The sequence below is a fragment of the Cornus florida genome, unplaced genomic scaffold, assembly GCF_030987335.1.
Source record: "Cornus florida cultivar Cherokee Brave unplaced genomic scaffold, ASM3098733v1 CherokeeBrave_3.0.0_Hap2_Chr09, whole genome shotgun sequence".
In the NCBI taxonomy this organism is placed as follows: Eukaryota; Viridiplantae; Streptophyta; class Magnoliopsida; order Cornales; family Cornaceae; genus Cornus; species Cornus florida.
In genome coordinates this window covers 42,731,648-42,803,736 of record NW_026775579.1, presented here as the reverse complement: position 1 = coordinate 42,803,736, position 72,089 = coordinate 42,731,648, and the positions used below count along the sequence as shown (strand labels likewise).

The window sequence follows — 72,089 nt, the reverse complement described above, 5'->3', positions numbered from 1 at the left end:
ATCACCACGTGGATGCATCTAAGTCGTCTTGTAATCCCTTCTATTCATATGAACTGATATTTCACTAGTTCGAAATACACAAGATCTGAGTTGATTTAATTTAGAGATCAACCCTCAACCAAATCTGTAATGATGCTCTATCATTTCCACCTCAGTATAAAAATGACTACAAAGATGTAGTGATCTCTGATGATCCATCTCGACCATCTAATTTTATTAGACTGGAAGAAAACCACTTTGTCCCTCCTCTTAACCCTCAAAAACTGCTCCAGACCGTGAGTGCATCATATTATCCGCCAGAATGAAGAAAGAACTAAGTGTTGTGACCCTCAGTCCCAGCATCCTCCTTCCAAATCTGTCTACCAAAAGTACCATTAGTCTGGTACCACCAGTTTCCGTCTGCACCCAATACTTAATTTGGAGCATCGTTAAAAGCTAATCATGCAGTATGACTTTTTCACGTACACCGTGTACCACTTCCTTATGATAGGTGACTGGTCTCACCATCCTATCTTCGACACACCCTACCTTTGTACAATAAGTAGTGTCAATTTGACTCCTTCTCCCGCTTCTAAAACTTATGAAACTTTTTCCATCCTCCATATAGTCATCAATGTCCTAGCAACAACTAATTGTTGCAAAGTATGGCCCTAAAAAAAAAATTTCCACATTTTATATAGTGTAGAAACTTTGGTTCCTCCTCCAAGTACAACACCAGCAACTCCTCTAAATGACACCCTCAGGAATAGCGTCTTAATTACGAATAGACTAATAAATATTTAATCAGTCCACCAACCTCTCTCGACGACATTCTAATAGATACCTACCAGCACGAAATCCTCCTTCCGTCTTGGTGGTCACTTCAGAAATTTCCCTGAAGACATTCTACACCTCCGACACCTTTCACAAATCATGGTGGCATTACAGTGGTCTTTATCCACCACAACCTCACGAATCCCCAAAACATTAACACCCACCATTATTATAGCGTTGTAAAAACGAATCCCTACTTAGCGTAGAGCATATCCAACTAATCATTGTAGATTAATTGACTCTTATGGGTAGTTGAACTATCCCTTCCCAAGTAGCATAACATAATAATGCTTATCTAGGTCCAAAAGATTGGCTAAAAGTTTGTATCTCTACCTAATCCTATGACCCTATATCCACAAATCCTAGTGCATATATCATTATTACTCCATGTTATTACAATAATAGTTGGCCGACATACGTGTGCCCCAACTAAACCCTATTCCAAATCCTGAACCAATTAACAAAAATGAAACACTTAACAACAAAATGCAACACAGAACAACAAAAATCAAACACATAGATACACACAATACAACAAAACAACCAAAATATAATTTATACTTAAAACATCCTCCATTCCAGAGAAGAAAACCTCCTTTGAACTCAAGTTCCCAAATTATGTCACAAAAGTTCATTTCGCATTTTCGTTGGTAATCATCCAACCTTGAAACCTATCTGTAACATTAGCTTAAAAGCAACATTCTTTTGCCTAAGCAAATACCAAAGGCTTACCCCTTATCCTTCTTATACCCAGAATGTAAACCATCTATCGTGGCTTTACAACACAACGTAGAACGTCACAACCTAATCCCCATTCGCTCCAGAATGTGATATAAAATCACATCTTTGTTCTGATAAAAACTCCATCCGATTCCCAAATGCCTAAAGAGTACTTTTCAATTAACTATCTGAGAGGCGACACGAAAATTCATCCATATGTAGATTGGTTCACACTAACGCTACTAGTATCATTCACTATACTGCTGGTGAATGAGAGCACCTTCGTGCGATCCTTCATCTTCAAGCTTCAATATCCCCTTTCTTGGAGACGCTAATATTTCCCCCCTTAGGATCCTCTTCAGAATCCTATTCTTCGTTTGTCTCCTTTTTGAGATCATCCGAAGTTGTGTTGGCCCCGACATGCGGTGACTTAACACCTACACCTTGATCCGTTCTTGGCATATACTTTCTAAGTAATGCCAACCTTTAAACTAAACCTTCGATCCCAAGTTCTGTTTTTGGCAAAAAACTCGACAACCTACTCCTTTACTCCTTTGGGTCCGTATCGCTTTTGCCTTGAACCCCATCCTCCTCCTAGTGTCAACCATTTATGGCATATAATTGACATCAACTCCTCCGAATGAACCGTAAAGAGAGTACAACAAATCCTAATATGGCTCTAAGTTTTAAGAGACGCAACGCGGAAGTCCTATAACAAAAACACTCCTAAGGACACTAGAACCTGGAGTGGTCTGATACCAACTGTGATACCCCCGGATCTCCAGATGCAGGTCGGCAAGGCCCACGCTCGATTACTCGAGGATATCAAACCAATTAGTAATAATCGAACACAGAATACCATTAAAACCAAAAGAGATAAATAAAATTTGCTGAAATGAAAACTAAAATGACATTCCAATAATAGAAACCTCATAATAATTATTTCCATTGATAAATAAAACTATTCTGTTACAACTGATCCTCCACGAATACAAATCGTTCTCCAAATTATACAACTCGGGAATCCATTTAGTGGACCCCTAAAATCCCAACTGAAATTTAAAACCCAAGACTAAAACATGAGACAAAATCCTAGTCATCGGTGGAGTGAATGACTGTATCTGCTCAGCACGATCCAGCTCCAAGATTGGAACTAATGAACAACTATAAAAATAAGGGTGGGTCAGGCCCACATGCAAATTCGTCTCTAACTGCAATTCAAACAGTGACCCGATACGCAGAAACACCCTAGATATCTCAACAATATCTATATAGTCCGTAATAGATAAATATATATCCACACTATAGGACTCTCACTAAACTATGCTGAGGGTCTCAACCTGAATAGAAGGCAACATGTAATACGCACCTAAGTGGGCATGACTACCTAAGCCTAACAGGGTATACCTCAACCAACATAGCTAGCTACGCATCTTACTGCATATACGCACCCTAACCAACGAGTCTGAGACTCAAGCTCACCTCGTGGTACCATAAAAATATATTTAAAATCCATTCATATCCATCCATAGGAAATCCAATAAATCGTTCGGCTTATTCAGCCGCACAGACTTATATAAGAGATCCAATAAGTTGTTCAGCTTATTCAACTGCACAGACTTAAATATAAGGAGAATTGTGTTTTTATAATTCGTACCCTTAATCCAGAATAGGTAGGACTGAGTATTTTGAATCAGTCTGTCCCTAGTATGCCACCATCCTATACCGGTGCTTACAATCCACAAAATCCATATAATTGATTGAACAGGTAAAATTGTTCATCAATTAAAATCCATAAAGTAGGAATTAGCGTTTTGAGCTAAACTATACCTAGTATGTCATCGTCCCATACCGGTGCATACAATCCTCCATATCCAAGTAAATTACAACATATAAATAATAAGCAAGTAATTTACAGTCCAAACCAAATCCATATCATTGTAGAAAAGTGATTAAAGTTTCAGCAATTTAAATCCAAGATCTAAACCATGTAATTGCAAGAAATGGTTTAATAGTTCATCAACCAACATCCAGAGCATGCATAGATTAGTTTTAATAAATCAATAACTCTATCATGCATTTAAATAAATTCTATAATCATATTATAGTCCAATAAATTGCTAAATTAATTTAAACAATTTAGTTGTTTCCATCCGGTAATAGCGTACTAAGTTCTATACTTGTATTCTGTTCTATCTTTTAGCACAGAGCCATACACTATGCCACAAGTCTACTTTATTAATTAAAAGACTCCACCATGAATCTAAAACTTAATTCAGAATCATCTTATAGCATCTTAAATTGTCAAATTAAAACTAGCCAATTAATTTCTTTCCAGTCGTTAACCGTACGCATAGTTGTTAAATAGCGCACTGTTAATTCCATTAACACAAAGGGGGTATTTTATGCAATTCAAGACCTTGATTACATTTTTAAATAATCATTGCAAACCTCATTAAAATTTTAAAACTATTCAAGAACCCCAAGTGCCCAAACAGTAGCTAATAATTATAGTACGCATCAAACTGGAAAAGAGCCTGCTCTAAAAAAAAATAGAGCAGGCTCAAATCAACATTGAGCCGGCTCCAAAAACTTTTGGAGCAGGCTCGAAGTGCTTGGAGCAGCCTCTAAAAAGGGGGGGAGCCGGCTCCAAACTTCCTGGAGCCGGCTCTCTCCTCCTTTGAGCCCATTGTTCCGCTTCCTTCTTCGTTTCCAATGATCTGCTTCGACCCCGGCCACTTTCTACCCTTTAATTGGTTTCTAAAACTGATCCTAAGGGCCTTATTAATACCAAATGGCATCCCAATGGTTAAATAACAACAATTGGAATCAAATACAAAGATTAAATTTGCTACCGAACTGAACATGCTTTAGGAACAAACTGAAACTATTTTGCAACAACAGTTCCATTCCAACCCCTCTGTTCCTCATCAATACTGAACCTAAGATCTTATATCATCCCATTAACATCCCCATGGTTCGTTTATAGAAGATGGAAGCAAGTACAGTAACAAAAATCACAATAGAACTTAACATGCTTTAAGGAACAAAATCGGAAGCAGACATGCACAAATTGTAAGCAGATTTGATTTTAATACAAACAGATCATCAATATAGCATATACTAAACACGTAAATCTCGATTATTGATTAATTAAAACCTTAGAGGCTATCTAGGTGCACAGAACACGAGCCAAAGGGAAGGAGAAAGAAAAGAACTTGCCTTTTAAGGTTTTAGTCTAAAACCTTTCACCGTCTTCCTCCTAGGTTTTTCCGTCGACCTTAGTTTCCATTGAACCTCCTCTGCCCCTCTTGGTTTAACCTACGAATAGCCCTCAACCTTCTTCCTTGGTCTAGCCTACAATCTTTTGCCAAAAACTCCCAATTGTGCCTCTCAGTTTCTCTCAAAACTCTCTGTATTTTCACTGTGCCGTGAATAGGGTTATCAAACCCTAGGGAGATGTATGATATATATTTATAGACTTTACTCAAAACATAATTCCAATTATAAGGAGAACCAGAAATCCTAACTCAACCCTAGTAGGCCTAACATAAATCTCAAACGAATTAAAAAAAACCCTAGATGATAATCACACACTTAATTTATTAAAATAGTTACGTCCATGCTAGAAAAATAATTAATAATTGCAGAAAAACAAAAATACAATTAAAGACAACAAGCCATTTAAATACAATAATTAATTAAAATAACAATTTGACACATAAACATACAATCACAAAATTAATAGACAAAAATGCACATAGAATGAAATTTAAATCCCAATTTTATCCTTTTAAAAATTAGGGGTATTACAATAAGGGACTTCATCTCATCTTCTATTGCAAGCTCCCACTTGCTAGCATCTTCAACCTGACATGCTTCATCATAGCATTCAGGCTCACTATCATCTGTGAGCAACATATAATCCAAATATTTCCTATTCAGTACATGAGGTCGCATAGGCCTTTTAGGTGCAGGCATAGGTGTTGGAATCTACGGTGAACTATGCTTTATGAGTTCTGGCCAAGAACCCTCATCTGTCTGCTCCGCATCAATGCTCTCTGGATCATCATCCAACTCAACAAACTCAGGCTTACTCTGTATAGGACTAGATAACTGTGCTGCATCTCTATCCTTGTACATCACCTTCTCGTTGAAAATCACATCTCTACTTCTGATGATTTTCTTGTTCTGATTATCCTAGAGTCGATAACCAAACTCGTCTCCGCCATACCCAATGAAGATGCATTTTAGTGACTTGGGGTCGAGCTTTCCCCTAGCATGGTCACTACTATGCGCATATGCAATACAACCAAAAACTTTCAACCATGAAAGATTTACCTCTTTGCCACTCCATACCTCTTCTGGTATTCGATGTTCCAAAGGCACCGATGGTCCACAATTTATTAGGTAGGATGTTGTATTGACCGCTTCTGCCCAAAACTATTTAGTTAGACCCGAATGTATGTGCATGCTTCTGGCTCTTTCTGTCAATGTTCAGTTCATCCGTTTTGCCACCCTATTCTGCTATGGGGTTCCTTGCACAGTCCTCTCTAATCTAATCCCCTTATCAAAACAGAACTTCTTGAACCGAGTGTCTTCATACTCACCACCATTGTTTGATCTCAACCTCTTGATCTTCAAACCTGTCTCATTCTCCACCATGGCCTTCCACTTCTTGAACAAATCAAATACCTCAGATTTGTGCTTCAAAAAATAAACCCATACCTTCCTTGTGTGATCATCAATGAAAGTCACGAAGTAGGATTTTCTGCCAATGGATGAAATAGTGGTTGGCCCCCAAACATCTGTGTGAACTAACTCACGTTTCTCCTTTCTGAGATCTCTGCCACTCTTCTTGAAACTGACCCTCTTCCGCTTGCCCATCACGCAACTCTCACAGAAGTCAATATCAATTGCCGTATGCCTGGTAGTTTCCCCTTTGAGTGCATAATCTTGAGCCCCCTTTCACTCATGTGACCTGGTCTCTGGTGCCAAAGGTTGTGATCTTCTCTGTTTTCTGTAACTGCTATAGACCCACAAGCACTGGTAGTTGTGTAGAGAGTGCTAGATTTCTTACCACGTGCAATGGTTATAGCGCCTCAGGAAACTTTCCACGAGTCTCTATTGAAGGTTGTAACAAAACCTTCATCTGACAATTGTCCTACCGAAATCAGATTCTTCCTCAAGTCAGGGATGTGTCTCACATCCTTTAACTTCCAAGCTGACCTATTCAACTTGATTTGCACTTCACCCTTGCCAACGATGCTGCAAGGTTGATCATCACCGAGATACACCTTACCAAGGTTACTCGGTTCATAGCTATTAAATAGCTCTTTGTTTGAGGTGCCATGAAACGATGCGCCAGAATCTAAAACCCATGACTCCACCTTGCTCTCCAAAGAGCATATCAATGCATCATCTGATTCTTCTAAAACAAAGTTTGCTTCAGTTTTTCTTTCGATTCCCTTCTTTGGAAGTCTGTAATCAACATGATAATTTCCCTTCTTTCCACAATTCCAACACTCAACTTCACTGAGATCTATGGAATTCTTGAAATTTTGAGACTGTGTCCTTCCATTCCTTGACTTGGATCTACCTCTGTTTTTATTACTGTTGCCCTTCTTCTTGTTTGAACCCTTGCTTCTGCTTTCAACATTCAATGCCGAACCACTGGTGGAAACCCCTGTTGTTTGCTTTCTAATTTCTTCATTCAGAATCATGCTCACAACTTCATCAAACTTTAACTTAGTCTTCCTGTAGAGCTACTGATTGCTGTAACTGTGCCACTCCAACTCTCGAGTAACTGCCCTAGAATTAGCAGTGCTCGGACCTCGTCTTTGAAGTCGATATTAACAGACTCTAATTGCCCAACTATCTCATTGAACGCATTTAGATGTTCGTTGAACTTACCACCTTTGACCATGTTCATGTTGAACAACTTCTTAATCAAGTGCACCTTGTTCGCTGCAGAAGGCTGTTCATACATACTAGAAAGGGCTACCATGAGAGACTTTGTCGTCTTCTCATTCTTGATATTGAAGGCAACTGACTTTGACAACGTCAATCTGACAGTGCCAAGAGCCTTCCTATCAAGTAATTCCTATTCTGCATCTTTTGTATCCTCTGGCTTCTCTCCCAAAGGTTGATATAGATTTTTCTGAAACAAGAGGTCTTCAATTTGCATCTTCCAGAAACTGAAGTTTGTGCCATCGAACTTCTCGATCATGGATGTGGATGTCTTATCTTCTGATGCCATTACTCTTACTCGATCGGACAGATCTGATCGAAAGACTTTTAGAATTTCGTCAAACACCTTTTATGCCCTAGGTTCTCAATTACAGGCTTTGATACCAGTTGTTAGAGTTGCATTATATAATCAACCGAATTTGATTCCAGTTGTTGTGGCGGAAACGCAAAATAACAACGCACGTTGTTCGAGGAATAATCAAGCAATCACAAAGAAAAAAATCACACATAAGAACACAAGATATACATGGTTCACCCAAATCTTAGGGCTACGTACATGGAGTACACCGAACAAATTCACTATGAAAAAAATGAAGAATTACAAGGAGAATTCTCTCTCAATCTCTTTTAATTGCTCTTTTTTGTATTGGCACACCTTATTCTCTAACTTTCACCCCTATTTATAGAGTCCCAAACTTGTCCTGCAAGAACTTGCCTTTTGTAGAATCCGAAACCAATAAGGAAATTAAATCAAATCAGGAAATTGAATTTTCCTTAAACCAATTAGGAAACTGAATTTTCCCTAAAATTCGGTACTCTTGAAGTTTCCATATAATTAAATCTTCCTAAAAATCTTCCACCTAATCAGACTCCACAAAACCACAATAACAATGACAACGGTCTTGTTGCTAGACATTAAGTTTCCTATAATTGCATCTGTCCTTCACATAGCTCTATATTTTTTTCCTTAGGCCAGTTCAAAGATATAAGGAACCAAAACCATCCCCATCCATGAGATTACACGCCCAATGTGCTTGCCGGTCATCAACTTTAGGCTCAAGGAGTAGCCCACCTGATTATGAAGCCTATGAGGCAGCCCCACCAACCAACCTAAATGAAGTGTAGACATGGCTCTTCGATGTGCACACAATCCTTGACTGAACAACTATGACTATATATCTATTTTTTTTAGGCTAAATAAAGCCTGCTGGCTAAGGCCTAACTAATGTTGTACGGGGCCTTTTGGCGTCAGCTGTCGACACATTCACTACGTAGTGGTTTTTGTGGCAACCACTATACACTCGAACCATTTATAAGCTTCGACACTCACTGAACTTGTGTAATATGTAAAGCCAGAGCCATAAGCCTAAAGTCAGATGATATGATTAGCAGTCTGTTAATGGTGAATTATTAGCACCCTCTCTTTCCTTTCCGTTTTCGTTTCCAGCGATTAAAGGGTTATCTACTCATTCTTTTTACCGGTAGGTAAAGAATATACAAGGGTCCCCAAAACAAAAGAGGTAACAATTGTAATCAGGGCATATGCTTCTGCTCTCCATCTGTGCTTACTTTCTACTAGTGCATGGAACTCAGTTATGAAAGTGGATATAGTACTTAGACAACCCAACAAGGGATACAATTAACGTCGATAGTACGAAATGTAAAAAGATATTGATTTGGAGTCCGAAAGTCAGACTACTCCTAGTGAATTATGTGAGTGGGGGCTGACGTTATCATGATGTCATTAATATTTATGATGTCATAATGACACGAGCCTCCACTAACATAAAATTAGTCGGATTACTCTCTATCATTACTCAAATGTAAATTGTAGAATAAATTTGGTGTTCCCTTGTCCAATTTAGCTATAAAAGAGATTATAGGTAATGGGCTTTTTATATTTGATTTAAAAGATGATACTAAGAAATAAAATGTGCTATAAGTAAATTCATCGTATTTACTAAAAACCTGAAATAGTTTTGGGGAAAAAAAGAAAGAAAGAAAGAAAGAAGAAAACTAAAAAAGGTGGAAAATATATTTATATTTTTCATTACTAATTTTCTATATAAAAAAAAAATTAGTTTTTTTCCCTAAAAAAATGGGAAAATAAAAAGAAAATAAAATTGCATAAATCTTTTCTGTTTTGGCCATCCATTTGAGGTTTACCCAATTGAGGTTCACTCGAGAAGGTTTACAATAGCCTAGTGTACGTACCCTCAATTCGGTGTATGTATTCTTAATCCTTATTAGTCGTTGGATTATCCATCAGATGGGGCTTACCACCACATTTAACGGCTGGTAATGATTGGGGGTACTTACCTCCAGAGTATTCTAGAATTTCTAACCTGTGAGGCAAATGAGTCAAACTTACCAAATGGGGCTGGATTAAGTTTTACAACGAGCAAGTTAGGAGTTTGAGATCAACTAACATGTTTTACAATACCCTTGGGTAGGTTAACTTAGCACTTTCTAAAACACTCAAAAAAAGATATTAGGAACTTTTTCCTATATGATGAACCAAGGGTCGGGGGGGGGGGGGGGGGGTTGAATTGGTTCATATACTTTTCAATCACTTAGACTCAATTCATATTTAAGTGGGGTACCTCTGCATGTTAAACTTACAGATAAGATTAAGAAATAAAATCACATTAATAATGACACCAAGTTTTTATAAGGAAAACACCTCTCAACATGGATAAAAAATCTTGCTTCTTCGGCTCACTCAATGCAAATCCACTAGTTATGTTGCAAGTTGATACATACCCAGCTGTCTCATACTCTGCACATACACCCTGGTTCACAATAGTGTCTATAATAGTGTCTTATCGTAAGCAATCCTGCTTGGACCTTATAAGCTTATACAGCTCTTCAAATACATGAAAAATTATATAACAACATCATACAATGGTTGTTATAAATAACGAGAGAGAGATCACAACTCAAAGTTGGAAACAGTTGAAACCCTAGTTCAACTTTTGTAGAATCTGAGGTTTGATATGTCAATTCACAATGCAGCTTCACCACATACCTAACTTTGACTTCCACAACCTTTACTAAACAAAATAGACTTGTTCCAATGATAATCACAGTGAACACAACAAAGTATAGTAGTTTCAGTACATAGAGCATGCCATTTTCTTCAAAAATAGTAACTGGCTTGCTTTGAGAATACAAAACCAGAAACAACCATAGCACAACTTAGTTCTTGGCACACCTGGTCTCACTATGTCATATTACACTTGGTTAAGTAGATACTTCAGTGATATAAGAAAGATGGAATAACATAAGCACAGTTCAGAGACCAATAATACACATCACACAGCTTGACAACATAAGTGAATATCAGAAGTGATGTGTAAGTTGTCAAAACAATTTTAGCTATAAACAGGACTTCAATTTTGGTTTCAATAGCATGAGAATATCTCTCAAAAGACTGATATACAAATCAAAGCTCACAAGATTAGAGTAATAAATGAATTAAATGAAGTTCAAGTATATAATGACTGAGAGAAGATGAAGATTGCAATGAATGCAAGTTATAGATCTTAAATACTCATAAATGTTCTCTCAACTCTTGGATGGTTTTTTCATAAATGCACCACTCATATATATAGAGAAATATGTAGAAAATGGATGTTGGATGGTGGTTGAATTGCATTTAATGCTAATCTAGATGTTGAGTTCAAATCAACCTCTTTCGGTCAGCTGATGAGCTAATTTCGGTCGGTCGAAAATCTAATGTTGGTCGGCTGACAATGCAACTTCGGTCAGCTGACTTAATTTTCAAGAGAATGCAACTCTCTGTTAGGCTATTAGTTGGCTGATGGTATTTCACTAGTTGACTAAACCTCCCCGTAGGGCTATATGATACTCAATTTAAGTGCATTTAGCCTTCTTATCATTTATAGGTCATATATGGATGAAATATTATGTTCATGACCTATTCTAAGGATCATTTAAGGTGGTATGATGATAATGCATGATCCCAAATAGAAATGAGTGTCAAAGAAATTCAAATTTACTTTAACATTAATTCTTATCACTCACGAAACCTATCTACCCCTCTCTTCAAGGATCGGCATTGATTATGAACTTTTGGGGATCCTTCCTTGAGCAATGGATTGCATACTTGGTCTTTGAAGTCCAAGTTTCTTTGAATTGATTCTTGACTTGTCTTTTTGATTCTTTAAGTCACTCTTCAAGCTTTGGAATCCTTAACTTTGTTTTGACTTAATCATGATTTCTTCATTGAGTTCATTCTTGGAATTGTACCATACAGATCACAAATACTCAATATCGACATTAGTCCTTAAAACATCATTAATCATTTGTAATTATTAAAATTACTAGATTGCCCTTTAGTTAAAACATTTGGGTCAACAAGAGTAATTGGCATTTAATATGTTAGCATATCGGAGCATGACTAGAAAATCAATGGAATGTCCATTTGATGGAATTTAAATGTACTTAAAATTTTAATATGTTTATATATATGTATGTATATATATATATATATATATATATATATATATATATATATATATATATCAATTTTTATAGATGATATTAAAGAATTTTTTTATTAAACATAATTTAAAGGGTTAAAAAATTCTAACCTAGTGTCTGATTACTATTATGCTTGAGTAAATGTAACTATAATTACAAGATTAAAGTTGATTAAGTAATGTGAATTGATACACATGATTTAAATTAAATATTCAATACATGACCAACAGATTAGTGGCTTAATTAGCGGTACCAAGTCCTTATTTTTTAAAAGGAGGTTAAGGGTTTGAGCTTCAGTTGAGACATGTGAGTGTGAGTACCAACTAATGATGTTAACTACTTTTTGCCAATTAACTCACCCTTATTTCTTAACATTTTAGGTACAGATCGAGTTGACAAGTGGAAAAGGCTAGTGATAGTCTAGACACATTTAATTTTGTTTATTTTAGTTTTATTTTTAGCACGAGTTATTTTGTAGTGATGTTGAAAATAAAAATCTTGTAGTGATGATAAGTTAAACAAACTCATCTTATTAACCCTAAAGACATAAGTTAATTTTAGGATATTCTTGTTGTAGCCATTGCCCTTTTGATATTCATATATTTATTACACAACAAAATTCAAATCTTTTCCTGTGCATTGAACCATCCAAGTACACTCGAATTGATCCTAATTCTATACGGTTGTAGTAGAAAATTTTGTAAACTTAGTTTGGCTTGCAAATGACAACCGTCCAAGGTTCATTCTTGCAATGCCCTTGTTACCGTTAGCACAACCAAGGATTAAACGAGAGATAACTTGGAAAATTGAAAATGTAATTTTTTTTCAAAACAATATCAGTCTCGGCCAAGGTACCATACGTAGGGTAAAAACTCAGATTCAACTTGACATATGAAATGTTTAGTCCTAACCCAACCCAACTCGACCTACCCCATCCTTAAACTTTTAAATTCGATTTCATAACTCGGGCTTAGATTTTTGGGTTAGAAATGTTGGAAATTATATATATATATATAATAAAAATTATTTTATGGTCCTATGCACTACGTTTTTCTAAAGTAGGATTGCAATGTGATTATTGATACTTGATGGATTGGGTTGTACTTTCCAATTTAGTGGTCTAATTGGGAGTATGATTTTTATACAGTTGAATTGTGGTTTTTCAACTTATTTGGTATGATTTAATTCTAACCATTAATATCTAAGTTTCCATGATAGGAAGGGAGACTTTGTGAGTTGTACGCAGCGGAATGTAGTAGGAAAGTTTTGATTATTTTAAAACAAATCTGTGTCTTTACCAACTTTCTCTATTTTAGGAATTAATAAATCAATATCATGTAATATAAAATAAAGCAAAGTAAAGTTAGAGATGACGCCAGGATTTTAGCGAGGAAACCCCAGTTGGTAAAATACGCCAACTGTTATGGGAAACCTCGTAGACTGTGCAGTCCAAAGTAAACCGATCCACTATGCTTGAAACAAAGTACACTGAACTTTGACTCTTGCTCACACCCTATCGTTCTACCAAACACCAACTATTGACAATCCTCTAGCTTTGCGACTCCCCGTCCAATAGCAACTTGACCTCAGGCTTACACTTGATATTTGTAGAAGAGTAGCAGGTAGATTAGACAACATTCCTCGAATGCTCCAACCCTTTCAAAGTGTGATTGCTTTTACTTCTGTTCTTCAATCGTATGAACTTGATGTAGAAGAAGATCTGCTTTTGTTTGATAGATGTAGATACAACTGTATGATCACGATAAGGATTCAAACACCACAACTCTAACTTCACTAAGTGAATATGTGTGTGTTCTAGGAAGACAACAGAAAAATCAACTTTAATTTTCTGAGAGAAATAAATTTCCTAAGGCTTTGTATCATATATGAATAATGATGTAAAGCCGTTAATAAACCTATATGTATGACATGGTTTATATAGAGGTTTGCAAAGTCCTACTCCTTCTGAAAATAAAGGAAATTTCGTGCATAGGACTTGGAAAGAAAGTTGGATAAAAAAGGAATCAGTTAGAACAAGGAAACTGGAAACCTTTTGCAAATAGGACTTCTGGAACCGGTTCCCAATCTTGGTACCGGTTCCTAAAGGACAGAAAGAAGTTCTTCGAAATTTAGCTCTTGGAACCGGTTCCCAAATGCAGGTACCGGTTCCCACTTGACAGAATCCATTTTAAACTTGGATTTTTGTTTTTGAAACTTTTGGAAAATACGCCATATAGGTATTTGTGTCCTAAGTGGGAAACGAAGTCCTAATGTGTTGTTCTTTCCTTTTTGATGATCAACAGTACTTTCCCCTTCTGAACAACCTTTGAATTCCACAGTCGATGTCGATTCGGATATGGTAACTGAAATTACAACTCGACTAGGACTAGTTTTGTTACCGAAATATGCTAATTACAAAAATATATCTCACAATCTCCCCCTTTAGCAATTTCGTGACAAAACCTTAAAAACAATTCATAATCTACCCAAAGCAGAAAAGTAAATTACAACTGTTTAAGGAAATATAGAAATTTGTTATCTCTGTTAACTTTTGTTCTTGGACAAAATTTCACCTGAAGTCCTGCACATGGATCAAGCAAAAACTACCAGTGAAAGTTTAATAAACAAGTTAAAAACTCCCCCTGAATAAATTATCCAAAAGATTTGTGATTTTTCTCCCCCTTAATATAACCTTGTTCTCCCCCGTTTTGGAACAAAATTGACAAAACAAGTGAAACAGGTCATTAAAAGTAGAAACAATATTTAAAACAGAGAAAAACAGGAATCAGTATATTACATATCAGCATCCAAAAGATAATATCCAAAATATCAAGTCATGACAATGTAAAAAGGGAACAAAAAAATGATGCATGAATGATATGAACATAGAATCAGGCATCAACATCATCTCTAGCGAACGAAACTGTGGAAGTCAGAATGTCCTCATCCCCACCATCAGAATCACCCCCCTACCATCCTCGTCATCCTTAGCATCCTCATCTGTCTCATCATCCTCATCTCTCTCCTCCTCAGTAATAAGTGACGGATCTGGAGGGGCTGGTCTGTAGACATCCTCAGATGTACTACCCGTCCTCTGCTCTTTAAGCACTCTAACATCTTCCTAAAGATTAAGAACAACATCCATCAAGGCCTTCTGATTCTGAAAAATCAGGGAATAGAGCAGATTAGCATCCGGTGGTGTGAAATTCTGCTTAGTTAGAAAAAGCTGAGTAATCTCAGGAAGAGATGACGAAGAAGCAGCTGCACCCCTGCTAGTTTTCTTGGATGAAGCCCTTACAGATTTAGACTTGTTAAAAGCCCTAGCATCCATCCCAGACATAATCTCAATATGATGAGCATGGGGTGGAAGTGGAATCTCAAACTGCCGGTACAAACCCATGATGATCATAGGGAATGGAGATGACTTCTCCTTGGTATTATTCTTGTAGTGTGCTACTATCAGTCGATAGATAGAAGAATCAAGATGTATCAGTGCATCAATTGATAGGAGATATAATACCTCTGCACAATCTGAGGAGATGACATCCTTCTTCCCAAAGTAGCCAAGATTGGAGATAGCAAACAAATTCAAAAATGCCGCTTTATCTGTGAGATAACGAGATGGTATATGATCAGGATATCTTGGTGAATCTGGGACACACAACTCATTACAAATATCTTCCCACTTCAGTCCAGAATTTTCAAGTGGAAGACAGTAGCCACTGCTTATAAAACTCTTGGGAATGCTAAGAATTTTTCCGATCACATCGGTATCAACCACATAGTTCTTGTCAAATAATGAGACCTCAAAATATCCAAAATCATGAACTTTACGGATATTTAAGTAGAAGTAGTGAACCAAATCTAGACTGTAGGAACTCGCCATTGTAGTAAAGAATAGCAACTTATGCATCTCAATGCAGTCAACGAGATTCTTCCCCGGACTATCTTTAAGCTTCTTAAAGTTCACATTTTGTTCTGACTTAATCGGACTGTCCTTATACACCTTAGTGTATACCTTCCATGCATACTCATTATAAAAGTGTTCTTAAGCAAACTCAACCTTCTCGATGTCGGATACTGAAGGATACCTAGATAGTATTTCAGTAGAAGGTGAGGAAGAATACACAGGAGAAATTGGTTCGTCCCTTGGAACATATGAACCCTCTTCTGGTTCCCGGATTGTAATCATTGTTCGAGCTCTCTTGGGAGGTGGTGGAGTAGCAATACCTTTTCTTTGGCTTTCTGAGACAATTTTGGAGGCATCTTGTGTTCAAAAAATTTTGGTTTGAGGCTTCGAAGTTCACTCGATAATTTTGTCAAACACTTAGAGTGCACTTCAATACTTGTTCTTGGACAAACTTGTATTGATTCTTCAAAACCCCGAAAAATCAACAACATTTCAAGCAAGTATCTTCACTTGATCAAACCCAAAGCCATCAATCTTTAACTCCAAAGATCTTGAAAAAACTCAACCAAATCCTTTAAGTTTTCTTTCTCAATCTCCCAAACTCCTTTCAATCTTCAACTTCAACCTTTAATCTTCAAATCTCAAGATCAAATGGATGATTCCATGTTCAAACTTGCAATGTATGATGAGATTGATGCAAGATTTGAAACAATATATGAAGATATATATGATGTATATATGTAGAGAGAGAATGCACAATATAGAGAGAGAAAATTCTATATAGAGTTTGTGTGCAACAATACCCAACAAGGTAAAAAAAAAAAAGAGTTACTTAAAGCCCATTCTCGCTACCAGGAACCGGTAGCCCATTCGGGAACCGATTCCTACTGGGCAGTGAGCAATCGTGGAGTGTGGACCATTGTTGAACCGGTACCAAACTTGTGGTATCGGTAGCCAAGCTCCAGAATGCTTTGGCCTTGCTCCTTTACAACCTGAACCAATAGGAATGTGTGGAACCAGTAGGAAAAAGACAGTATGTTTTTTAGCCTTAAAAATTCTCCAGAAAATTTTCAACTGACTTTGTGATTCACTCAATGATCAAAAAAAAAAAAAAAAAAATCTACAAACTAAAAACAAAAATCTTTTTGAATTTTATAGTTTTTCCAATTTTTTAATTTTATTTTTAATTTTAAAACAAAATTAAGAACAAATCATTGAGCAGTCAATCAAAGTTATTCAAGTCCACACATGATCCAAATTTCCAGAAAATTATCAGAGATATCCATGAACACAAATTTTGACTCCACAGAATATTCAATCAATTTCAATTCTCAAGAAATAATCACAACACAAATTTTAACTTGCAAATTTTAATGAAACATTTAGAAATCAATCTAGCAAGTTCAAGTGTGTGTGTGTGTAATCCATCTCATCAATTTTCAATCAATCAGTGTCCAAACTATATTGATCAAAAATCATTAAGATAAAATTGTCTTTGAGCAATTTTTCTAAGTCAGGTGACTTTCACTTTAAAGAGCAAACAGCAATTCCCCAACTCAACTTGTCTCCACCTTTCTTTTTACTCATTTAGCTCCACTTCAAAGTTAAATGGGAGCTTTCGAACACATCTCAATAAGTAGCATTTTCCTAAACAAAGAATTCAGCATTTTTCATTTTTTTTAAAGCTGAATTTATTCATTTTTTTTTAAAGCTCTTATTTTTTTTCAGACAATAACCTTTATAACTTCTGTGATCAATATACCCTAGTCAACAATGCAAATATTTTCAATCAAATTTTTTGAGATTTGGACTAGTGCACAAAAGGTTATGAGCTTGATAGATTAAATATAAAAATCCCTTAATCAATGCATATCAACTTTCATTGTATAGATTACAAACCAAGAATCTATTTTTAATTAAATATCATGTGTCCAAATTTGCATTTAAAGATAGATCATAAATTTAGTGGAAGAATTTTCTCAAATATATCATGAAGACTATGATCAGAAACTCAAAACCCTAACCAAACCCTAACAAGTGATCTAATGGCTACAAAAGCTCCTTTAAACACCAGCTATGATCACTAAATTTCATAGGACTCAGTTTGAAGGTGACGTCCTTTTGGAAACTTGTTCCATGGACTCAACAGGCACATACTCGATCAAATCAGACTTTTTGATCCACACAGTTCTCACTCTCATTTCCTGAAATTCTTTATCTTTCTTTACCTCCTTTTTAGACAAATTTTCAGTTATAGAAATCTTAGGTGTCACATTCTTTTTCTTTTTGGAACGCACTTTTTTCTTAGCATGAGAATTTTGAGAATGATTTTTAGAAAAATATTTCTTTATCCTGTGAAGGAATAAGTTATACTTATGTCTATTCTTTCCACAAAAAGTGCAATGCAACAATTTAGGCACATAAGACATATCAGAATGTGATACATCAGGCAAACATGGTTTAGGCATAATAGTAGGTTTAACAAAAATTGTTTTACCTTGATTACTAGAAAAATCTTTAACAAATCATAACCCTGTTTTATTATTCACATCCTTACCCATGTTAATTATCTTATTCAAACTGTTGTAACTCAAATTGAACCCTTTCAGTTTATCTTGTTCAGATTTCAATTCAATTTCAAAATAATCATTTTTCAAAGCAAGATATTCCTTCAATGAGTTAGCAACACTTACCTTATCCTCAAGAATGATAATCTGCTTCTCAAGTTCAGTGATGATAGAATTGCTTTCGAAAGCTTTTCTTTTGCTACCATGTAACGACCCGGTCATTTGCCTCCCTTTCTTTTTACCTGAAATTTTACGAATGAATTTTTTTCGTTTAATTTTCTTTTCTGAGCTCTATTTCGGTCGTTTAGTGTCATCTCGAGTGCTCGAAATTGGTTTCTGAGACTCTTTCATGTGAATTGACAATTTCCTTTGAGGACCGAGTCATTTTCGCTTTTTCACTTTTTGGACACTATGCGTCTTTCGTTCTTTTCCCTGTTTCGTCTTTTTCCCTATTTTATCTTTTCCCCATTTGTCATATTGTTGGCACAACCTCACTTCTCATGCTCGGAGTTATTTTTTGACTTTACGTGCCTTCATCTTGAGTGGTTTCCTCAAAATACGTATATTTACTTTTGCGAGAAAGTACTCTGGTTGCTCCCGGTGTCCATAGGGGCATGGATGTACAATTCTTTGGAATCTTTTTCATTTCTTGGGGTATTTTTCGTAAATATCTTTTGAAGATATTTTATTTTAGGGGTATCTAAGAAAATATCTTTTGGAAGATATTTTCATTCTGGGGCAGTTTCGCAGTTAATTCTTTTTGTAGGGGCTATTGTGCAATTAACGAAAGTTATTGCAAAATATCTCATCTGGAGCCTGGATCCTCGTACGGGATTTATTTTCACATTTCATCAAGTCATGGACTCTTGGAAATTCCTTCTGGTCATTTTTCTCCAGTTTTAGAGTTTTTGAACCTGGTTGCTGCCAAACTTGTTCGGGGCATAACTTTTTGCTCGGGATTTAGTTTTTGACACCGTTTCTTCCGTTGTTCATATTTTCTCATTTTGAATCTTTTTTGTTCATGAAGTTTTGTCATTTGAGCGCGTTTGCTCAAATTCCACTTTTCCGGACCCGGCGGGACCCGTTCGGGGCACTTTTTGAGATTTCTATAAAAGAGGGAGGAGATATTTCATTTTTCATCTTCCTTACACACCTTGCATGAACAGAGCTCCCATGGCAGCCCAAGGGAGGCTGTCACCACCTCTCTCCTCTTTTGAACATCATTCCTTTGTTAAAAAGTTGAAGTGCCTTTACGTTTTGTGTTCGTGTTGACTACGCGCTTCTTTCACCCTTATTGGAATCCATTTTTGGCCAAATTTTGAGTTTGGGTATGTGTTCAAGTTGTGATTTTCATGGGGCTTCCTTCGGATTCATGTAGATCGTGTTGTCCCTGACAAAACCCTTCGGTTTCGGCAGATTCGGAACACTTTTCTTCCGGTGGGGATTTGGGATTTTCATCTCAAATTGAGGTAGGGGGTGTTATAGGTTTAATTCTTGTTATATAACATGCTATTGATGCTTATACAACTTGTTTACATGCTTAAATATGAAATCTAGAGATTTTATTAGTTAATTTTCTTGTATTGAATTTGATTTTTTCGGTTGCTCATGGCTTGTTTTAAACATGTAGTATGATAATATAATACTCTATAATATGGTTATTGACATATATTAAATTGAGAGAATTTGAACAAGTATTAAAGATTTTATTTAATATTTCTCTTGAATAAATATTTAATTCACATGGCCTTAACTAGCTTGAAAACAATGTGTGTTAGCATATTATTTAGGCTTTAATTTACTCTTCAACATAGGTAAGTTTGAGAGTAATCAGAGTTGTTTTGAAATCTAGTAATATTTAATTAATTTGATTAATTAATTTATTCCGGGTGTACTATTCACCCCATTGGAATTCCGACTTGACATTTTTGATATGCATGTTATATGGTTTCACATATATTAAATCTAGAATATTTGATTAGGTTTTGAAATCTATCATTTATTATTTTTCTTGTATTAAAGTTTAATGCTCATGGCCATTCATTGCATGGAATTCACTTGTGTTGTGTTTTTAAATCATGTCATGGTATGTTGTATAACATATTTAAATTTGAGATCATTTGGATGAATTTCAAAACTTAGAGATTTTAATTAAGTGAAATAATTAAAATCCATTTAATAGCTCATTGGTCTTTATTAAGTTTCTAACTTGGAATTCATGCTTTTTGTGACAAATTCCTTCACATGTATCAAATTAAGAATAATCAGATAAGTTTGAAACTTATATTCATTTACTTCCTTTGTATGGAACTTAATTCACATGGTTATGTCTTGCATGAAATGGACTTGTAACTTGACATTGAACTTGACCTTAATATGATCCTTGACACACCTTGTTCATAGAACATTTGGACTTGCCTTGTAATCATGATAATTTAATCCCTTGGGTTGATTAAATTTTCCTTTTTATGCTTCCATCAGTTTAATCATGACCCCTTGTATCTAGGTTTCATTAATATACTTAATGAACATGCACACTTGTCTTGGAATGATTTAATTACTCATATGTTGCTTAGAAAGTAATTGAATTATGTATCTTATACTTGTGGTTTATTTACTTCAATGAACTCCATGTGCTGTATATCTTGGATGTTGTCTATATAGTTGCATACTATGATTTCTTGTCATCTCACATGCCATTATAGTTGATGAACTAGGTGCATGACTTGCGTGTTCCAAAATCTTAGTTGTGCATGAAACGTGGTTAATTTATTTATTGTATTTGATACAATCTTGACTTGCACAACTCGTTGATTTTGGGACTTGGGATATCAATCAAGAATTGACATGGCTAGGACTTGGTTCTAGTACGGGGGAATGTCCTCCTATAGCTTTAGTGCGCACTAGGGGAAATGTACCCATGGGTTAGTAGCCCTAAAGTGATCTCAAGAGTACGGTTTTAATCCGGGCAATATCCGAGTTTCCACATTGGTTGATTTCGCTCTTTAAATTTCATGTTTCTATTCCTTGAAGATTTAAACTTGTCGTGTTATGTGAAATGCTCTAATCTTGTTTCATTGCATAGATATTATGCCTCATTCGTGATTTCAAGTATACTCCTTGTCATGTTAATTGCATCGATAATGTAATTCTTGTTAACATATGTCCGAGTATACTTATTGTCATGTTATATAGAATGTTCCATCCTTGTATACTTGCATAGGTATTATGCCTTGTTCTTGATTCCGTGTATAATTATCATCGTGTTAATTAGTTTAATTCCAATCATATTAATTGCATCGATAATGTAATTCTCGTTAATTTATATTTGAGTAATTTTCTTGTCGTGCTTTATGGAATATCTCTACCTTGCTGCATTGCATAGATTTTGTGCATTATCCTTGACTTTGGGTATTCTTCTTTTTGTGTTAAATCGGTATGTCCCAATCATGTAAATTGCATTGATAATGCGATCCTTATATTCCATTGTTTTCTTATCATGTTGTATGTATCTTATTGGTTATATTCATTGGATTATTTCGATCTTGATTTGTTTCATACATGTTTATGTATCATGATTCTTGTTACTTATACTCTAGGGTAGCTTAGGATGCTCCCTGAGTCTCATCTTGACATAGACGTTAGGTGGCATGAGCCCTTTGACATGCTTTACCATAAGGTGATATAACCGTAAAACGCTAGGTCGATACATGTTTATCTCCTATGAGTAGCTTTATGTTACTCACCCACGTAGTGGGGACATTTTTCAGGTATGAGGACTTGGTTCGTGTTGCTCATTGCTTCTTGGATGGATTGTAGCTTTCGTGTTTCTATTTCATGTAAATGTTAGCATGAAATACCATTATGTAACCTCTTGTATCAAATTTGTATATTTGACCTCATGTATGTAAAGTTTACATAAGTGCACTCTTTTCAATGTATTTAACATGCATGAGATGATGCCGGAGGCCAATGACATGTATCTTGCTTTCTATGCACTTTTGTTTTCAAGGCTTAAAATGAAAATGTTGAAAAATGCTTAGAAATTGTGTCATAACTTTTGCATCGGGTGTGGGAATTTCATTTTTATTCTTTCGTAGAGTCTCATTAATCATGTATGAAGTATAGTCAAGGGCCAAATGGTAATTTGAAATCATTTGTTAATTTTGGTTTTCAAATTTCCCAATTCTTGTGCATTTTCGCCTTTTTGGCCATTGGGGGGTTGGATTTTGCATTGGGTCTTCTCGGGAGCCGCGGACCATTCCCAAGCGCTTAAACACACTAAATACAATTGCGTACACATTCGTTTCAACCTAGAAATGCATTTAGGGCCAAATGCATACTTGGTGCAAAGTTGCATTTTTTGAGTTTTGACCCCTTACTGAGCTAGGGGCATTTTGGGCATTTTACAGTGAGTTTTTTTTTTTAATTCTCCGCAAGTCATGTAGAAAACTCAATTTTGAGGAGGATTTCTTCTTTGTGTTTTTCCAGAAAAATTCATCTACTAGCCCGTTTTTACTCTCTGTTCTGGCTGATTTTGGAAAAAAAATGCATGTAGCAACTTTTTGAGTCCCTCTTGACCTGAACTGTTCTAGGGGCATTTTAGGAGTTTTATAGTGTGTTTTTTTTCGTTTCTTTTGCGTGGCCAGGTAGAAAATGTGATTTTAAGGGGGGTTTCTTCTTCGTGTTTTTCCAGAAAAGTTCGTTTAAGGGTCCGTTTTTAGCCTCAGTTCTGGGAAAAAAAATCAAAAGTTGCCTTCTGTCAAAACACTATTCCTGCCCAGATTTTCGTACCCAGAAAAGTTGGTTTTTATGAAACTTTGAGGCTTTATATCTCCTTCGTCCCGACTCCAAATCAAGTGATTTTTGAGTCTGAGTTTATTAACTTTTACTTGTCTACCCAACGGTATGAACGGTTGCATCCAATTCTATTTGAAAAGACTATTTTACCCCTTGCAAAGTACCCTTGCCGCATTGATTTGAACCCATAAGTCTATTTTTTTTTTATATTTTGAGGCTTTATATCTTTTTTACCCGGACTCTGAATCAAGTGATTCTTAAGTCTAGATTTATTAAACTATCCTTGTCTATCTAATGGTATGCTCAGTTGCATCTAGTTTTATCTTAAAAGACCATTTTACCCCTTGTAAAGTACCCTTGACGCATTGATTTTAACTCAAAAGTTTGATTTTATGAAACTTTGAAATTTTATATCTTCTTCATTCGGACCCCGAATCAAGTGATTCTTGGGTCTAACTTGGTTAATTTTTCGCTATCTTCCCAGTGGTGTGCTCGGTAGCACCCGATTCTATATTTTTAAAAATAACTATTTTGCCCCTGGGGGCTTAATCGTTATTTTTTCGATCTCTTGCTGCCGCACTTTATTTCATTGAGTTCCACGACCTTATGGAAGGTCATCAAAGTGTCTTAGAGGTATGTTGTGCCTTGGGAGATCATTGTCTTGTTTCTTGCTTCCGCATTTCGGATCCGTTACCGGATCATCCTTTCGGTTCATCACTGACGCACTGGCCTAAAAATCAGGGTCGTCACACACCATCAATCTATTTTTTTAGATCTTCATTCTCTTCTTTTGCCTGGATAAGCTCCTTTGCTAGCTTATTGATTGCCTGTTTGACTTCCATGGTTTCTTTGACCATCTTCTTCAATCTTTCATCGTCCTTTTCAGCCTCTTGCACCTGTTCATCATGAACTTCATTATCTTCGTTATCTGAACTATCAGGGTTAGATAAATGAACGACATGAGGACCTCTATCAAGAAAAGCGACATAAGAAAAATCATTAATATCATCCTGAGGAGAATGATTATCACTTAAAGTAGAATTTTTAGACATAGAAACTTTCATTGCTTTTCCTTTATTTCTATCATTTTGTTCTTTCCTAGAACTAGGACAAACATTGGATGCGTGACCTTTGCCACTACAATTCTAGCAAATAAATTTAGTTTCTTTTGATTCTTTTACTTTCTTTTCATTATACCTAAACTTTGACATTTTGTCAAAATTTTGAGGATTAGCCATGTTGTTATTCCTTCTCCTCTATTGCCTTTACAAAATCTGACTGAATTGCTTTGACAAGAATGCAATATCATCATTAGAGTCGTCATCCACAGAATTCTCAATCTGTGTAGATTTTAGAGCAAATTTTTCTCCTTCTGATTTAAATCTAAGTTCTGCATCTCAAAAGTTTTTAATGAACCTACCATCTCATCAACGTTACAGGTATTCAAATCCCAATGTTCAGTGATGGTTTCAACTCTAATCTGAAATCTTTTAGGTAAAGACCTTAAGATTTTCTCATAGATTTTCTTATCACTAACTTTTTTACCTAAGTGACGTAGTTCAGAAATTAAATCAAGAAGACTAGAATAAAAATTAAAAAATGATTCATCATCTTTCATCACGATGTTCCCAAACTTATGAGAAAGCATCTGAATTTTGGACAACTTCACTTTTGAAGTTCCCTCATGAGTAACCTACAAAATATCCCAAGCTTCTTTAGCTATTTTACAATCAGAAATTCTAGCATATTTAGATGGAACAACAGAATTAATAATTAAATATAAAGCTTTGCTATTAGCATCATTATGCTCAGTTTCAATAGCAGTAAAAACAAAAGTATTTTTTAACTCTTTAACTATTTTACCATCCACAGTTGTATCTACTGTAGGTGGTGTATAGCCAGATTCAACTATTGCCCAAGTTTTACCACCAGAATTTTACAAATAGGCTCTCATATTTGATTTCCAAAAATTGTAATTATCTCCTTCAAATAAAGGACCACGTTGATTAGAACCGCCTTCCTTCAACGCATAAGACATGATTTCGAAAACAATTTTTGAAAAACAAAACAAAACTTTCCAACAAGGATCAACTCAATGTGTAGAGATTTGGCTCTGATACCAGTTTGTCAGTTGTACGCAGCGGAATGTACTAGGAAAGTTTTGATTATTTTAAAACAGATTTATGTCTTTACCAACTTTATTTATTTTAGCAATTAATAAATTAATATCATGCAATATAAAATAAAGCAAAGTAAAGTTAGAGATGACAGCAGGATTTTAGCGAGGAAACCCCAGTTGATAAAATACGTCAACAGTTATGGGAAAAACCTCGTGGACTGTGCAGTCCAAAGTAAACCGATCCACTATGCTTGAAACAAAGTACACTGAACTTTGACTCTGGCTAACACCCTATCGTTCTACTAAACACAAACTGCTAACAATCCTTTGGCTTTGTGACTCGCCGTCTAACAGCAACTTGACCTCAGGCTTACACTTGATATTTGTAGAAGAGTAGCAGGTAGATTAGATAACATTCTTCGAATTCTCCAATCCTTTCGAAGTGTGATCGTTTTTACTTCTATTCTTTAATCGTCTGAACTTCAAGTAGAAGAAGATTTGCTTTTGTCTGATCGATGTAGATACAACTGTATGATCACGATTAGGATTCAAACACCACAACTTTAACTTCACTAGGTGAATATGTGTGTGTTCTAGGAAGATAACAGAAAAATCAACTTTGATTTTCTGAGAGAAATAAACTTCCTAAGGCTTTGTATGATATATGAATATTGATGTAAAGTTGTTAATAAACCTATGTGTATGACATGGTTTATATAGAGGTTTGTAAAGTCTTATTCCTTCTGAAAATAAAGAAAATTTCATGCATAGGACTTGGAAAGAAAGTTGGATAAAAAAGGAATCAGTCAAAATAAGGAAACTGGAAACCTTTTGCAAACAGGACTTTTGGAACCGGTTCCCAATCTTGGTACTGGTTCTTAAATGACAGAAAGAAGTTCTTCAAAATTTAGCTCCTGGAACCGGTTCCTAAACGTAAGTACTGGTTCCCACTTGACAGAATCTATTTTAAACTTGGATTTCTGTTTTTGAAACTTCTGGAAAATATATCATATAGGTATTGTGTCCTAAGTGGGAAACGAAGTCCTAATGTGTTGTTCTTTCTTTTTCAATGATCAACAGTACTTTCCTCTTCTGAACAACCTTTAAATTCCACAGTCGATGTCGATTCGGAGATGGTAACTGAAATTACAACTCAACTAGGACTAGTTTTGTTACCGAAATATGCCAATTACAAAAATATATCTCACAGACTTAGGTATGCTTGTTTGTAAAGAAGCATTTCCCCCTGTTGTTGTTATATATAAGGGTTTTAAAACCCTTATTCAGACCTATCGTATAGATAACTCTTAGAAGGGGGTAAAACGCTCTAATTTTTCAGATCTCTCAAATGGCACTAAGGAATTTTCAAAGGTATCTAAAGTTTAATCTTCTAATCAGGTATGATATCAAAAACCTCACTTTAATTCATGATTAATTTTGATTTCTACATGTTATTTATTATTTAAACCCAATAATTGGTATTAGAGCCAAGTTAGGGTTTGTAGAAATCAAAATAATAAAGATTGATTTATTATATAGCATACTTAAATCTGTGTATTTGAAATCGCACTGATTACCTTTGTGTCCTTGATTTTCGTGGTTGATTAATCATCTGAAAAAAAATTGTGTGTTTGTACTGGCATATGCATATGTAATTGATTCATATTTTTCGTGGGTAAGTAATTGATTCATCTATTTGAAAATACTTTATACAACAAATTCATTGCATGCCGAACGAGAATTTGTTAAGCAATTCGAATCCATTATATCATTGCACACTGAACGAGAATTTTTAAGCATGAATTTGTTATGCAATGTAATCAGTTTGTTTCTTTTCTATGTTGTGCACGCTGAACGAGGAACAAAACAAAGTCAATTAATTTAATTGCGAAATATATACTATATCTAGTATATAGAAAGACATATGCAATGCAATCATTTTGATTCCTTTATATGTTGTGCACGCCGAACGAGGAACAAAACAAAATCAATGAATTTAAATGCGAAACACATATTGTATATAGTATATAGAAAGACATATATGTTTTGAATATTTAATTATTTCTTTAAATTTTTCCATATATGTGAGGTAGTAATTTCATGTATTGTTTATTAATTGCCCACTGACTATTTGATAATAATCCCATATAATGGTGATGAAATTGCATGACCTCATGAGTGTGCTATACATATAATTTTAATGGTGCTATCCAATGCTTTATAATTAATTTATGGTATTTGTTCCATATTTTGGTTTAGTTTATGCACACTAAATAAATAAATTTGAACCTAATTAAAATGGAACTTCTAAAGATATGGTCCTTTATGGTAAAATGACCATTTCAAAAAAAATAATAGTTAAAGTGAGTGATGCCTGCTAAAAAGTAGCACACTCATGGAGGTTATTATTATTATTATTTTTTAAAATTTTAAGGCATTGGTCTTATTGAGGTCTCACATGTACACTTACCTACATGAAGGCATTTGTTCTGCCAAAAGGTGATCAATGCCTTAGTGTGGGATAAGTGAGTAGAATATTTGAGACTGTTTGGATTATAACTAAATAACCCTTTTGCCAAAAGGTAGTGGAAGTGTTTAGCAACGATTCAAGTATAATCAAATAGGTTTATGTGCAATTTGATCGCAAGTTTGGAAGTAAAATAAAAAATCTAAACTTCTGCCAAAAGGTGATTTTAGATGGCATTTTATCTGTTCCCGCAGGGTGGATGAGTTTTGCATATAGTAAAACATCCTGAGAAATTCGGCTTAAAACCCTAAGCGTGAATTAAAGTAATAATCCCTAAAACTGTGACATATTATTTTATATGTTGTTCATTTTTTTTGTTATTTGATATAACATGTATTACAGTTATGGACGCTTTCGCTATTTAAAGACAGCTCACAGGGATTGAACCATTGAATGGTTCAAACTATACTACTTTTAGGACAAGTGTTGATATTATGTTGGGTTTCTTAGACTATGAGTTAGTACTTTATGAGGAGAAACCTGTTACAATCACTGAAGAGTCTTCTGAAGAAGTGAAGTTGTTGTATGCTAAATGGACTAAGGCTAATACCATGGCCATCAGGTTGATCCGTGCTTCTATTGGTGAGATTATTTGTGGTGGTATTCCTGTATTTGATACTGCCAAAGAGCTTCTTGATTTAATTAAGAAGAAGTTTATGGGTACCAAGAAGCAACTTCAGTATTATTATCTGACACAATTTATGTCAACCAGTTATGATGGCAGTGGTTCAGTAAGGGAGTACATTTATAAGATATGCAAGCTGGTTAATGGTCTCAGGGAGTAGGGAATCAGATTTAATGATGAGTTATTGGTCTACATGGTGATCTATTCTCTGCTTAGATCTTTTGATGCTTTCAGTGTAAATTATAATTCACAAGAGACAAAATGGGACATTAATCAGCTATTAATTCTTTATGTGACCGAGGAAGAATGGCTCAAGGGTGCTAAATTTAAGTCAGCTCATCTTGCCGTAAGCATTAGAAGCAGGAATAACTTCAAGTGGAAAGACGGCAAGAAAAGGAATCAGGCAATTAAGAAAAATGGAAAGCAGGATAACAAAGGAAAAGACATTGATTATGCAAATGCGAATGATGAATGTTGGTTTTGTAAGAAGAAATGACATCAAAAGAAAGACTGTTACAGCTACAAAAATTGGTTAAAGAAAAATAAAGCAGGTATGAGAGTTGCTAGGGTAATATTTGAATCCAACTTAATAAATGTGCCTAATCATACATGGTGGATTGATACGGGTACATTTATTCATATCTCTTGTTCATCGCAGGGACTTCGTAGCCAGAGAAAAACCCAGGTCTGAGGAGAAATTGGTGTTGGGTAATGCTGATGCGGTTCATGTTGCTGCTGTTGGGATGATTATGCTAGTGTTACACACTGTTTTTCCTTAGAGCTTCAAGATGTTGTTTATGTTCTTACTATTAGGCGTAATTTACTTTCAGTTTCAAGACTTAATGTTTTGGGTTTTCGCTTTTCTTTTGGTGATGGATCAATTACTATTCATTATAGTAATAATATAGTTGGACATGGTTGTTTAATTGATGGTTTATATCAGTTATTGTTAAATGATTCTCATATACATGTTTTTTGTTTTTCTGTGGATTCGATACCTTCCGATCAAATCGTACTTTTATTAGAGAGGATTCATCTATGTTGTGGCATAAGAGATTGGGGCATGTCTCTCGAAAGAGACTGGAACGTTTGGTCAAGGATGAGATTATAGGACCACTAAATTTTTTAGATTTTGATTTATGTGTTGACTATGTCAAGGGGAAGATGGAGAAGAAATGCAACTTTGAGGTTAGTCGGTCATCTATTCTTTTGGACCTTATTTACACAGGTATTTGTGGTCCATTTCCTACCATTTCTCGAGGAGGACAAAGGTATTTTATTACCTTTATTGATGATTTCTCAAGGTATGTTTATTTGTACCTAATACACCAAAAGTTTGATGCACTTAACATGTTTAAGATCTATCAGACTGAAGTTGGAAAATAGTTAGGTAAAAAGATTAAAATTGTAAGATCGGACCGAGGTGGTGAGTATTATAAGATAATGGACCAGGAGGGTATGAATCATGGTCCTTTCATCACGTACTTCAAGGAACAAGGCATAGTGCCACAATATACCACACCTGGTTCTCCTGAACAAAATGGAGTTCCAGAGAGGAGAAACCGCACCTATCAAGATGTTGTTCGCAGTATGATGAGTCATTCTTCACTACCTGAGAACTTTTGGGGAGAAACTCTTAAAACGGCAGTTTATATTCTTAATAGGGTGCCATGTAAAGCAGCTCCTGAAATACCCTTCAAGCTTTGGACAGGTCGTAGACCTAGTCTTTGACATTTGTATGTGTGGGGATGTCTTGCAGAGGCAAAGTTGTATAATCCTGATATTAAGAGGCTTGATCCTCGCACTGTTACTTGTCATTTCATTGGGTATCCTGAGAGATCATTTCATTATAAATTTTATTGTCCCTTTAGACCTATGAAGATTGTTGAGACAAGTTATGCAAAATTTATTGAGAATGGCGAATCCAGTGGGAGTTTGGATCATCGTACTTTCGGTAATACCCCTAATTTTAAAAGGATAGTCTCAGTATTTATTTATTTATTTTAATTACAATTTTTTTAATTGTTTAATTGATTATTGACTAATTGCTTATGTGTTTAATTGAATTAAATGTTACTTAATTAATTAGCTATTTGTCTATGTGTTATTTGTATTATTTGTTTATTAGATTATGTGCTTAAATGATGTGTTTAATTAATTGTACATTAAATGTTCTATTTTATTTTATTTTATGGTTATGGTTAGTAATAATGGGCCAACTAATTAGGTTGTATGGACTACTTGGATAGGAGGTTTAATGAGAATGGATAATTACCCATGGACAATTGTATATGTATATATATATAGATATATATGTATATATGGCGTCATCGTGAACCAACAAGTTAAAATGTGTTAAAAAGTGGCCAAGTTTGAATTTGTAAAGTGCCACTACTACCTCTAACTACTAATATAGCTAGGGTGAGTAGGGATCGTCCCAAGGGAAATGAAGCAATATTGATATGGAAATAACGTTGGACTAGTAGGTCAAGTGATCAAAGATGTTTTGATTGATTAATTAAACTACAATGTTAAATAAATTCAATACAAAGCAATTAAAGTAAATAAATGGTAGAGAATAAGAGAGAGGGATTTTGGGACTTAGAGGTCACCACTAAACATCACCTTTCTAGACACTTAATGTGTAATGAATGAGGGAAAATATATGTTGCAATACTAATATGTGTGATTAATTGAATAAACTAGTATGAATGACTAATTAAGTATACATTGTCTAGAGAACCTAATGCATTCAAAACACAATCAAAACACATTAACAAGCTAGAGAATTGTACTACTTGCATTCATAAGCATGGAACATCAAATAACAAGCATGGATTGTCCTCCCTTCTAAGAAAGTAAGGCAACTACATTACAACTAAACTAGGGACATGAAAATTAAACTAATTAAATTAAGGTAGAGGCACAATCCATCAATAAATGAGTATGAACCATCAAACAAACCACAAGAGCATTCCATTAAAGCACCATGCCTTGACAATATCTAGATTCATAGCATCAATACACATAGACATGCATCAATAACACAAAACCTAGAGATAAACACATGAACATCTATTCTTGCATACATAGACATATTAGTAGAATGAAATGATCAATTGGAAGTATTAAACAACACAAATCATTGTAGAAACAAGATTCATATATAAATCAAATGTCAAGACAAAAATTACAACACAAATCCCCTCAAAATACAAAACATCAAGATCTAGAAGGTATGCTTAGGGCTGGCTCTAGCCCCAAGAAGATGTTTAGCCACTCATTGATGTAGTCATCCAACGCTTAAGGGACATCTCCATGGTAAGAATGATTTTCTTCTTGATGGAAACCTTAGATGAATGGAAGAACTGCCAAATGGTGTGTATCTCTCTAATCTCTAGACTCCTCTAACCTCTCTCTCCAAGATTGTATATATCTCTTCATGTAAAAATGGCACAAAATTCTTATATAGGTAGCTTAAGTGTCACACCCAATGGTCAGGCCTCATGCACTAGGGCCCCTTCAATGATTGCATCACGAGCTATCTTTTAATGAGCTGGACTCTATTTTTTTTTTGAACTTGAGGGGGTTCGATCGATCGAAGTTTTGTGAGATCGATTGAACCATGGTGGCGCCTTTTGGAATATTGACAGATCTGAGATATTTTTGGGATATTTTGGGAAAAAAACAAAAGTGGTAGGTGGGGATAAGATCAAAGAAGTTCGATCGATCAAAAGGATGTTGGATCGATCGAAGATAGAAATTCTTGGGGAGAAGGATAAGAGGCTCGATCCATCTTGATAAGGCTGGATCAATCACTCTGAGATTGATCGAAGATTTGTATGATTGATCAAAACTTGCTGTTTTCCACCACTTTACTTCCACTTTGCTCATTTCTTCCATTTAACTTGAGATTGCTTCTTTTATACTCTAATTTGGCTGAATTGATTTATTTTGGGGATAGGTGCCTGAAAAGGGCAATAACACGAAATTAGTTTAAAATGAAAAAATAAGATAGATAAATGTCCTAGAATACTCGAGCTTAAGGGGCTTAAATACGCACTTTTCAGCGCTCATTACACCCCCAAACTTAAATATTGCTAGTCTCTAGCAATGAACTACAAAGCAAAGGAATGAAATGAACAACTATACAACTATAGCTAGAAAGCAATGAAATGATAACACCACTTTCGTAGGGAACACGATTGCATTTAGCATATGCAACAAGCCTTTTAAACCCCTAGGTTACCTCTAGTGGACGAGTGAAGTCTCGTGAGGGTTTCCAGAAATGATACCCACAAACATAAAGCTCATTCTCACAAAAGAGGCACCAATATTGCAAACAAGCATTAGGAGAAAACTATCTCAAGTATGTAAATTTTCAACCATTTTAAAGCAATCTTCCAAAATTTCAACATCAAGCGAACAAGTATGGTCTTCCACACATCAAGAAAATGATCATGCAAATCAAAACAACTCTAGAATTCTTTTTAAGTGGACCGGCATCAAGTATGTTGCTATCTAAGCCAAGTGGAGAAATGATCACATTCTTACCCTTAAACTAGCACACAAATCTAGTACTGATCATCAAGACAAATAGTGGATATTTTATTAAAGCTTTATTGATCTAGGTGCGCTTCTTCTTTTCACTCGAATTTTTTTTTTTTTTCCTAATCCTAAGGATCAAAGATGGAAGCATAGTGTAATGTGTTGATCTATTAAGCTTTTAAGCGATCCATAAGGTCGAGCGTTAGGTTAATGACTCCCAAACTGAATGGCTTTAGGGCATTAGGTGTTCAAACACCCCTAAGCAAGCTCAAATCAACTAGGCTACAAATCAAAACAACATCCATCTAATCATTTCCCACTTCTCACCTTTTGGGAGAAGTCCTCACTTTTTTATTGCTTTTGCAACTTTTTCTTTTTCTTTTCTTTTCTTTTTTTTCTTTTTTTTTTTGTCAATTTATTAACCTAGAGTTTGGGCCCTCCACCTTTCGACGTGAGAAATTCAGTGCTTGATGATGCTAGAATCCTGGCTACTTAATAAAAAAGGTTTGTTATCCACCTTTATCAAGAATGAAAGCTTTTAATGCACTACTAGCTCAATTGGGATATAACCAAATGAATAATCAACAAAGCATGTACCCCACAAATGAATGCTAGTGTGCGCCTCTGCTAGTGTAGAATCTTAGAGTGAATCTCAAAACAATCACAAAATCAGGATGATGTGGACCACAAATGCTAGTATGATATCAATCTTTTGAAAAATTTACTCCTAAATGGCATCAATAAAGCATACAAGGAGTATTAGACTCTCAAGTTAAGCAATTTTTAAATTCTAAGTATCATGGTCCTCAAAAGATCAAAATCATAGCTAACATCAATCTCAAATCTCAATCATGCATTCAGAGCTCCAACTTAAATAAAATGCAACAAAGTAACCTTACCCCTAAACTTAAACCGCACATTGTCCTCAATGTGCAATTAAAACAATGAAAAAGATGGAAAGAATATACCGTGGTGGCAAAGACATGAAGCTCGGCAATGATCCAATTTGAAAGACGTCTCCCCCAAACTTGGAATCAACAACCTACTTGAATAACCACACTAGCAAACTCACAACAACTATTAAATGGGAAAAGAATAACTAAGGCATGCAATCTAAGGCAATATAGTACAAGATGAAAGAGAGATATGAGTTCTAGCCCAATATAAATCATAAAGTATGCATGACTATACAAAAGGGACACAATAGGGAAACAAAGATTTATATGTTGGAATTTTTTTTTTAATTTTTTGTAGAAATAATTGTGGAAATAATAAAATAGAATGAAAGAAATAAGAATGAACATGAACATGAATGATATAAAGATAAAAGGCACAATGTGTCATGCAGATACTAAGTTTAACGTCTATAGGAAGACGGAATGGTGCTTTGAAGTATTGATTGATTTATTATTATTATTATTAGAATGAAATGGAGAAACATCCTGATCGATCAAAGAATGATCGATCTAACTTCGATCGATACAACTTCGATCGATCCAAAACCTAAAAATCTGCAGACAGCTTCGAACGATACATAGAGAGATGAAATATACAAAGATCCAAAAATTTTCCAAGTATAGAACTCTGATTGATCCAAGGGAAACTGGATTGATCTTGGAATTTTAGATCGATTAGAAAGACAGTTCGCACGATACACTGAGAGCTGAAATATGCAAGGAATTTTCGCACGATAGGACAGAGAGATGATTGGATGCAGAGATGATGTTCGATCGATCGAACTTCTTTTGAAATCTATCGAACGTGCAAGAATATGCAGGAAATTGAACTTCTCTTGAGAACATTGAGTTAAACACTAAATCTCGTTATAAATTGGATCTACTAAGAGGGCGGCTTCCGCATGTCTTTGAAAAACTTGTCCCTCAATGTAGGGTTTCAACCTTTGCCCATTCACTTTGAATATAGTTCCATTTTTTAAACTTTGAATTTCAACCACCCCATGAGGCGCAACAGAAATGATCTCATACGGACCTTCCCATTCAGTTCACAACTTCCCGAGAAAGAGTTTTAATCTAGAGTTGAAAAGCCAAGCTTTTTTACCAGGCTCAAAAGATTTCTTCAGAATGTGTTTGTCATGAAAAGCTTTAGTTCTCTCTTTGTAGAGTTTGGTATTATCATAAGCATTATGTCTTAACTCTTCTAACTCACTCAATTGGAGTAACCGATTCTCTCCATCTTTGTTAAGGTCAAGATTGAGCTTTTTAATCGCCCACATAGCTTTGTGTTCTAGCTCAATCAGAAGATGGCAAGGCTTTTGTTAGACCAAGAGAGGGAGGGGGTGAATTGGTCTAAGTAAATTCCTTCCTCTTTTCAAGTTAACTTTTAGAATCAAAACACAAGTAAGAGAATAAGAATAACCAACCTTAGCACAACACAAGATTTACAAGGAAACCCTCTTAATAGGGAAAAACCTTAGTTTTTGGCCTCTGCCAATAAAGTTCCACTAGGTGATGTAAGTTGTGACATACTCAAATGTCTTATTTTCAGTACCCTCCTTGTACAAGTAAGAACATTGACTTTCACACCCACTACACACACACTAGCTCTTGAACAACATTTGTTGTATGCAAGTAGTTACTCACTCAGCTGCCCCACTTTCCACACACACCTTGTACTAGCTAGGACATTGACTTTCACTCACTCTACACATACACAAGCTCATCAATAAGCACACATGTACTCCCCTTGTCCTAAGCAACCCTGCTTGGACTTACAAGCTCTCAAAATCCAAATCAATAATAGAATAAGGTGTCGATACACCAAGTACACAAATCCTCAGCTGCAACATAAGATAAGAGTGAACACACAGCTTGAAGTAGAATAATGTGAAACCTTAGCTTTCTCTTCACTGCAACTAGAGGGTTTAAACTGTAAAATCACAATGTAGCTTCACTTGTAGCTCACACTAGGTTCCCACAGCCTTGAATAAGCTTAACTAACTTGCTCAAATCAATCTTAGATAATGGACAACAAGTATACATCAATTTCAGCACATAAGGCTTCAAAACCCTAGACAAGGATAAATCTGTCAAATCACCCTGTAGCTTCAACACTGACTATTCTTCTATATTCATAGCCTTGATATCATAAAATAAACTTGCTCAATATGTTATAGCAGTGAATGGTGTAAGGTATAAGAGTCTCAATTCATACTAGACTTGAAGAACACAAAACCCTAGCTTCTAAGCTCTCAAGGGCAATTCTGTCAAAACCTCTAACCCTTGATCAAATACAAGTTCCCACAGCTACAAATAATCATAATACACTTACAAACATAGTATCTTCAGTAAGCACAACAAGATAAGGTCAATAAAGCACAAAATCAGTAGCAACACAGTTTCTACGGGGTCTAATTTGGTACTGCTGTAATGCCTCTATTATGAGGGTATAATAGGTATTTTATGAGGTCTCAGGCTTGGAATGCACTCTTATAACCTTGCATTATATCCACACAAAATCCTAGAGATTAAGCACATCAAGAAGTTCATTAATCACAGCCCTAAAAACTGTTATTAGTGAGTTTCTGCAGGATAGCTTTAACTAACAGCTATGCTAATACACAAACACTATAATGGCTCAGTTCAGCATTAATCACAGCAATCTCAACTCCCAAACATAACTTTACACTTGCTTGACATATTAGAATCAAGAACCAAGCAAGGTAAAACAATTCAACACACATTCCAGAAGATCACAATACACAGCAGGTTAATTTAGTCTCAGTTCAACAACAACTTAATTCTTAGGGCAATTCTAGAATTTTGAACTTGTTCAACACTTGTTCAGCTTCTCAAAGCCTTGTATAGTCAATATACTCATGTTCAAATTAAAATCACAGTGATTGAACCATGGTATCACAATACAGTTCACAAATCTCAGCACGACAAGGTTAAAACCTTAGTTTAGTGTGGTTCTTAGGGTCAATACTTAAACTAACCAATTTTTTGAGATGGATTCAATTTTAACAACTTCAAATCATCAAGTTACTCATGCTCAGGTGTTAAACTCTAGGCTTATAGCATATTAAATCAAGGAAGTAAACCACAACAGCTATTTCATCTCAAACTACTCAAATATCAGGCTCTAAAGAACCAAATTCTGAAGTAGTGAGTATTTAAGCTTATACCTGATTTCAATAGATGTAAATAGGTGTTTCAAACTTGCTTCAACCTCTACTTTTCACCTCAAGCCTCTAGAACCAAATTAGACCAACGATAGCAGCCTTGACAACAACTTTTAAGCCTCAACAACACTGTTACTTGTAAGTCTTCAAGTGATCACATACACACAGCAACTTTTGAGATTAAAATGAGTTTACATAGTTGAATTAATACTCAAAAACTCTCATTCAGCTCCCCCTTTTCATGTCACTCAAGAATAGCCTCTAGAGAGTATTGAAAATGTATGTTGTAGGCTTAAACCCTAGCAGCTGTAGTATTGCTTTTATACTCGCACCCTTTGATGATGCAACCCTAAAACAAATGGATAGGATTGAGCTGAGGTCCTCCAATCCGTGAGCAAAGAAATTCTGACAATGTAGAGGAGATAGTACCATTTTGCCCCTTGCCAACTCACCTTGAAAAACATATACCTGCTCGCTATATCAATATGTATGTAAATATATATTTGAAATGCCTTTTTGATCTTGATCCCCAAGAAATGTAAAGCTGGCCATATTCTCTCACTCTAGGACCACTGTGCACGTGATAGGACCATGTAACATCACACAAAATTACACTAATGCCTTTGCAGATTCCTTTTGACAGAAAGGTTAAAAACATTGTTGTCACATTGAATAACTCTGTCATATTGAATAATTGAGCTCAAATGACCAGTGTAGCTTCTCAGACAAATGAAGTATAAATATTGAAATATGTATAGAGACCAAATTCCCTTGACAAGTGTGGTAGGTAGAATGTAAGTGCTGTCACATAATTCACAACATACAAAGGTTGCATTTGACTTCCTTGATATTTCAATGAGCAATGATCTTAATAATTGAGCTTATAACAACTTGTATACACTTGATCAAACCACAATATATCAACATTTCAATATCCAATTGCTTTGAGCCTTTAATAATTGAGCTTATAACAACTTGTATACACTTGATCAAACCCCAATATATCAACATTTCAATATCCAGTTACTTTGAGCCTTTAGCTTGCATTTTGTCATTAAAAGAGCAAACCTCAAGATAGGCATCTTATATCAACAGCTTTCCATAAACAAGTCTATAAGGAGACATGCCAATGGGAGTCTTATATGCCGTTTGGTAAGTCCACAAAGTATCATTCAACTTGCGTGACCAATCCTTCCTGGTTGAGTTAACCGTTTTCTCAAGAATATGTTTAATTTCCCGGTTTGAAACTTCTACTTGCCCACTTGTTTGAGAATGGTAAGGAGTGGCGACTTTATAAGTAACGGAGTACTTAAGAAATATTTGCGTTAAGAGTTGATTGCAAAAATGCTTTCCTCCATCACTAATCATGGCTCTTGGCATACCAAAACGAGTGAAAATGTTGGATTTAATGAATTGAATAACCACGGAGTGGTCATTGGTTTTGGTAGCAGAAGCCTCCACCCACTTAGAAGCATAGTCAACGGCAAACAAAATGTATTGAAATCCATAAAACATAGGAAAAAGGACCCATAAAATCAATGCCCCAAATATTTAACATTTCAACAACAAGAATATTTATCAAGGGCATCATGTCTCTTCTCGACATTAATCCCATTTTTTGACATCTCTCACATTCCTTGCAAAAATTGTAGGCATCTCTATAGATGGTGGGCCAAAATAGCCCACTTTGAAGCACCTTCAAAGCGGTCTTCTTTGTACTAAAATGCCTGCCGCATGCAAGGGTATGGCAAAACAAAAGCACACTTGGAATTTCACTCTCCGGGATGCATCTTCTCACAATTTGATCTGGACAATATCGAAACAAGACAGGATCTTCCTAATAGTAATTCCGGATGTTGGCAAAGAAATGCTTTTTTGCTTGCTTTGACCAATTAGTTGGAAGCTTGCCAATTGTAAAAAAATTCACAATATCGGCAAACCAAGGCATTTGCCCATTAAAGATTTGGAACAGTTGTTCATCTGGGAACGAATCATGAATTGGTGGGCTCGGGAAGACTCTACTACCAACCTTGAGAGATGATCGGCAACCACATTTTCGGTGCCTTTCTTATCTTTGATTTCAAAATCAAATTCCTAAAGAAGCAAAATCTATCTTATCAAACGAGGTTTTGTTTCTTTCTTTGTCAAAAGATGCCTCAAAGCAGCATGATTAGAATAGACAACGACTTTTGATCCTAAGAGATAAGACCGAAATTTATCAAAAGCATACACTACGGCAAGTAATTCTTTCTCGGTAGTGGAGTAATTCAATTGAGCTCCCAAGAAAGTCTTGCTTGCATAGTAGATGGCATATGGAAGTTTTCATACCCTTTGCCCCAAAACTGCTCCCATGGCGTAATCAGAGGCATTATACGTGATTTTAAATGATAATGACCAATTGGGTGGTTGTATAATAGGGGCAGATAATAATAAATCCCGCAATTTATGAAAAGCATCAAGGCATGCTTGACGAATGGTGTTTCCTTGGCAAGAAGATTGCACAAGGGTCTAGCAATTTTGCTAAAATCTTTGATGAAACGGCAATAGAAGCCAGCATGACTTAAAAAGGAGTGAACCTCTCGCACCGTAGAAGGTGGAGGCAATTCAGAAATGAGCTCAACTTTCACTTTATCAACCTCAATTCCCTTTTTTGAGATGACATGACCCAAAACAATACTTTCTTGAACCATGAAATGGCTTTTTTCCCAACTACGAACAAGGTTTGTTTCACGACATCTTTTAATCACCAAATTTAAATTTTTGAGGCATGCATCAAATGAAGACCCAAAGACTAAAAAATCATCCATGAAGACCTCTAGATACTCTTCCACCATGTCTGAGAAAATTGACATCATACGCCTTTGGAATGTGGCGGGAGCGTTGCATAATCCAAAAGACATTTGTCTATAAGCAAATGTGTTAAAAGGACAAGTAAAGGTGGTTTTTTCTTAGTCTAAAGGGTCTAGGGCTATGGTGTGTTTCTTCCTAGGGTCGTGTTAACACCCAAAGTTGCAATGAAAGTGTGATCAAGTTTAAATTTATAAAGAGCCACTACTATCTCTAACTACTAATATAGCTAGGGTGAGTAGGGATCGTCCCAAAGGATTGGGGGCTATGTTAATATGGAAACAAGGTCAGATTAGTAGGTCGAGTGATCAAAGGGTGTTTTGATTTGTTAATTAAACTACAATATAAATAAATTCAATACTAAACAACTAAAGTAAATAAAAGGGTAGAGAACAAGAGAGAGAGGTCTTGGGATCTAGAGGTTACCACTAAACATCACCATTCTAGACACTCAATGTGTAATGAATGAGGGGAAACATGTGTTGCAATAGAAAAAGGTGTGATTAATTGAATCAACAAGCATGGATTGACTAATTAAGCATATAATGTCTAGACAACGTAGTGAATAGCATAATATATCAAACTAAGCCATTATTCCTTCCTTTAAGTTCACAATCAACACACTAATAAGTTAAAGAATTATATTACTTGCATTCATAAGTATGGAACATCAAACAACAAGCATGGATTGTCCTCACATCAAAGAAAGTAAAGCAGCTACACTACTTCTAAACTAAGGACATGAAAATTAAATTAATTAAATTAAGGTAAAGGCACAATCCATCAAGAATTGAGTATGAACCATCAAACAAACCACAAGAGTATTCTATTTAAGCACTATGCCTTGACAATCTCTAGATTCATAACATCAATACACATAGACATGCATAAATATCAAAAAACCAAGAGATAAACACATGAACATCTACTCTAGCATGCATAGACATATGGATAGAATAAAATGGTTAATTGGAAGTATTAATCAACACAAATCATTATAAGAACAAGATTCATATATAAATCAAATGTCTAGACAAGATTACAACACAAAGCCCCTCAAAATACAAAACATCAAGGTCTAGATGGCATGCTTAGGGCTAACTCTAGCCCCAAGAAGATGTTTAGCCACTCATTGATGTAGTCATCCAACCCTCAAGGGCCATCTCTATGGTAAAAATGCTCTTCTTCGTTATGGAAACCCTAGAAGAATGGAAGAACTCCCAAAATAGTGTATGTCTCTCTAAGCTCTAGCCTCCTCTCCAAGATATGTGATATATGATTCTAAGTTATGTTGAGATATGAAGATATGATGTAAAAATGGCTCAAAATCCTTATATAGGTAGCTCAAGTGTCACATCTAATGGTCAGGTCTTATGCACTAGGGTCCCTTCAATGATTGCACCACGAGCCGACTCTATTTTATTTCGGACTTGAGGAGGTTCGATCGATCAATTTTAGATGAGATCGATCGAACTGTGGCTAGATCCATCGAATTAAGACCAGATCGATCAATCCATGGCGGTGCCTTTTTGGAATAAGACAAATCTGAGATATTTTTGGGATATTTTGGGAAAAGACAAAAGTGGTAGGTGGGGATAAGATCAACGAAGTTCGATCGATCTAAAGAAAGTTGGATCGATCGAAGATGAAATTTCTTTAAGGATAAGGACAAGGGGTTTGATCCATCTTGGTGAGTTGAGATCAATCAATGTGAGATTGATCAAAAATATTCCTGATCGATCGAAGATTGCTGATTTCCACCACTTTGCTCCATTCTTCCATTCAGCTGAAGATTGCTTCTTTTATGCTCTAATTTGGCTTAATTGACTTATTTTGGGGATAAGTATCTGAAAAGGGCAATAACATGAAATTAGTCTAAAACGGGAAAGTAAGATAGATAAAAGTCCTAGAATACTCGAGCTTAAGGGGTTTAAATGTGCACTTTTCAGCGCTCATCAGGCTACTTGATTGTAACCCGAATAGACATTAAGAAAGTAATAATATTGTTGCCCGGGCAATCTGTCTAGAATTTGATCAATGAATGGTAAAGGGAAGTAATCTTTTCTACTGGCGGCATTTAATTTGCGGTAATCAATGCATACACGCTATGAATTGGCGCTACATTTAGAAATTATTTCACCCTTCGAATTTTCAACCACCGTAATCCTCGATTTTTTGGGAACTACTTGAGTTGGACTCACCCATTTGCTGTCAGAGATTGGATAAATGATACTAGCATCTAAGAGCTTAACAACTTCTTTCTTAACCACTTCTTTCATGTTTGGATTTAATCTTTTTTGGGCATCTCTAAAAGGTTTTGCATCCTCTTCCATAAGAATGCGATGCATGCAAATAGAAGGTTTAATTCCCTTTAGATCCGCCACACTCCATGCAATAGCTTCCTTATTTTCTTTAAGCACATTCAAAAGAGCATTCTCTTGATCTTTTTCAAGACTTGAAGAGATGATGACCGGAAGAGTCTCTTTCGGGCCTAGAAAGGCATACTTAAGATCGGGAGGGAGAGTTTTAAGCTTAAGAATGGGTGGAGAGACTAAAGATGGGACTGGTGGAGTGCTAGAGAGTGGAGGAAGAGGTTCTTTTGGAACTTTCCGAGGTGGAAAATCCAAGCTTGTAATGGATTCCATTAAGTTATTAACCTCACTCATTGACCCTTCAATATCAAACCCGCAATTCTTATATATTTCAAGGAGACAAGATGCAAGAGGATCATCGGATAGAAGAGATGAAAGATTATCCTCGGTTGGTTTTTTTATAATCATAGAAGGAATGGACTCCTCTACAATTTCATCCAAGACATCTATGAGACAACACTCGTCTTCATCTATGGGATATAGACTTGTATTGAAAACATTAAACTTAACCATCATGTTGCCAAAAGAAAGGTCGATAACTTCGGATCTACAATTAATAGTTGCATTTGAAGTGGCAAGGAATGGCCTTCCCAAGATGATTGGGATGTGATTGGTAGGGTTGGCAACCGGTTCGGTATCAAGAACCACAAAATCAACCGGGAAATAGAACTTGTTAACCTTAATGAGTATGTTCTCAACCATGCCCCTAGGAGTTTTGATAGATCTATCGGCCAATTAAAGCACTACCGAGGTTGGCTTTAAATCATTCAAACCAAGTTGGACATACACGGAATAAGGAATCAAATTAACACTCGCTCCTAAGTCAAGAAGAGCTCTACGAACTTTATGGTTTCCAATCACACATGAGATGGTCAGAGCACCGGGATCTTTGAACTTAGGTGGAGTGTTATGTTGAATGTTGAAGCTCACTTGCTCCATGAGAAATACTTTTTTAAGGCCTTATCCCTTGTTCTTTCTTTTTTGTGTGCAAAGATCTTTCAAATTTTTTGCATAAGGCGGAATTTGCCTAATTGCATCTAAGAGAGGAAGATTTATGTTAACTTGTTTAAAGACCTCCATCATATCATGGATTTTTCCTTCTTTCCTCCCAAAAGGCAAAGTCTCTTTTAAAGCATACGGAAATGGAGCTTTTGGCTAATGAGACCTTGTAACTTGAGGAGATGATAAAGAGGGTTGAGAATTCTTAACGGTGACATTTTCATCTAAGGAAGTAGGAGTAAAATTAGAAACGGGACGGGTGTCAACTTTAGGTTGCACCGGTTCACTAACTTTATTTGGTTATTCAACCCTATTGTCAATTTACCCACCACTTCTCAAAGTGGTAATTGCTTGCACTTGTTCTTAAGAAGGGCACCTCGATGTAGGGTGTGCTTCCACGAAATATTAGGCTTTCGGGTTCCTTTCGGGTTGGCTAGGCAATTTACTAATTTCTCTTGCATTCAATGCATTAGCTATTGTCCCAATTTTGGATTCAAGCTTTGATATCGATTGAGAATGAGAATGCAACAGATTAGTGTTCATTTCTAAACTATCCAAAGCCACCAAAACCTTATCTTCAAATGTATAATTACTAAAAAGTGCATGAGGATGATGAGAGCAATTTTGAAAATCCTACACTTGAGGATGTGAAAAGTGATTCATTCTTTGATGATGAGAAGAAAAAACGAATCCTTGGAACCCTTCATTCCTTTTACGAGGTGGGACATATCTACTTTGAAAATGTTTAACTTGACAAGGACTTGAACTTTCATTCCACACCGGAACATTAACATTTGAATAAGGGTGAGCAAATGTAGCATTGACTTGTTCAAAATGCTCATTGAACATATGTCCATGAGGATAATTGGAAGTAGAATGTAGAACACTAGAACAAGTCATGCAAGGCTCACAAGACTGATAAGAGTGACGAAAATGAGATGACTTTGTGACCAGTTTTTGACTTGATAAGAATCGATCAAGTTTTTGTGAAAAGAGTTTCAACCTCAGCTACAATCTCCATTGGACGTTGAATTTGACACACTTTCAAATTTTTCTTCTTTTCATTAAAATCATGACCCAACCGAGAAGTGTGATATTTATGCAAAGAATTTTCACTCATTTTTTCAAAAAAGTGCCAAACATCATCTTCATGTTTTCCAAAATATGAACCTCCACATGATGTATCAACTATGTCCTTATGAATGTCGGATAGGCTTTTATAGAAATATTGGACAACTTGCTATTTTGGAATACCATGATGTGGACATTTCTTTAATAATTCATTCAATCTTTCCCAAGCCTCATGTAAAAGTTCTCCTTCACCATGAGAAAATTCTCTAATTGAAGTTCTTATTAAATTGATCAAGCTCACGGGGTAAATTTTTTTCAAAAATTCACTTTGCATTTGCATCCAAGATGTTATTGAATTTGCCCCTAAATTGTTGAACCAATGTTTTGCTTTATTTTTAAGAGTGAAAGGGAAGAGAAACAGTCTAAGAACTTCTTCCGGGACATTCATGTACTTCACGGTGGAGCATATTTCAAGAAATTCATCAAGATGTTTATATAGTTCCTTATCATCTACGCAATAGAAAAGTGGACATATTTGAATGGTTTCGGGCTTACTTTCATATTGATCAGCCCCAAAATTAGGAAGCATGATGCAAGTTGGTGCATGGTATTCATGAAGATTGTAATGATCACGAAGAATCATTGGAGGAATTGGAGCTTAAACTCTGTGGGGATGGTGGTTAAGAGGGGGATGTCCCATGAAATATGGGTCTAAATAGCCAAGGTTACCCTTTAGATTTTCCATTAGAATGCCTAAGTTGAAGGGTAGGGAAAGGACCACATAAAACTTCAAGTAACATACCAACAAAACAATAGAATCAAGCACTTCTCCTTCGCAACTCAAAACAATCAACAATCCTCCACATATAATGATCCCATACTCCCATGCTTTGAACAATATGTAAGAAAAATTAAATTTCCTCCATGCGGGCTCACGATTTATCTAAGAAAATAAAAACTTGCCTCTATGCGAGCTCACAATTTAACTAGAGATTGAGTTTAGAAAAGCTTACAAAGGATCCTCAAGCCACTTCAATTTATTTTTCAATTTTCGCCTAGCTTTGCAATTTTTTTTAGATTTTAGCCTTTTTATGCTTAGCTTAGCTCCTTGCTTTAGAATTCTCCTTTGCTTCACTTCCTTTACTTAATTCACCTAGCCAATCAAGAACAAACACAATAAGTAACAAAAATAAAATAAAGTAAAAACATGATCAAAAGAGTACTAATTCCTAATTATTTCCAAAATACGGCGTTACTTATCCCTGGCGCCGTCGTGAACCAACAAGTTAAAACATGTTAAAGAGTGGCCAAGTTTGAATTTGTAAAGTGCCACTACTACCTCTAACTACTAATATAGCTAGGGTGAGTAGGGATCGTCCTAAGGGAAATGAAGCAATATTGATATGGAAATAACGTTGGACTAGTAAGTCGAGTGATCAAAGATGTTTTGATTGGTTAATTAAACTATAATGTTAAATAAATTCAATATAAAACAATGAAAGTAAATAAAGGGTAGAGAATAAGAGAGAGGAATCTTGGGACTTAGAGGTCACCACTAAACATCACCTTTCTAGACACTCAATGTGTAATGAATGAGGGGAAATATGTGTTGCAATACTAATATGTGTGATTGATTGAATCAACAAGTATGGATGACTAATTAAGTATACATTGTCTAGAGAACCTAATGAATAGCACAATATATCAAACTAAGCCATTATTCCTTCCTTTAAGCTCACAATCAAAACACATTAACAAGTGAGAGAATTATACTACTTGTATTCATAAGCATGGAACATCAAATAACAAGCATGGATTGTCCTCTCATCTAAGAAAGTAAGGTAACTACACTACAACTAAACTAAGGACATGAAAATTAAACTAATTAAATTAAGGTAGAGGCACAATCCATCAATAAATGAGTATGAACCATCAAACAAACCACAAGAGTATTCTATTAAAGCACCATGCCTTGACAATCTCTAGATTCATAGCATCAACACACATAGACATGCATCAATAACACAAAATCTAGAGATAAACACATAAACATCTATTCTAGCATACATAGACATATGAATATAATGAAATGATTAATTAGAAGTATTAAACAACACAAATCATTGTAAAAATAAGATTCATATATAAATCAAATGTTAAGACAAGAATTACAACACAAATCCCCTCAAAATACAAAACATCAAGATCTAGAAAGCATGCTTAGGGCTAGCTCTAGCCCCAAGAAGATGTTTAGCCACTCATTGATGTAGTCATCCAATCCTCAAGGGCCATCTCCATGGTAAGAATGATCTTCTTATTGATGGACACCCTAGATGAATGGAAGAACTCTCAAATAGTGTGTATCTTTCTAATTCTAGACTCCTGTAATCTCTTTCTTTAAGATTGTATATATCTCCTCATATAAAAATAGCTCAAAATCCTTACATAGGTAGCTTAAGTGTCACACCCAATGGTCAGGCCTCGTGCACTAAGGCCCCATCAATGATTGCACCACGAGCTATCTTTTAATGAGCTGGACTCTATTTTTTTTTCGAACTTGAGGGGGTTCGATCAATCGAACCATGGCGGCGCCTTTTGGAATACTGATAGATTTGAGATATTTTCGGGATATTTTAGGAAAAAGACAAAAGTAGTAGATGGGGATAAGATCAAAGAAGTTCGATCGATCGAAAGGATGTTGGATCGATCGAAGATGAAAATTATTAGGGATAAGGACAAGAGTCTTGATCCATCTTGATAAGGCTAGATCGATCACTGTGAGATCGATCAAAGATTTGTATAATCGATCAAAACTTACTGTTTTCCACCATTTTGCTTTCACTTTGCTCATTTCTTCCATTTAACTTGAGATTGTTTCTTTTATGCTATAATTAGGCTGAATTGACTTATTTTGGAGATAAGTACCTGAAAAGGGTAATAACACAAAATATGTCTAAAATAAAAAAATAATATAGATAAATGTCTTAGAATACTAGAACTTAAGGGGTTTAAATACGCACTTTTCAGCGCTCATCAATATACATATAAATATGAAAGGAAAGTAATTTATTAATTAGTATTAATAAATAATCTGATGTACATATTATATATATTTATATAATAAGGATATACATAGATTTTATATGTATCATGTTTTAGGTTGCCTTTTAGTATTACGATAACTTTAGTATTAATAAATAATCTGATGTATATATTTTATTTATTTAATAAGGATATAAACCAATTATATATGTAATATATTTTAAAATACCTTTTTAATATTTTAATTTTATTATCTTTCTTTATTAAGTTGACTTGGATTGGGAAAAGGAGTAGGGTTATTATTTTGCCTATAAATATATTAACTATAGGTTTGTAAAAGGGGGTTAGAAATATATCATGTAATATGTTTCAGAGAGAGAGAGAGAGTAGAGAGAGATGGAGGAAGAGAAAGGAAGGAAGAGAAAAACCTTTAGAGCAGAAGATTAAGGAAGAAGAAGTTTAACTTTCGATCCGAAAGTTTAACGCAAGTTCTTCTTCTTTTTCTCTCTGATCGGTTGGTCAATTATACATCAACCTTCGCAATAGCACGAATCATTGTAAAATAGGGCTATTGGTCGGGTAAGTCGAACCACTGGGACTGCGCTAGTCTAAAGCAACCTAAATGTCTAGAATCATTCTTAGAATGATAAGGGGTAATAAGGGTTTGTTTGTTTGTCACTAAACTAGAAATGTAAAGATGCATAAACTAGTAGATTGCAAGGAATGTAAAGAAGTGAGATACAAGTAGAAAAGACTAGGGAGATGAATCCATTACCTACTCTATTAACATGCTAGTATGTGGTTAACTTGGGAAACAAATTAGATATATGGCAATGATATGTAGCAATACAAAATTACTACACTATCTCCAAGAATTTCATAGAATCAAGATTTAAGCATAATCCCTCAAAGTTATACATGCTTGACTACCTAAATGAAATTGTAGCTTCACATATTCACTAAGCTAGGGACTATCAAACCCCTTAATAACTATGGTGATAGCACATGGAGCTAAGAATCAAGAATAAATCCATCAAAGGGGGACCCTAAGCTATGGACTAACAAGATTCTCAAATACATGCCAATAAAAACACTTTCACAATCTTATTTCCATTGTCACTATGGAAATAAAAGCAATACAACCATGAGAACATACACTCTAAGAGAAGATAATATATTCAACATGATCATTTATAAGAGTTTATGTTCATTACATCAAATACAAGCTCTAGACCATGAAAGTGCCATATATATACATATTTCCCAAGATTAAACCAAAACTAAGAAATGCTTACAAAGTAGGGCTTCATCACCTCCCTAGATAAAGAGTTAGTTACCCATTGCCAAGCTAGAAGAAGGAAGAAGCTCCATCTTCATGGCCATTTTCGTGCAACCTTCTTGGAGCTTGAAGAACCCCTTTTTTTTTGCTCTCTTCTCTCTCCTCTATCTTCTCAAAATGAAGCTTAATGTAAAATGTGTGGCCTCCCTTGCCTTATCTCCTCCAACAAAGCTCTCTCTCTCGTCCAAAAAAATCCCCAACTACCTCATAAAGAAGTAAGTAGAAATGAGGAAACCAATGCACAAGTGGCTGCCAAAATGAGGATTCCCGAAGGCAATTCTGCCCTAAATTCGAGTGCTCGAAATAAGGGCTCGAGCACTCGAAATTGGAGCAGAATGCTCCATTCTTGCCTTGCTCCGCCCGGACCTACTTTGGTAAAACGGCCATAACTTTGCACTCCAAACTCCGAATGATGAACCGTTTCAAGATTTGGAAAGATAATTCAGAGCTCTAAAAACTTTATGTTTTGGTGGAGATCCAATTCTCAAGGATGGTTGGTCGAAAATGAAGATCAAGGCAGAATTTCATTGCTGCCAGGCAGTTCTGCGCACCTCTGGTAACAAGCCCATAACTCTCTGCTCCGAGCTCCGAATGACAAACCGTTTGAAGATTTAGAAAGCTAATTCAGAGCTCTAAATCTTTTATGTTATGATGGAAGTCCAGTTCTTGAGTTTGCTAGGTCGAAAATGGCAACAAAAGTCAGGTTCCACTGCTGCCAAGCTTCAGCATTGGCACCCTTTTTGTTCAAAATTCCACAAGGCATCATTTTTGCATCCTTTTTGCAATTTAACCTGAAAATGTACAAAAACATGCAAATGGAGATAATCTACATAAAATAATCAATTAATGGACTTAACTAATGTAATTTAGAGCGCTTGAATATACAGTATTCGGCGCTTATCACTCTCCCTTTGATTTGTGTTCTATACATGCCTAGGAGATTCCAGGATTCTTAAACACATAAAACTAAATAATTATGCATGTTTAATTGGATTAGAACATAGGTTTTATGAAATTGGTTTATATTTGTTCTTGTTGTATGAATTAATAAATTAATGGATTTGATCTGGTTTCTTTATGAATTTTTACATGTTTTAAATGATGTAATTTCATATCTATGGATTGATGGAACTTAGAAACATACCTTAGAATCTTTAAACAATAAAGAATGAATTCGCAGTAGAAGTTTTGGGTTGAATCGCGTAAACAGTGTTCAATCCGTAGTTACAGTGCTCGAGCATTGGAAGTAAAGCTCGAGCCATAGGTGAAAAACTCGAGCCTTGGATGGAAAGCTCGAGCTATTGAAGCAAAGTTCGAGCTGTAGAAGTAAAGCTCGAGTCAAAGATGAAGAGGTCAAGCCTTAGATGTAAAGCTCGAGCTGTTGATGTAAAGCTGGAGCCATGGAAAAGAAGCTCGAGCCATAGATGGAAAACTCGAGCTTTTAGGAGGAAAGCTCGAGCCTTACCTGGAGAATTTACAAAAATAGCGTTTAAATTAACTTAATTGATTTTGAGGGGTCCTGAACATTAAATAGGGACTAGGTATGAGTTTAAATAAATAAACTTGATTATAACGATACATGCCATATAAATTCGTGAAAGAATAATGATTTAATCTTTTTAATTTGTTCTAGTAATTGAGATTAAATGTTTAACATGAAATGTATTTGGAGAATGCTTACTTAACTGTGAAATAAAATATCAGTATGTCTAAGGTTCAGTTTGTGTGGAATACATGATATAGGAATCTTAAATAAGTTATAAGTCATTCCTATTTGGTAATAGCATGATATTCTGTTATTATGTTATTCTGAATTATTTGATGTATTATTTTATTTGTTACATCAATTATTGGATTGTGTGTATGTAATACACCAGTATGGGATGGTGGCATTCTAGGGACGGATTAACTTATCAGTTAAGTCCTACCTATTTTTTTTTTGTATAAGTGAATGGATTAACTAAAATTTTAAGTCCTACTTATATTCGTGTCAGGCAACTGAACAAGTTGGATGATACATAGTGGATTAATTTATAGTGGATAGGATATATATATATATATATATATATATATATATATATATGCCATGATATGAGCTTGAGCCTCAGGATTAGTGGTTAGGGTGCGTATATTGCTAAGGATGTGTAGCTAGATATAGTGTAGTTGTGTGCCCTAGTAGGTCTAAGTACTCATACCCACTATATGTGCGTTTTGTATGTTGCTTACTATTCAGGTTGAGGCAACCCTATAGTCTAGTGAGGTTCCTTTACTGTGCATTTATATATATATCTACGAAGTACTAGTTATTGTTGGATTGACTAGAATGTATACGTGTATCGGATCTCTGCTTGGACTGTAGTAAAGTAGAATTTGTTTGTGGGCCTGACCCACCATTATTTTTCAGGTATTCTTCAGGTGTTGAGGATTGTTCGTGCTGAGTAGAGATCAGTCTACTTCACTCTTCCGAGTTTACTTAGGAGATTCATTTATGTTTCATCTTTTAGATGTAGACAGTCATTATGGTTATTTATTCAATTGTTATTTTCTAAGGGTCCACACAGTATGGATTCCAGAGTTGTATTAGAAGATTAGTTGTATTAGAATATTTTATTATTTATTGAAAATTTATTCTGAGGATTTTTTAGATTATCATTTTAGTGTTCATTTCAGCATTTTTAATTCTTATTTATCCTCTTGTATTCTGTGTTCATTTATTACTGATTTGTTTTGATATCCCCGGGCGTTCGGGTGTGGGCCTGGCCAACCCACATTCGAAAATCCGGGAGTATCACAATTGGTAACAAAGCACTCCAGGTTCAAGTGTCCTTAGGAGTGTCTTTTGTTATATGACTTCCGCGTTACGTCTCTTAAAACTTAGAGCTCATATTCAGATTCGTTGTTCTCTATTTACGATTCGTTAGGAAGAGCTGATGTCAATTATATTTTGTAGCACAGAATGGTTGGCACTAGGAAGAGGATAGGGTCCAAGGCGAAAGTGATAAAGACCCAAAGAAGTAAATGAGTACGTTATCGATTTTGTTGCCAGAAGGCAAAATTAAGGATTGAAGGTTTAGGTTCGTTTGACGCCATTTTAAAGTATAAAGCCAAGGAAGGATTTAGGTGTATGTGTTAGGCCACTGCATATCGGGGCAAACATGACTTCAGTTGTTCTTAAAAAAGGAGAAAAGTTAAAGGAGGAGCCCGAAGAGGAAATGATCCAAATGGAGGAGATTTCAAAGTATCTAAGGACTAGGGTATTAAATCTTGAACATGAATGATCGCGCAAGGGTGATCTTATGTGCTAGTATTATAACGATTGATATTAGTAAAATTAATGTTGATCAATCTAACATATAGTTAAACTTTCTTGTCATCTCTAAAAGAGATATATAAGAAGTACTCTTCAGGAGTTTGGGGATTTGATGGAGTTTTTATCAGACCAAAATGTATGATTTTGTATCACATTCAGGAGAGTGTGGGTATTATGTTGTAACATTCTAATTCACTTTAAAAAGCCAAGTTAGACAGTTTACATTCCGCGTATAGGGAGGATTAAGGTTAGGCCCTTAGTATTTGCTTAGGCAAACATATGTTGCTTTTAAGCTATGTTTAAAGGATTTGTTACGGGGTTGGATGATTATCTACAAAACTATAAAAGGAAATTGTGAAACAATCTAGTAAGGTTGATTTCAAAAGTGACTTTGTTTTCTAGATTGAACGATGTCTGAAGTAGGAGTATATTTTATGTTATTGTGTTTGTCATACGTTTTTTATTTTCGTTAACTATTCAGGATTTTGGTATGTGGTTTAGTTAGGGACACAAGTATGTGATCAGCCAACTATTGTTTTCAATAACATGGAGTAATAGCGCTATTTACGCTAGATTAGTGAGCATGTAGTATTAGGATTTGGTAGATACACATAATTCTAGACAATTTATTAGACATAGACATGCGTCATTCTAGTATATTATTTGGGATGGGATAGTTAAACCATCACTATGAGTCAAATGATCTAGTACGATTAGTTTGAAATATTTTATGCTCAGTCTGGATACGTATGGTTTTACAATGCTATGATAAGAGGGTTGATAATGTTTCTATATTCGTGAGGTTGTGGTAAATAAAGATCACTGTTATGCCATGATTTATCAGAGGTGCTGGATTTGCTGAACATCTTCTTGGAAATTCCAGAAGTTGTTACCAAGTCGGAAGGAGGATTTTATACTGATTTAGGTACCTAGTAAAATGACGCCAAGTGAGGACAGTAGACTGAATAAATCTTCATTAGTTAATTCTTAATCAAGAATTTATTCACGAGAGTGTGTCATTAGGAGGAGTTGCCGGTGTTGTACATGGAGGAGGAAACCAAGTCTCTTCATTTACATAAATAATATGGAATTTTTTTTTTTTTTTTTTAGGTCACAATTTGCAACAATTAGTTGTTGCTAGGAAATTGATGACTTATTTGGAGGATGGAGAGATTTAATATTCTTTTGAAGTTAGACAAAGATGTCGGATTAACACTAACTTGTCTTAAAGAAGTAGGGTGTGTCAAAGATAAGATGGTGAGACCAAACACTTATATAAAGAAGATGTGCATGGTATGTGTGATAACCCGATTTTTTTTTTCTAGATTTTAATTTATTATTATTATTATTAGAAGTGTGGTGGTTATTTTATATTTAGTGTATATATATATATAGTTAGTATGTAGAAGCAGCAAAGGTGGATGGGGAATAGAAATGGGTTTGGTTTGGTTTTGTATATTTATATTATATATTATATTTATATATATTGTATCTTATGGTGATGAGAGAGAAAAGAGATAAAGATGGATTGTAATGATGGTGTGGGTCCCATTGTCTTTGGCTTCATGTGGGGTTTATTTGGTGAGATTGTGTTTCTTGTGTGTGAAATGAAAAGAATTGAAAAGGGTGAGAAAGGTGATAGGAAATGGGCAGTTGGCTGAAGAGAGGTTTGTGGTCAAAATTAATTTGGGTTGTCAGGTTAACGTGGGTTTGTCTTTAGTTTTGCCTATTTATTAAGTGTAGTGTCTACATTGTGAGTATATAGAGAAAAAGAGTAAATTAGAGAAATTTAGAGAATAGGAAGAGAGCCGAGACAGAGAGTTGAGAGAGAGAGAGGACCTGAGTTTCATAGGAGGCTGGAGGCTTGAGGAGTTGGATGATCCAGCGAGGAACTCTTTTTTAGTGTAGAGTTCTCTATACCTTGAATGGCATGGGGAGGTTTTGCTTCAATGTCTTTATTAAATGTTTTCATGAAATGCATATGTATTTTGTTTATACTCACCTGTATATGTATATTCCGTGAAGCTGTTTTATTAAACCTCCATGAAATTCTTGTTATGGTTTTTCCTACTGGGACTTTTGTCTCACCACCCTCCAGTTTCAGGTACCGAAGATGGACGGGGATCGTAGATACGGGCTTAGGATGAAGAGTCGGTGTTGCAGGATTTTATTTAATTATTTGGAGAATTTTTTTGTACATTTGAGGAAATTGACCTTGTATAAAATAAGGCATTTTTTATGATCCTGGGTGTATTTTAATGTATTTAGATTTTAATAAATCGAAAATTTTATTGGAATTTCCAGGGCGTGACAGTATGTATGGAAAGGTCATAATTAGTTGAATTTTGTTGTGTTGACTTTCTTTATTGGTAAGTCTATCACAGATCAATGATGTATGGATTTAGTTGTATAGTTCATTTTTAAAGATGCTCCAATTTAAACAATGGGTATAGATATAAGCTGGTGGTACCGGACTAATGGTACTTTCCGCAGACAAATTACATAGAGGATGCAAGGACTGAGATTCACAACTCTTAGTCTCTATTTCATCCAAGTGGAAATACGATACATTATGATAGGAAGCAGATGTTTAGAGGACAGGTAGGAGGAGGGACATAGTGATTTTTTTCTTCTGATTTTTTTTCTTTAAGTCTAATATTTATTAGATAGTAGAGATGGACTATCAAAGATCACCAGATTCTTGCAGACATTTCCTATCCTGAAGTGAAAATGAAAGAGCATTTTACGGATTTAGTTGAGGGATTGCTAATTTTACACAAGGGTCAGGATTCTGGATGGGATAATGGTTGACTGATTAAATTAAGTCAGCTTGTCTATTTCGAACCGGTAGGACTCAGTTCATATAAATAGAACGGATCACGAGACAGTTTAGATGGATAGAAGTGGTGATTCACATTTTATATCAAGTTCCGTCTGGTGGAAACAATTATGGAAGTGGATGCTCTCAACAACCGATAAAATATTTAAATTTTTCTGTTAGTTGATGAGTTATCAGTTGAATTTATAGCATGTGTAATAATAACACTTGTTATTACCAAGGTAGTTCAGGAGGTTAACTTTGAATAACTGAGCTGACCTGGAGAAGGTGTTACCTTACTTAAATAGAGTTTAAGGTACTAGAGGAAGATTTAGTAGTTTCTGTAAATAGTGATATGACGGTCGGGCGACTGAGATGGAAAGTTTATAATTTTTCTCAGTGCGCTCAAACGGTTAAAAGGTACATCACGACATCAAATGTCAGTTTTGGTGAACAGGTATGGATAGGGACATGCATATGATTGCCCTAAGTATAACACCTGCTAGAAAGGTGGGAAAGTTGATCATCGGATATCATAAGAATCTTTAGCCACTTCTATAATGAATATGGAAGTAGGACCGAACAGGAATGGACGGTCGGTGGGAATTATCGACATTGATTTGGAATTTCAATTTTTCATATGGAATAAGAGTGGTGGATTGAGAAAGTTTGCTTGAGGACATTAATTGGAGTGATGTTCATTTTAGAGCTTCATAGTAGTTCTATAGTACAGTGATAGTGGTGTTATAGCATGTGGATGTCCACTATAGTGAATGTAAAGTGCTATTTCGAAGGAGCTTTATAAAGATTTTGGAGCAACAGCTTTGCTTCATATCTGTAGAAGGAGGATTTGATAGAAAGATTAAATTAGACCATAAAGGATATGTTTGTGGTGTATATCCTAGGTTTTCATGGACAATTGGAAGCATTTACTTCGCTTTTCAGTTTTGTCTGTGGTAATGTTGGCACAAGGAGGTTGGAGTGACAATGTTTGAGGTTTTGTATATTACATAGTGCCGACCTCTCATTTGTTGGTTTGAAATGGAAGCAAGGATTGTACAATCAGACCTTGACTTTATTTAAAAATATGTCGGAGAGAAATACTCTCCTTTGTAATGGACTACGCGCGGTTTGGAGGCGGCAGTGGGATGTTGTAAATAGTCGAACTTGTATACTAGAGTTTTCTATCAGGGAGTAGTTTGCTCGTTATGTCTTCCATATAGGAAGCAAGTTGATTTTTGGAGAAAGGTCAATTTTACTTATTACATACATTTAGAGGATTGTGTTTATAAATTGAGGCAGTTGTCTCTAGATTAGCGTTACTAAATCATTAACGCTGGGTACATAGGAGTTTTGTGCGTATATTCTATGGCACTTGGAGGAATATGGATCATTATCCTTGTTATATTGGGTGGATTGCATTGTTGTTAGGTACAACCTATGAGTCGTATGATTATTGTGTTTCTTAAATATAGGAATCATGTATACTACTTGATACATTGGAGTTAAGTGGAGCCATCATAATGAGGTTGTGTCTACTTAAGAACAGGAGAATGTAATTCGCTTACCGTTTTTAGAAATAATGGAAGAAAGTAAGGCCAAATTCCGAGGACGGAATTCCTTTTGTTAGGGGAGAAGAATGTAATACCCCTAATTTTAAAAGGATAGTCTCAGTATTTATTTATTTGTTTTAATTGCAATTTTTTTAATTTTTTAATTGATTATCGACTAATTTCTTATGTGTTTAATTGAATTAAGTGTTACTTGATTTATTGGCTATTTATCTAGGTGTTATTTGTATTATTTATTTATTAGATTATATGCTTAAATGATGTATTTGATTAATTGTAATTAATTGTAGATTAAATGATTAAATGTTTGATTTTATTTTATTTTATGGTTATGGTTAGTAGTAATGGGCCAACTAATTGGGTCACATAGACTACTTGGATAGGAGGTTTAATGGGTATGTATAATTACCCATGGATAGTTGTATATATATATATAGATATATGTATATACGTATAAATATAAAAGGAAAGTAATTTATTAATTAGTATTATATATTTATATAATAAGGATATACATAGATTTTATATGTATCATGTTTTAGGTTACCTTTTAGTATTATGGTAACTTTAGTATTAATAAATAATCTGATATATATATTTTATTTATTTAATAAGGATATATACATATTATATACTTAACATATTTTAAGTTACCTTTTTAATATTTTAATTTTATTATTTTTCTTTATTAAGTTGACTTGGATTGGGAAAAAGAGTAGGGTTATTATTTAGCCTATAAATATATAACTATAGATTTGTAAAAGGGGCTAGAAATACATCACGTAATATATTTTAAAGAGAGAGAGAGTTAGAGAGAGAATGAGGAAGAGGAAGGAAGGAGGAGAAAAACCTTTAGAGAAAAAGATCAAAGATGAAGAAGTTTAACTTTCGATCCGAAAGTTTAAGACAAGTTCTTCTTCTATCTCTCTCCATTTGATTTGTGTTTCTATATATGCCTAGGAGATTTCAGGACTCTTAAACACATAAAACTAAATAATTATACATGTTTAATTGGATTGGAACATAAGTTTTATGAATTTGATTCATATTTGTTCTTGTTGTATGAATTGATAAATTTATGAATTTGATCTGTTTTCTTTATGAATTTTTACATGTTTTAAATGATGTAATTTCATATATGTGGATTGATGGAATTTAGAAACATGGCTTAGAATCCTTAAACAATAAAGAATGAATTCATAGTAGAAGTTCTGGGTTGAATCATGTAAACAGTGTTCGATTCGTAGTTATAGTGCTCGAGCCTTAGAAGTAAAGCTAGAGCCATAAATGAAAAGCTCGAGCTTTGGATGCAAAGCTCGAGCTATATATTGAAGCAAAGTTCGAGCAATAGAAGTAAAGCTCGAGCCATAGATGAAAAGCTCGAGCCTTGGATGTAAAGCTCGAGCTATTGATGTAATACTCGAGATATGGAAAGGAAGCTCGAGCCATAGATGGAAAGCTCGAGCTATTAGGAGGAAAGCTCGAGCCTTATCTGGAGAATTTATGTAAACAGCATTTAAATTAACTTAATTGATTTTGAGGGGTCCTAAATATTAAATAGGGACTAGGTATGAGTTTAAATAAATAAACTTGATTATAACGATGCATGCTACATGAATTCTTGAAAGAATAATGGATTTAATCTTTTTAATTTGTACTAGCAATTTAGATTAAATGTTTAGCATGAAATGTATTTAGAGAATGCTTACTCGACTGTGAAATAAAATATCAGCATGTTTAAGGTTCAGTTTGTGTGGGATACATGATATAGGAAGCTTAAATAAGTTATAAATCATTCCTATTTGGTAATAGCATGATATTCTGTTATTATGTTATTCTGGATTATTTGATGTATTATTTTATTTGTTACATCAATTATTGGATTGTGTGGATTTAATGCACCAGTATGGGATGGTGGCATTCTAAGGACGGATTAACTTATCAGTTAAGTCCTATCTATTTTTTTTTATATAAGTAAACGGATTAACTAAAATGTTAAGTCCTACTTATATTCATTTCAAGTCAACTGAACAAGTTGGATGATACATAGTGGATTAATTTATAGTGGATAGAATATTATATATATATATATATAGATATAGATATATGCCATGATATGAGTTTAAGCCTTAGGATCAGTGGTTAGGGTGCGTATATTGTTAGAGATGTGTAGTTAGATATAGTGTAGTTGTGTGCCCTAATAGGTCTAGGTACTCATGCCCACTATATGTGCGTTTTGCATGTTGTCTACTATTTAGGTTGAGGCAACCCTATAGTCTAGTGAGGTTCCTTTAGTGTGTGTGTGTGTGTGTGTGTGTGTGTGTGTGTGTGTGTATATATATATATATATATATATATATATATATATATATATATAGACTACTAGTTATTGTTGGATTAACTAGGATGTATACGTGTATCAGATCTCTGCTTGGACTGTAGTAGAGTAGGACTTGTTTGTGGGTCTGACCCACCATTATTTTTCAAGCGTTCTTCAGGTGCTGAGGATTGTTCGTGCTGAGCAAGGATCATTTTACTTCACTCTTCCGAGTCTACTTAGGAGATTCATTTATGTTTCATCTTTTAGTTGTAGACAGTCATTATGGTTACTTATTTAATTGTTATTTTCTAGGGGTCCACACAATATAGATTCCCGAGTTGTATTGGAAGATTGGTTGTATCATAATATTTTATTATTTAATAAAAATTTATTCTGAGGATTTGTTAGATTATTATTTTAGTGTTCATTTCAGCATCTCTATTTATTCTTATTTATCCTCTTATATTTTGTGTTCGTTTATTGCTGATTTGTTTTAATATCCCCTAACGTTCGGGCGTGGGCCTGGCCAACTTGCGTGGGCTTGGCCAACCTGTATTCGGAAATCCGAGGGTATCACACTTTGTCTTTTATAGTGGAGCAATCTTCTGTGCCTATTCCATTTACTACAGATTTAATTCCAACTTCAGCGATTCCATTCAGAGCTCCTAGTCCCACCCCTTCAGTTATTCCTCGTTTGTAGCCTCTTGCTTCAACTTTTAATCCACTTTATGAGCCTACTCAACTTAGAAGATCTTCTAGAACTTGGAGGTCCGCTATACCTGATGACTTTGAGGTGTATGTTAGTGAGGTTGACATTGGCGAGCATGAGGATCCAACTTTATTTTATGAAGCCATGGAGAGTTATGAATCTTTTAGTTGAATAAATGCTATGAAAGATGAAATGCATTATATGGATGTTAATAGGGTCTGGGAGCTTGCTGGTTTACCTATAGATCGTAATGTGGTGGAGTGCAAATGGGACTTTAAGACCAAGAGGGATTCACTTGGAAATGTTGATAGATATAAAGCTAGATTGGTGGCTAAAGGTTTCAAGTAGAAGCCAGGTGTTGATTTCTCTGAGACTTTCTCTCCTATTTCATCAAAGAACTCTTTGAGAGTCATTCTTGCTATTGTTGCACATTATGATCTTGAGTTGCATCAGATGGATGTGAAGACATCATTCCTTAATGGAGACCTTGAGGAAGAGATATACATGTCTTAACCTGAAGGTTTTGTGGTTAAGGGACATGAACATCAAATGTGTAAATTAAAGAAATCAATTTATGGGCTTAAACAAGTTTCACGACAGTGGTATTTGAAATTTGATGAAGTGATTACTAGCCATGGGTTTAAGAAGAATGTTGGAGACAAATGCATATATCTCAAGGTTCGTGGGAGTCGTTTTATTATTCTTGTCTTATATGTTGATGATATCTTACTAGCTAGCAATGACATTCATGCGATACATGATACGAAGAATTTTTTATCAAGTCATTTTGATATGAAGGATATGGGCAATGTTGAGTTTGTCCTGGGTATTAGGATCTATAGAGATCGCACGACAAACACACTTATTTTATCTCAAAAGGCAAATATTAATAAAATTTTAAAAACTTTTAGGATGGAAAATTGTACACATGGTGAGGTTCCAGTTGTAAAAGGGGATATTTTTTCAGAGGAACAATGTCTTAGGAATGAGATTGAGATAAGTAAAATTGATGTCACCACATAGGCGTCTGTAATTGGAAGTCTGATGTATGCTATAACGTGCATTAGACCAGATATTAGTTATGTGGTTAAGATGCTTGGAAGATTTAAGCAAAATCCAGACATTGCTCATTGGAGGGCGATAAAGAAAGTTTTGAGGTATCTTTAGAGAACAAAAAAGTTTATCTTGGTATACAGGAAATCAGATCGTTTGGAAATAATTGGTTATTCTGATTCGGACTATAAAGGTTGTTCGAGTAGTAGAAAATCCACTTCTGAATATATTTTTATGTTGGCTCACGGAGCTATGTTGTGGAAAAGTTATAAGCAATCCATTATCGCAGATTCAACTATGTATGTAGAGTTGATCAATTGTTCTGAAGCGACCAAACATGCCGTGTGGTTGAAATATTTTATTGCGGTTTTAAAGGTTGTGGACTCCATACACAAGCCTTTAATACTTTTCTGTGATAATGAAGTTGTCACAAAATATGTGATAAATGAAAAATTGACCAAACATAATATGCACATAGATGCAAAGTACCTTTACGTGTGCGAGAAGGTTAAGTAAGGTATTATTGAGGTTCCCCATATAGATACAGCAAGGATGATTGCAGATCCTTTCACTAAAGGTCTTCAGCCAAAAATATTTAAAGAGCACGTGATTCGGATAGTATTCAAGAGTCATTGTGTTATGATGTCTGATTTATTTATTACATCATGTTACATTGCAGTTGTTTTCTTTCAGTTTATTTACACCTTATGGTGACAGTTATTTGCATGAAAATAAAGTTATGATGCATCATTATTATTATTACATTGTTGTATATGATATGTGCATGTGTTATTCTTGTTGCTTATGAGTGGTATTTCACTTATGAAGTTGTTTGGGTTAGATGTGAAATTGGTACCACATTCGTAAATCCAAACATGATTACTAAAGTTTGCTTGTGGGAGTGTTCACTACAAGAAAAAAGGGCTTCTACTAGGGGGGCTTCTACGAGGGGCCAAAAACGCTGTAGAAACGTATTCACGGCACATTCTAGGCCATCGTGTATGAGGGTTCCGTAAATACTCAATTTTTTCTACGGCGAAATATAACCGCCATAGAACGTTTTCTACAGTGAATTGTAACTACCGTAGAAAACTTTTTTACGGCAAAATATAATTGCCGTAGAAAACTTTTCTACAGGGAAATATAACTGTCGTAGAAACGTTTTCTATGGCGAATTGTAACTGCCGTAGAAACGTTTTTCACTACGAATTGTAACTGCCGTAGAAAACTTTTCCATAGCAAAATATAACTGCCGTAGAAATGTTTTCTACGGGGAATTGTAACTACTCGTAAATAATATTTACGGGGGTTTCAAGCTCCCCGTAGATAACATAATTTTTTTTAAAAAAAGTTTTCTACGGCGAATTGTAACTACCCGTAAATAATATTTACAGGGGTTTCAAGCTCCCCGTAGATAACATAATTTTTTTAAAAAAAAAAATTATAAAATATTACCCTTAAATGCTACCTAATCATTCACACAACCTGCAATGGGTATTAATTAAATATATATATATATATATATATATATATATATATATATATATAACATTACCCTTAAATGCTACCTAATCATTCACACAACCTGCAATTGGTATCAATTTTCAACTATCATTTAATTCAAAAATATATCAACACATTCATAGTTTCAATTCTATATGTTAATGTCAATAACCATAACCAAAAAAATATCTTGAAATACCACATTAAACATATCAAAAGACTTAAAATATTTTTACAATTCAAGAATTCATGATTGATCAATGTGCCAAAATAGGAAGTAAATTCATTTGCAAAAAAAAAATAAATAAATAATCAATTTCTTAACAATTAAGTTTCAATCTACACTTTTCAAAAACACCACCTCATTTTCCACAGTACAAAATCCAAGCAAGTAGGTGCTCCCATTGATTCAGTAGCCAAAACTCGAATAGCAGGGTTGATAAACTTGGCAGCCAATGTAACCCCAGATATCAAACCTCCACCTAAATTTTTTTTACCAAAAAAAAATGAAAAGCTCATCAAATTAGTAATAAAGATGATGTAGGAATAGAAAAGATGAATTAATACTTAGAAGTCATTAAACAAACCACATAGGAACTATTATAGTGTTTATTTGCGGCGCTTGCTCCAACTACTCCAATGATATGGTACCCTAAACTAAACCCTTAATTAATTAATATATATATATACTACTATATATATATATATATATATGCTTCCCAACCAAATTTTGTTTCACCCACTTACCAGAACCATCTCTTGCTGGGCTGAAACACACAAGCAGGAACTCATTCGTATCACACCGAAACGTTGACTTTTCAAAGTGATCCACCAGTGCCTCCTTCCCCTGCCAATTAACCATTTTAATTAATCATATCAAACCCAAAACTTATTACTATATATTGTGTGTGTACATATATTTACGTTGATATATGCACACGCTCTCACTTCAAAATCATTTTTATTTATCCACTAGGGTACTCGCCTCTTAATAAAATGAATTTATAGCCCTCTTTTTATTTTGTTATATATATAACTCACTGCCCTAATCTGTCTTTTAAAACTGATTTTTATTAAGAGGAATCATTGTAGTTATTAGACCATTTTTTAACTCGTTATAATGTAAACTTCATCTGAAACCAAGCAAGCACGCCAAAGTTTATTTATTTCCCTTTTTTCTACAACAGCTAGCACTTTTTTTTGAATAAAAATGAAAATTACAAGAGCTGCATAAAGATCTGTGACTTTTTCAAATTCTTTAACAGGAATTATCCCAAGGACACAACTTAAGTATACCCTTTATTTTAACCAAATAGTGCACCATCCTAAGAACACAAAAGACTACATAAACAAGAACACATACAGCAGTATCTAATTTGCATCTTGAGGTGAAGCAATCCTCCTAATTCACCCCAAACCTCTTTTTTAGTTCCAAGACGAAGTCATAAACCTTGTTGGGGTCACAAAGAGAACTAGACACACTAAATAATGAACGAGTAGGTCTTTGAGAATTCCCTTAAAGGGACCCCCTTCTCTGTAGTCTTTTTATAGGTCTGAGTAAGAATAATGAACTAGTAGGTCTTTGAGAATTCCCTCTTTATTTGAAATTAATATCATTATTCGTTGCTATGGCTCTCTACATGACAAAAGTATTTTGGAATCTCTTTTTTCCTTTTAATGAGTAGCTGGGATGATGCTAGCATAAATTCCTTGTATCTTATGTGGTCTTATCACATGAACCTATGCAAAGTATCCAATTAGGAAAGAGTCAATGCATAAAGATGTTTATCTTCTTAAAAAATCTTGATCGCGGAAAATAAATTTAAAACCTATATATTTTTATGTTGCAAGAAAATGTGTTATTCATCTTACCAAACCTAGCCATATTTAAAGTTGTTTAATGCCTTATTCAATTACAAGTTTTCCTTTTCCAAAAGTGATAAACATGATATTCTGGTTTACTAACTTCATATAAGAAAGCCAAACTGCATTTCTTTAGCATAAGTGACAAGAAAAGCAAGCAAAGGTGGTGGTGGTGGTGGTGGTGGTTGTGAATATATAGAGAGATTTTGGCTTTATAGCATGATTAAATTGAATTTTATCTCAGTCTATATGCTGTTTTATTTAATGATTCAATAAATTAAAATGCGATCAATGAAAACCATACTCCATCCACAACAATTTCCCGACCTCCATTTATGCAAAATAATTAAAAAATATATAAACAATGAAGAAGTCCATGATGCAAGTAATGCAGTATCACATTTCTATGCAATGGACTGAATTTTCAGAAAATCCAAGATTAGGTAATTTGGGATGCAACATAGCCTTAGGAAATGAGCCCTGAGAAATCTAAGGTGAAATTCCTGAAATTATTCTTTGTCGTCTTCTTATTTTAGTTTATTTGTTATGTTTTTTAAAGTTAAAAGAAAGCTACTTTGGTAGGCCAGTCCTTCCTTTCATCAAGACTTCACCCAAACAACCAAAAGCCACAAAAAATAACCAAGTTATCATTCATAGTTCCTGTAAAAGAATACTTGTGGCTGTCAGCAATCTCAGAAGATAACATGAAAGATATCAAATCTATTATTCATAAGCACACAACAAGACGAAGGATTTGTAACTTGAAGGTGGATTGCAAAGCGAGAGAGAGAGAAAGAGGCGAAAAATAAAGAAAAAAGAAAAGGCAAATACCTTAAGATGAACAACTTCACCATCCTAAATTACCAAAACCTTTTTTGTGTGTTCAACTATAGCATTAGCATCGCTGGATAAGAAGAATTCTCTGGGTTGCCCATTCTTTGAAAGGAATTTGTCATCATGAAATGATGCTTCATTGTTCACATCATCTGTTAATTCCTGAAACGACGACAAATCAACAAAGAAAAGAGCACAATCTTGTGTTCATCAAGAGCAGCGCAATTATTAATAGTCCACTCATGCTTACACAAAAGAATTCAATGACAGCACAGAACAGTAGTTAAGAAAGATCATGTGCAATATTTAAATAATAATAGCTGAATCAGAATGAATACAAAAGTTCCAATATGTGCATGGAGTAGAAAACTTCAACTAAATGATGCCTACGCTGGTAGCATATCCTTTTTCACCTTGCAATGAACCAAAATAAGCCACATGCAATGCAATACTACATCGTGGTGTTGATTTTTCAAGAAGCTGTGGTGTTGTGAATTGTGATTGTGACAATCTATGAAATATGGATACAGATACAACAAATTCTTAAATTATAGATACAGATTTGCAAGGACAGGACAATATATATATATATATATATATATAAACGTAGATATGTATAAAAATCAATATATATGCATCTATGAAATTTTTTAAATAATATTTGTTTATGTTATATGTATTGTTATTAGCATATCTTTTCTTTTTTTTTTTTCACAAGTATTGTTGTTAACATTTATTTATAAAATATTATAATTAACAAACAAAACAAGAGTTGAGAGTTATATTGTATGGATAAATTAAGTTCTATTTTCGAATAAATGTTAAACTTTTCTTAACAATTATACTATGATATTATTCTTTGAAAAGTTACATTCTAATTCTCAAAACTTGCTAAATATGTATCTGAGAAGTATCGGTACGTGGTTGAAATTTTAAAATATATTTCAAAATTATAATACGTATAGGAATCGAACACTCATCCATGAGTATCTGAGAAATATTGGTGTCCGACACAACATGGGTACGTCACTCTTGTAGAAGTATAGGTGCTTCCTAGGTGGCAGTTGGTGGTGCACCATCTACTTGCTTAAAAATAAAAATTTCCTAAAATTCCATATAAAAATCGAATAAACGACCATAAAAAATGCTATGCAAATTAAAAACTTTCCATCAACTTTTAGGATCAAGAGAGAAGGGGAACAGATGAAAAAGAAGAATTAAAAGCAAGTAGAAAAAAGCTTCTGACAAAGATGCAATTTGGCATAAATAAAATTTGCAAGTGCACTCAACTAAATAAAAAATGGAAATGTACAGTAACAGAAGGCTGCAAAGTGCAAACATGTATTAAATTATAAAAACATAACAGAATCAAGCCCTAAACAAATGTAATTCAAGTAGTCAAACATAAGCCCAAGAATTCCAAGCTAAATATCATATTAATAAATGGGCATTCGAAAATAAAGAAGATATATGAATAAGTGACTAAAAAAATTAATTTGAGCTTTCTTAATCTTGAAGCCTACTACAGAAGACCTAATGCCTTTGTGAGTGCCTATTATAGGGCTTCACCTATCATGGAATAGGATACTGTAGCAAAGCCTTGACTACCATGGGGCTTCTTTGGATCCAACAAACCTAGTCACGCCTTAAAAAAATGCCCCATAGGACTTGTACAACAAAACCTATCTCAGGCCAGTGAAATCCCATTATGTGAAGTATCAAGAGAAAAAGGAACCTACTGATCATTAGTTTTGAAAATGGAGAATCTGTGTTATGTTCAAGGGCCTAAAGGATTAAAAAAAAATAACTAGAAAAATCTACACAAACATGGGGATATAAATGGTGATGGCATAGTTTTTTTTGTTTTCAAGAAATGCCGCCAATTCTAATTGGTGCACCATTCTAGTTTTCACAAAGTGATGTCAGGAGGGCTGAGATTCAACAATACAAATAAATTAATAAAAGTTCCATTGAGAAAGATAGCTATAAATATTTTTAAGTTCAAACAAAAGAAAACAATGTATGGGTATATATCAAAACATAGTCTCAAGCTTCATAGAATTTTCAATATGCCAACAAGATATATACATCATTTTAGTTTAAATTTCACAGCCCCATTTCAGTTCAAAAGCATAGTCACAGAGATGAATTTATATCAAAATCATCTCACAGTTTTTATGAATTCAAGTACAGTCCAGAATTTTTGATACAACACAAGGCCATATATATATAATCTGAAATTTAAAGGCCCAAGAAGTTGCAATTCAATTCAATTCAATTTAGAATTTTCAATTCAATTCATCGTCAACCTCAATTTCAAAAATCAGGGACAAGCCCTTCACAGAATTTTTTTTTTAGTCCATTCTCCATTACCATAGCCCTTCCTCCTTTTTCACATCACAGACTTATACATTCACAGCCCTAATAAACACAACCACAAATATATGTAGGAAATTCTAAATTCCCATTCCAAAATCAAAGTCCAAAAGTCAAATTTCAGGTTGAAGAGAGCTTACCCGAGAGAAAAATGAGAAAAACGAGAGAGAGAGACTCGGCCTGAAATTTTTGGCTGGAGAAGACGACCGGAACTGGAAATGTGGTGGCCGGTGGCGAGATGTGGTTTCTCCTTGACCGAGAATCGGCCAAAGAAAGCGAGATCGAGAAGAGAGGAGAGAGCAGCAGCGGCGGCCAAGAGGTTCGGCTGGAGAAGCTTGCGGCAGTGGGGTTCGAACAGAGAGCGAGGGCTTGGTGATGGTGTAAGGATGTGGGTTGATGGTGGTGATGCCTCGGCGTGAGACACAGAGATAGAGATAGAGATAGAGAGAGAGGCTAGGGTTTTTTCAGAAAGAGAAGTGACTTTATTGCACCAGCGGGAATAAGACCCGCCAAATGATAAGTGAAAATTTCACGGCTCACCAAATGATAAGTGAAAATATTTCACTTTTTACCATGATTTCAGTTACATTTTTCATTAATAGTGGTAAAAAACTTTTCTATCACAGTTTAAAATAATAGTATATTTTTTATTATGATTATTTTAAAACCGTGTCAAAGATTATTTTAAAACCGTGGCAAAAAAATACGTGGTAAAAAACTATTTTTCTTGTATTGAATAAATATTTTTTTATATTAATAATTTTTGTCTAATTAGATTACCTTTTGTTAAAAAAAACTCAAAATAAAAGATAGTTTGTGGTTCAGTTTTAGAAAAATTATTTCATTTTTTATATTAATTAATAATTTATTTTTATATTAATAATTCTTGTCTAATTAGATTTCTTAATTAAAAACTCATAATAAATAAATAAATAGATAATTTGTGTTAAAATTTTATATAGAAACTCTCTTTAAATCAATTAATAAATATTTTTTATATTAATAATTCTTGTCTAATTAAATTTACTTTTATTAAAAAAACTTATAATAAATAGACAAATAGGTAAATTGTGTAAAAGTTTTATAGAAATTTTTTTAAAATTTATTTTTTATATCAATTAATAAATATTTTTTTATATTAATAATACTCGTATAATTTGATTTTCTTTAATATATGCAAAGAGTTTCGGTATTTATTTATATAAAAAAATATTTATTAAATTAAAATAAAATAAAAAACTCTACAAAATACTAAAATCTACATAGTAAAATTTAAATTAACATATTTATCTATTTATTATTATGATTTTTTTAATAAAAGAAAATATAATTAGAGAAGAATTATTAATTTTAAAAAATATTTATTAATTGATATATAAAATAAAATAATTTTCCTAAAACTCTACCACAAATTAGCTCTTACTATGAGTTTCTTATAAAAAAAATATTTATTAATTGATATAAAAAGATTTTTTATCTATATTATTATTAGATGTGCAAAGAGTTTCAGTATTTAAGTATTTATTTATTTATATAAAATTTATTTAAAACACTAAAATTTACATAATAAAATTTAAATTAACCTATTTTTCTATTTATTATTATGAATTTTTTAATAAAAAAATCTACTTAGACAAGAATTATTAATATAAAAAATATTTATTAATTGATATATAAAATAAAATAATTTTTCTAAAACTCTACCACAAATTAACTTTTATTATGTGAATAGATTACTCTTACCAGACTTTTGCTTCTTTCTACTAGGATTTATTCTCTTAATATCATCATAACTAAATGGCTGGAGCAAAGGAATGAGCAAATTTGAACAGAAGTTCTCCTATTAATTATGAGTGAATCATTTGAACAAATTGAACAAATTTGTAAGACGCATTCTAAATGGCCAGGGAACAAGTAGAAGGGAAAAGGAATGAAACACAACAACATCAATAAATAAGGCGGTTCTACAACTACTAGTGTCATAAATTTACTAATTTAACGAAATTTATCATAACCTCAGTTTGTTGTCATTTTTATTCTTAGATGCATAAAAACACAACATCAATAAATAAGGTAGTTCTGCAACTACTAGTGTCATAAATTTCAAAGCATGAAAAGTCCTACAAGGCTAGTCATGTTTCTTTTGACCAACTCATATTCAAGAAATTAAATACATCTCCCCAAAACCCCATTAAAAAAAGATATAGAAAAAGAACAAAAAAATAATACCACTTTATTTTTTTAGATCAATTGATGAAGAGAATGATTTACAATGTTAGGTTTATTATTTTTTTTACATAAAATGATGTAGTTTAATACCACTTTATAGTTTTTGCAAAATAAAATAATCATGGGCAAAAAATTTTTGGGCGCAAAATTTTTCCGCTGTCCATTTTTTTAGGTATTGGGGATGTGGTGGGGGCGTACTGTGCCAAAAAAAATGCAGTGGGGCTTATTTACGAGGCAAAAAAGGCGCCTTAGATGTGAAATTTATCCACGGGGCAAAAAAGGCACTTTAGATGTGAAATTTATCCACGGGACAAAAAAGGTGCCTTAAAAGAACTTATTGTATTGCTTATTTACGGGGCAAAAAAGGCGTCGTAGATGTGAAATTTATCCGCGGGGCAAAAAAAGGCGCCTTAGATGTGAAATTTATCTATAGGGCAAAAAAGGCGCCTTAGATGTGAAATTTATCCACGAGACAAAAAAGGCACCTTAAAAGAACTTATTGTATTGCTTATTTACGAGGCAAAAAAGGCACCGCAGATGTGAAATTTATCCACGGGGCAAAAAAGGCACCTTAGATGTTAAATTTATCCACGGGGCAAAAAAGGCGCCTTAGATGTCAAATTTATCCACGGGACAAAAAAGACGCCTTAAAAGAACTTATTGTATTGCTTATTTACGGGGCAAAAAAGGCGCCGTAGATATGAAATTTATCCACGGGGCAAAAAAGACGCCTTAGATGTGAAATTTATCCACGAGGAACATTTATCCCGTTAAAGGTGTACAAATATGCCGTAAATATATCTAAATATTCACGGGCTTTTTAATACGCCGTAAAAATATTTTTCTACGACGATTCTATAAAATCCTCATGAAAGCATGTCCTATAACGTAATAATTACGAGGATTCTTTTAAAAACTCCGTAAATAGTGGTAATCACGAGGCAGAATAAAGAAGCCCCGTAAATACTATGTCGTAAAAGCCCTCTTTTCTTGTAGTGGTTAACGCTCTATGAGGATAGCTTGGGCTAGATATGAGATTGGCTCCATATTGGTAAAACCTCACACTGAACAGAAAGTTAGCGGTTTGCTATAATATATTCAGGTGATATACCGCAATGGTATAAAGCAGGACGGATAGTGAGGTGTGCGTTTAGACCACATATAGTTTGCACATCTCATGAAATACGTAAAAACCACTATATTTGCTTGAATCCTAGATGGAATCGGTTTTGAGACCATGTAACTATTTAGATTAATATATACTTGTCTATGTATTCATGATCTACCATTGAAGAAATTTATGGAAGAGAGTATTCTAAAGTTTTAATCTATCAATTTCAATAATTGTGTTTTCTAAATAAAAAATGAGTGGCCACTCGACTTTTATAATGTGTGTTACAATTCATAGTGTCATTTTATAAAGCTTAGAGTGCATGGACTAAGTGGGAGATTGTTGAAAATTATATATATATATATATATATATATATATATATATATATATATAATAAAAATTATTTTATGGTCCTATGCACTACGTTTTTCTAAAGTAGGATTGCAATGTGATTATTGATACTTGATGGATTGGGTTGTACTTTTCAATTTGGTGGTCTAATTGGGAGTATGGTTTTTATATCGTTGGATTGTGGTTTTCCAACTTATTTGGTGTGATTTAATTCTAACCATTAATATCTAAGTTTCCATGATAGGAAGGGAGACTTATGTATGTTTGTTTGTAGAGAAGTCGTCCCCCCTATTATTGTTTTATATAAGGGTTACCCTTATTCAGACCTATCGTATTGACAACTCTCAGAAGGAGGTAAAGCGCTCTAATTTTTCAGATATCTCAAAAGGGCACTAGGGAATTCTCAAAGGTATCTAAAGTTTAATCTTCTAATCAGGTATGATATAAAAACGTCTCTTTAATTCATGATTAATTTTTATTTCTACGTGTTATTTATTATTTAAACCCAACAAGAAAGTCGAAATAATTTGAGTTGTCCATATGACCAATCTTCACACTAAAATTCTTAATCTGATCTAGAGTTAGTTTCATATTAGTTTACTCCCAAACATAAATTTTAAAAAAACTTAATGCAAATTTTAAAAAAATTGCAAACAAATTCTTAGGAAATTAATTATGTTACATGTTAATATACAATAAATTAGAATTTTGACAAAGGAAGTTGAAATTATTTTTTCGACAAGTAAAATAAGCATAATTTGAATATTGTAAATAATATATTTAAAATAAAATAAAAATTCCGATTCGAGTTAAACTCAGATTGCTGACACCTGGACCCAAATTTAACTTTAATTAAATTCGAATTAATATTTTTTTAGCTCACACCCAACCTTAATCACTCCGTATAAAACAATTACTCAAACCCATAAAAAATAGACCCGACTGCAATTGGATTCGGGTTGACCAGCACCCACCAATCTGCGTGGAGGTAATAAGAATAGTGACAGAGACCGTTTTGGTGGCATGAAGTTTGGGAGGGTAAAATGGGGAATTCAGAGTTTGCAGAGAGGAGGATGCAGGTTACATTACAGGGAAGAAGAACAGGGAAAGATGGAACGACGAGG

The 72,089-nt window shown here is 34.4% G+C and overlaps 1 protein-coding gene and 1 long non-coding RNA gene across 2 annotated transcripts; one reads left to right on the top strand and one right to left on the bottom strand.

Annotated features, from left to right (window-relative positions):
* Nucleotides 1–28,366: 28,366 nt before the first annotated feature.
* On the top strand, nucleotides 28,367–28,717 carry LOC132272543 (uncharacterized). The gene has a single exon (XM_059773672.1). The coding sequence runs from the start codon at nucleotides 28,367–28,369 to the stop codon at nucleotides 28,715–28,717; it is 351 nt and encodes a 116-aa protein (XP_059629655.1).
* Nucleotides 28,718–62,390: 33,673 nt separating this feature from the next.
* On the bottom strand, nucleotides 62,391–67,649 carry LOC132273262 (uncharacterized). Its single transcript, XR_009470066.1, has 4 exons — nucleotides 67,414–67,649; nucleotides 64,895–65,059; nucleotides 62,948–63,047; nucleotides 62,391–62,682 (listed from the first exon to the last, which is right to left on the bottom strand). It is a non-coding gene; the product is annotated as an uncharacterized LOC132273262 (long non-coding RNA).
* Nucleotides 67,650–72,089: the final 4,440 nt, after the last annotated feature.

Bases quoted from the DNA above. Each gene is read 5' to 3' on its own strand.
- LOC132272543 (XM_059773672.1), top strand. From the start codon at position 28,367: ATGTTGGGTTTCTTAGACTATGAGTTAGTACTTTATGAGGAGAAACCT.